At 39.5% G+C, this 72089-nt stretch overlaps 1 protein-coding gene across 1 annotated transcript; it reads left to right on the top strand.

Annotated features, from left to right (window-relative positions):
• The first annotated feature begins 8254 nt into the window (after positions 1-8254).
• Positions 8255-24223, top strand: VGLL1 (vestigial like family member 1). The gene is made up of 6 exons (XM_053662379.1): positions 8255-8456; positions 14484-14906; positions 16736-16807; positions 17992-18093; positions 22159-22292; positions 24165-24223. Exons 1-5 carry the CDS (start codon positions 8255-8257, stop codon positions 22269-22271), a joined length of 912 nt encoding a protein of 303 aa, XP_053518354.1. The 3' UTR covers positions 22272-22292; positions 24165-24223.
• The last annotated feature ends 47866 nt before the right edge of the window (positions 24224-72089 follow it).

Here is a 72089-nt window from a genome sequence, read left to right on the forward strand (position 1 = left end):
CATTTTTTCTCAGTAATGTTTGCTGGCTCATTACTTCTACCTGACCAGTAAATGCTGTGGTTATGCAAGGCTTGGTCTTAGTTCTTCTTTATGTCTCTCTCTCCACTCTCCTTGGGTGAGTATATATCATGACCTCAAATTTACATCTCCAACTCAGACCTCTCTCCCTATTGGAAAATATCATCTCATTGTAGATGGCTGAAAAACTCCTCAAAACCAACATGTTCAAAGAGAAATATTTATTTTCTTTCCTAAAGATGATACTCTTGAAATGTTTCATAGCTTAGTGAAGGGCACACTCATCAATCAACTTATGCAATATCCGAAACTAGGGCTAATCCTTGATACTCTTCATATCATATCAATTCAGTACCAAATCTATCAATTTTACTTTCTAACTATATCTTAAATCACCCCATTTCCTTCTATAATCTCTAGATGCATCCCCCTACTATGCAAATAGCCCTCTAACTGGTCTATTCACATCTACTTGCTCTCTCAATCCTTTGTTTACAGTGAAGTCTGATAGATGTTTTCAAAATGCACATCTGATTATGTCACTTCTCTCACCCTCCCCTTCTCCACATTCATCAACACATATCTTTATAAACCCTTTAAAAGCTTATTATTCTTAGGAAAAAGAAAAATCCTTCATATGGTCTACAAAGTCCTGCTTGCTCTGGCCCCTGCTTACCTTTTCAGCTCATGTTACCCCATGTTTTCTTCTATTACCTCCATTCTAGATGCACATGGCACTCCTTTCTACTGTTGAGCATAATCACCAGGCTCCTCCCACCACAGGGTTTTGCACACGTGGTTTTCTCAGCTGGAAACACTCACATGTCCCTTCTTCGCTTGGTTGACTCCTCTAGGCCTCTCATATCTCAGTTTAAGCATTATTTGCTCAGGGAAGACTTCAGATGAAGCCAGCTTTCCTTAGTAAAGTTCTCCTAGTTCCAGATATTGATTTATTACCATTACAGTTGTACGTTTATTTATGTGAATAGTTCAGTAATTTTTCTCTTTACCATTACTTATTCATTCACTCAACAAATATTACCAAACCCCTTACTATATTGTAAGCATTATTTTATAGAAGAGGTGACAAAGTGTAAAGATAAATAAGCAATATGATGTCAAGAGTTGAAAAGTGCTATAAGAAATAAAAAGTAGGTTAATAAAACAGAAATTGAGAAGCAGCTCCCCAGACATTTAGAGAAGGCTTCTCAGAGGAAGTTACTGAGCAGAGATTTGAATGAAGCTAGAGAGCAAGTCATGAAGATGTCTGAGTGTGCATCTTGGGGAGAAAAATAGAGAGGATAAAGAGTAGAGGGTATTTAACCTGTTTGAGGAGCAGCCAGGAATTCTGTGAGGCTGCAGTGGAGCGAGGAGAGAGTGGTAAGAGATCAAAACAGACAGCAAGGAAGGAGCCAGGTCATGCAGGGATATGTAGCCATGAGACTGGGAGAGATGTCATTGGAAGCTTTTAAACAAGGAATCACTAGAGTCAAATGCTTTACTCTTGAGCTATGGTTAATATTTTTTTTTGGATTTTATTCACTTATCTTTAGAGGGGAAGGGAAGGGGAGAGGGAGAGAAATATCAGTGTATGGTTGCCTCTCATGCATCCCTTGCTGGGAACTGGCCTGCAACCCAGGCATGTGCCCTGACTGGGAATCGAACCGCGATCGTGTGGTTCGCAGGCCCACGCTCAATCCACTGAGCTACATCAGCCAGGGCTATTGTTAATAATTTTGTATTGCATATTTGAAAGTTGCTAAGAGAGTAAATCTTAAAAGTTCTCATCACAAGAAAAAAGTTTGTAACAATGTATGGTGACAGGCATTAACTAGACCTACTTTGGTGATCATTTTGCAGTATATACAAATATCGAATCATTATGCTGTACACTTGAAACTAATACAGAGTTATATGTCAATTATATCTCAATTGAAAAAAGCTAGCACACATGAAAAAAACAAGAAGAGACTGAGTGGGTTCTGTGCATGTTCTAAAATGATTTCTGTGACCGAGTGTGAATGGATTGGACAGGGCTAAGGGTAGAAGTAGAAGAAGTTCCGCTGAGGCTGTGGCAGTGGTCCTGGGGAGAATGATGGGGGCTTGGACTAGGGTAAGCTTGTGAGAAAGGACTAAGGAGATGGTGACAAAGGATTAGAGTGCATTTTGAAGGTAGAGCATTTCGTTGATGTGTTCCTCCCAACCCACTGGGTGGGTTTCCTTCTCACTTAGAGGAAAAGTCAAAAGACTTAGGCTGGTGGATGAGGCCATTTGTGATCTTGTCTGTCTCCTCCTTAGCTCCCTCCTCTCCAGCCACATCGGCCCACTCGCTTTTCTGTGCACAGAATTAAGTTAGCAGGATCCCACCTTTTGTATTTGATGTTCCCTCAGATATCAGGACAGCAGGTATCAACATGTTTTTTTCCACCTCAGGGTTCTGCTCAAATTTCTTCTTATCAGAAAATCCTTTCTTGATCACCCTGTATAAATGATCACTTCATCCTAGCACTCTGTCTGAATTTTCCTGATTAATTTCTCTTTGTAAGTTATTTTCATCATACATATATGTACACACAAACATATAATGTGTCTGTATTTATTCCATGAAGGCAGAGATGTGGTCTGTTTTGTTCACTATATAAAGAACTCCCAGAATATTGCTTGGTACACAGTAGTCATTCAATAAATATTTGTTAAATTAATATTGTTGAAACAGAGAATGAGGGGAGCAAAGAATAGATTCAGAATTTGGGGCCTCAATGATGGTGCTACCTCTTGAAGTAATATTGAAGTTTTTCAGAATGAGGATTGGGAACCCCTGCTCCAAATCTCCAGCTGAAGTCTATTGCAGGTTCAGAGACAACCTGACTTCCTTTGGGGTACCGAAGCTCAGGACAAGTCCAGAATCCTGGGGGTCTGGGCTCCCCTTCTCTTATCATGGGGAAAGAGGAAGAAAATAGTAATGAATCAAATAGACTCTCAATTCCTGAGACTCAAAGTGGCATCAGTTTGATCCAAGCTCCACAACTGATGTTTCAGAGGTTATTGACTCTACGTGTGGTTTCTGGGCAAACAATTGGCCACCTACTTTAAAAGACAATATAGCTAAGTGCTTTTTTAATGCAAAAAGAAAGAAATAAAAAAGAGCTACCTATTTTCCTCATTCCTGCAAGTGCCCAACCCGATTGACTTGTTGGAGTACATTTTCTGCATTCTTAATAGATAGCTAGCAGGAAATGCCTTGTATAGCCCACTAGAGGGGCAGAGAGCAGTGAGTGGAGGGTACAAAATCTCCAGTCCCTGCTCCTGCAAGCTCTCAGCTGCTCTAAAGGGGGCCAGGCAGCTCTGACCATCAAAACACACCTTCACCCAGCCATAGTTTTGCACCTGCATCTTGCTGTCTCCGCTGATGGTTGGAAATTAAGGTAGGACAACCTGGGGACATTTTTTTTTGGTGGCAGAGGGATGGAAATTCAACTGGAAAGGAATCAGGGTGTCTGGAATGGTGAGCATCATATGCTTTGCTCAGCGAGATGCACTCTAGTCCTTTTGGGGCTTTTATTTGAAATGATCCTTGTGATGACTTCTTTGACTCCCCAGCCCAACCCTGGGTGCTGGGAACCATTTTGCAGAAAGGTGGTGTGTCCATGCATGTAGACTGTGGTAGAGTTGAGGCCAAACAGCTGGTATTGTATTTCATGTTATAATATTTGTGCAAAAGATTGGGTAGTATTTTGAGGTATACTTGGAGCTCTTGGTGTCTGTATATTTTGTGCACTGGGGGAATTGTAAACTACTGTGTACTTTAAAATTCTTGCTGTTGTCATTGCACAGCTGGCAAGATTTTGTCTGTAAGAGGCTTTTACTGCAAGCCAGGCACTAGTACAGGAACACCTTCTCCAGAAAGCCCCATCCTTTCTCCTGCTTCATTGATATTTCCTCAGTTTTAGTTTTGCAGCATCTGCTTCTAAGCCAAACCCACCCTGACCAATTCACTTGTAAGTAGAGATCCCTCACAGGAGGTTCATTGGAGGATAAAACTACTCAAGTTTCTCCAGAGGTGTGGTGAGATGTAGATCTGCAAAAGATTAATCCTAATAGCAGTTCTCAGAATTTTAACATCTCTCAAATACAGATCCTGTCCATTGAGGGCCAAGTGCAATGAAGAGAACTGTTCCTGAGCTGGATTGGTACAAGTAGCCCATGGCTTCCCTTTGAATGCATGTCGATGTGTTTGGGAAGTAACACAGGGGCAGAGGTTCTATTTGCAGTTTATTCAGGATCTTCAGTTCTAGGGTTTCAGTCCTCCAAGGTGATGGGGCTAAGATGTTGCCCATGACTTTTTCCATCTATACCCGTTCCTGCCTGTGGCCATGTGGCCTATGTTCTAGTGTCCCAAGGATACTAGGAATGTGCTTCAGGGCTCTGAAATTCCAAGGGTCCAGCCAGCAGTTTCTGTCTGCTTCTGCTGTGGCACCAGGGAGACTTAGTAAGATAAGATGGCAAGCTGTTTCAAGCCTGAGCCTAGAGCAGTGGCCACAGGCAGTTCTGAGAATAGAAACTACAAAGGTACTAAGATGCTCTTGAAGAAAGAGACTTCAAAGAGAAGCCCTGAGGGAATGCACAAATATTCTGTTTGAGTTCTTTAAAGGAAACCAAATCACTCGGTTAGGGTCCTGGCTCGAGGTACTCCAGAAAGTAGAGGCCATTCCCTCACATTTGGTAGATGGGGAGACTTGAGGCCCACAAAAGAAAAGCGATTATTAGTACCCCCAGGTAGACAGTAAGGGGAAAAGGACAGACATAGAAGCCAGAGAGACCTGGGTTCAGAGCTCTGCTACCATGTAGCTGTGTAGCTGGGGCAGTTTATTTCATATTCTCTAAGCCTCAGTTTGCTCATCTCTAAAATGGGGATAATAAGTACTTTGAGGGTTGAAAAGATTGGAGAAAATATATGATATATTTCTGTCACAAAGTAGGTATTCTATAAACTGTAGCTTTAGAAAAAGTACTGCCTCCACATTCATCACTTTATAATTCATAACACCTTTGCTTTATTTTATTTTTGCTATTTTTGAAATATATTTGACATATAACATTGTGTGGCTTTATGGTGTAAAACATGTTAATTTGAAAAATTTATATATTGTTATATGATGGCCATTGCAGCCATAATCAATACCTTTCATGTTATATAATTATCCTTTCTAGCAGTTGAAATAATTAAGTTCTAGTTCACAGTTTTGATGATGATAATACAGCACTGTTGTCTATATTCACTGTATTGTACACTAGATCTCTAGGGCTTATTTACACCTTGTTGCAGGTTTGTACCTTTAAACAACATCTCCCCTGTCCTCTGGTAACCACCATCTTATTTTCTGCTTTTACAAGTTTGTATTTTTAAAATTCCACATTTATGTGATAACATACAGTACTTGTCTTTCTCTGACATATCTCATAATGTGCTCAAGGATAAAACTTTTGCTTTATTTCTATAACTTTGAATATCTGAATATATCATGTACATTTTCATTGAGGAATAATTTACGTACAGCAAAATGCACAAATCTTAAGGGCCCAATTTGATGACTTTTGACAAATGTATACATACAATATAACCTTTACCCTCCTCAAGATGTGGGACATTCCCAACAGCCTCTCCTTCTGCCTCTTCCCAATCTCTACCCCCTAGGCAACCACTTTTCTGACCTCTATCACTAGATATTATTTGTGCCCGTTCTATATAAGTGGAATTTCTTTCTGACTTTTTTCACTCACCATGGTTTTGTGATTATTCCATGCAGTTGTGTGGATTGGTACTTTGTTCCTTTTTATTGTTGAATAACATTTCCTTGTATGAAAATGTCACAGCTAGTTTACTTATTTTCCTACTAATGGATATTTGGTTTTTTTGTTTTTCACTTTGGGGCTATTATAAATAAAGACACTATGAACATTCATGTACAAGTCTTTGTGCGGGTATATGTTTGCGTTTCTCTTGGCCATATGTACCTAGAGGTGGGATTGCTGGGTCATGTGGTATGCCTATGTTTAACTTTATAAGAAAACTGCCAGTTTTTCAAAGTGGTTGTTCACATGTTTTTTGAAATAAGGATACAATGAATTCATTTCTCAGGTAGTGCTCAATCAAAAGCTTCTGTAGAAAATATAGTCCAATTATGACTGGGGCTAGAATGATTCTGAAAGGAAAGCTCTTTAAGTGTCCCTACTGACTGTAGGATTCCTTCCTAAAATCCCCATCATAATCTGTTGACACTTCTAGCAGAGCCATAAAATAATAGGCTGCAGAATTCATATACTCCAGTCTCTTCATCTTACCCAAAAAGAATTTGAAGCCCAGAGAGGTCATGTGGTTTCCCAAAAGTCAACCCCAGATCCTCTGACTTCTGTAATTGACAAGATTCCCTTGCACTGTGCTGTCTGTGCATGAAATGGCATCCAGCCATTCAGCCCTTGTTTACTGAATACCTACCTACATTGTGCTAGGTGCTAGGAATAAAGAAATGAGTAAGAAGTGGACCCATCTTGAAAGATCTCACAGACCGGGCTCTTCAACTCTCCTCATTTTCATTATATTTACAAGAATGAATAGATTCTTCATGTGTCTTTAGCTTGAGCATATAGGTAGCTAAAAGTAAAGAAGCAATAAGATGTGCTACTCTTCCAGTCAAAATAGTCACAGCATATCTTGAGTGCCTGCTGCGTGCACTCAAGACGCTCACAGGTACAATGGAGGCCAGGATTAATGCAATTCAGCAAATGGCTATTGAACATCTATCTATTCTATTGCAGTCCCTGTTCTAGGTCCAGAGGGTATGGTCATGTGTAGAGTTGATGTATCAAGCACTTTTAAAATTTTTATTTACTTATTTATAGAGAGAGGGGAAGGGAGAGAGAAAGACAGGGAGAGAAATATCAATGTGTGGTTGCCTCTTGTGTGTCCCCTACTTGGGATCTGGCCCGAAACCAAGGCATGTGTCTTGAGTAGTAATTGAACCTGTGACCCCTTGGTTCACAGGCCAGCACTCAATCCACTGAGCCACACCAGCCAGGGATTTCAGGCACTTTCGTTTTTTTACCAATGTTGCCACAATATACTAGTGTTAAAAAAGTGTGCGAGTGTGTGTGTGTGTGTGTGTGTGTGTGTGTGTGTGTGTGTGCTGAGATCTGCATTTGGTTCAGAATACAACTCTCTTGAGGCCTCAGACTGGTATGGTTTGTAATTGCTAGTTTCTAAGATGAGGTGGAGGGTAGGTGCAGGCCACCATTATACATAGATTCCATCATCAGGGGAGTGGGAGAAATTGATGTGTTTTATTCTCTTGCATGGAAGTGGAAAAGATGGAAAGCAATGCTTACTTTTACAACTGAAACTGTCAATATCCACTGGATTCCTTAGTCAGCTCTCCAGGGGAGTTCACCCTTTTGTCTAGGGAGATCTACATGTAGTTCTGGGAGGAGGAAAGCACTTCCCCAGAAGGCAAGTTACTTTGTGATTTGGCCTCATTGTTACTTTTTAAAAGATTTTATTTATTTTTAGAGAGAGGGGAAAGGAAGGAGAAAGAGAAGGAGAGAAATATCAATGTGTGGTTGCCTCTCACATGCCCCCTACTGGGGACCTGGCCCACAACCCAGACATGTGCCCTGGCCAGGAATCAAACCAGCAACCCTTTGGTTCGCAGGCTGTGCTCAATCCACTGAGCTACACCAGCCAGGGCTCACTGTCATTTTTTTAAAAGATTTTAATTATTTATTTTTAGAGGGAGGGGAATGGAAGGAGAAAGAGGGAGAGAAACATTAGTGTTGTGCGATAGAAACATCTGATCAGTTGTGTCCTATACACCCCCAACTGAGAACCTGGCTCATTACCCAGGCATGTGCCCTGACCAGGAATTGAACCTGTGACCCTCCACTGAGTCACACTAGTTGGGGTCCTGTTGTTATTTTTTCCTGATTCTCTTCTAGTCATGTTGCCAGAAAATTCTTCTCATTTGTGAGAAAGGGCCCCTTTAGTGCTTCATAGAGCTCTGTCTTGTTTCCTGAACACTGATCAGACCACTCTCCTCAGCTCATTCTCAGATCAGTACAACATGGTTATTGAGCTAACTGCTTGCCCTCAAGTATGGTGTTCATCCAAACTATAGCCAAGCCACTTGGAAAAATAGTGCCAGTAATATTTCACATTTGATCTGCAGCTATCACCTGGGTCACAATGGAAGAAATGAAGAGGAGTGCTGCCCAGATGGAGAGGCCTGTAAAAACTGAGTGGAGTCCCCAGTGTGTCATTTTCACCTATTTTCAAGGGGACATCAGCAGTGTAGTGGATGAACACTTCTCCAGAGCTCTGAGCAGTATCAAGAAACCCCAGGAATTGAGCCCCTTGATCCAGAGTGAAGATGTGGTTCTAAATAATGGTAAGCATATTGGGAGGGTAGGAGGCTGAATTTCCCTATCAAGGCTATCAATGAAAGACAGTTCTCTGATTTTTCTTAATGCACACAAACATATATGTATTTGCTGAAGGTAAGTCACATTGTCTAGATCAGGGGTGTCAAACTCATTTTCACCGGGGGCCACACCAGCCTCGTGGTTGCCTTCAAAGGGCCAAAATAATTTTAGGACTGTATAAATGTAACTACTCCTTAACTGTTAAGGAGTTGAAATTACGTTCAGCCCTTTGAAGGCAACTGCAAGGCTGATGTGGCCCCCTGGTGAAAATGAGTTTGACATCCCTGGTCTAGAGAGAAGCTGCCACCCACTTCTTAGAAGTTTAATGTGAAAATGGACACTGTTCAATCAAATTAGTTTACCCATTTCATTGTTTCCTCAATTGTGTAAAATGCTGGGTTCACTACTCAATCCACAATAAGAGCACCATAACTATCACCATTATCACCACTATCAGTATTATTATTATTATAATTGTGATTACTATTACTACTATTGCTGGCCTCACAGGGGCAGGAACACCAAAGGATTCATTATATAAAAAGCATGACCTATGTCGGTACATCCAGCCTCCTCTCCACTAATAGTGGATAATCTGGTGGTCAGGGATAGGACCAGAGACAGGCAGGTAGAACCTCACCACATCCCTCTTCCCACCCCTAACAGTATCAGGAATGTCTATTGCATTCATTATTTGGTAACTTTTTAAAATATATATTCTTATATCTCAAAACAATTATTTCAAGAGCTATGTCAAAATGTTCTCATTAAAATATCTAGGTTTAGAGAAAGCCACAGAAATTAAGCTGGTCAGGGCTGCTGTATGTCTTTAATGGAGCCTAAACACTTTGCCTTTATAGGCCCATTCCTCATAAAGATATGAAAAAGGACATTTTGTGACTGCATTGGCATAAAAACTAACATAATCCAGGCTGCATTCATCTTATACATTATCATTATTATATTCATTTTCTTTCAATTTTAAAAACAGTTAAAACATTTTCATGGTTTCCTAAGAGTATTTATGGGCCCTAGGCACTGTGCCTGCTGTGCCTAATGGAGAAGTCATCCTGCCAGCTGGACATGAATTGATGAGGATCTTCATAACCTTTTGAAGTGTACAAATAGACCAGGGTCTTATTGATTTTTAAGAGCTCTTTATTGAAGTTGCTGAGCACACATGTTGAATGCCTTGCTCCCATTGGAGGATGTATATGGCTCCAAGTGGAACACTTCATGAAAAGTGGCCAACTATGGCCTCTGCCTGCAGGGAAGGAGCTCACCTCTTTTTCAGATGCCATCACTCTGGCTTTACTCTTTGACTTTGGACAAGAAGTTGGTATATATATCTGACGTACTCACCTTTGCAAAATTTACTTCTCTCCAAGAGATTCCTTTTCCAGTCAGGTGATATAATTTTCTTAGAGAATCTTGTGAGTTAAGTAAACATGTGGGAGAGGGTGTGGTAGTAGCACACACTAAAGGAAATGCTGTAGAAGATCTTGTTGTTAAAATGGCAACATAGAGGTAGGTGGAGAGGTGGGGAGGTGATGTTCAAGAGTGTTCTGAGTACTTCACATCAGGAGAGGGAATGATTGATCTTGAGACATTTGGGGAATTTATGTATGGAAAGTGGGATTCAGAGGATCTAGCTGGCTCTTGAGAAGGGACAAAAACCCCAGGCTCTTTAAGCACAGATAAGTCTGCTAAGTTTGGTTGTTTGGGTAAAAGATTGGCTCAAAAATTATTCATTCATAAAAATTAAAAACTCCTTCTTTTAAAGTAAGGAAACTTAAAGTAAGTAAACTTCCTTACTTTAAAAGAACATTCTAAGCATGAAAATAATGTATTAATTTTTGAAGATTTTAGAAAACATGGGTAAACAATCAGGACACAAAACCACATGGGCTATGCACACATACTAAATTTTACAACATAACATTATTTTGTGCAAAATGGGCTGTAACTTTAAAAAATTTTTTATTTATTTATCTTTAGAAAGGAAGGGAAGGAGAGAAGGAGAGAAATATCAATGTATGGTTGCTTCTGGTGCATCCCCTGCTGGGAACTGGCCTGCAACCCAGGCATGTGCCCTGACAGGGAATCGAACCACGATCTTTTGGTTCGCAGGCCTGTGCTCAATCCACTGATCTACACCAGCCAGGGCCTGGGCTGTAACTTTTTAATAATTGACTATAGTTGTATATATCTCTCCATGCCATTACATATTCTACTACAACATCATTTTAATAGCTCAAGAGTATCTTTCTGTAAGATATACTAAATCTATTAAAATTTTTAGATATTTAGATTATTGCCAATCTTTCACTGTATTATAAATGCCACTTTGAATCTTGTAGCTAAATTTTTACATGCATCATTGATAATATACTTAAAATAAACTCCTATCAGTGCAATGACTGGGTCAAAGTGTATGCACAAATTTTAGAGTTTTGATATGTACTGATAAATTGCTCCCCAGAAATGTTATGCCCACCTGCCACCCCTCCAACCCCAGTAGTGTGGGAAAGTGCACAGCACTCCATACTCTTTGCAGTGTTGGGGAAGCATATGCAGTGAGAACATGAGGTTTGGAATCAGACAGCTTTACCATTGCTAACTCTGTGGCCTTAGGCAAATTACTTTAACTTGTCTGAGTCTGTATTTTCCCCATCTGGGTTGCTGTGAGGATCACATAAGACCATGTATGCAGAGTGTTAATCAAAGAGTCTTCTCCATAGTAAGTGCCCAATAAACAAAAGCTGTTCTAGATTTATAGTTGTTCCTTCCCATCTCTGATGTATTCTTACCTGGAAATGGACACATACTGATCACAGGCTTTTGGAATCTCTCTCTTTTAACAGTTTGCTTCTTTCTTTATTTTCTTAAATATTTCAATTTTTGGTTATATTTTGCTTGCTTGTTTGTTTTGTTGTTTAGGTTCCTGTTAAAGGTGAGATCATATGGTATTTGTCTTTCACTGCCTGGCTTATTTCACTACATAACTAAATACACTGAAACAGAGAATAGGCTGACAGTGACCAGAGAGGAGAGGAGAGAGAATTTCAGGGGAAAAGGGGAAGGATTTACAGGAACAAGTATGAAGGACACATGGACAAAAACTAAGGGGGATGGAAATGGAAGGGAGGTGGGGAGCACTGGGGGGTGGGCTGGGACTGTACTTGAACAACAATTAAATAAATTAAAAAATAAAAATCTCAGTTTTTTTATGTTTTACAATTGTCCCAATTTTCCCCCTTTGACCCCCTCCATTCAGCCTGCATCCCACTTCCACTGTCAATTCCTATACCATTATCCATGTCCATGGTGCCCTCATACCTGTTCCTGGACTAATCCTTTCATGAAATATCTTTTAGAGGAAGTATCTACTTGATCCTCCACATCAGCCCTGAAGTGCTGCTGCTATGGGCTTTTCTGCTCACTTTTCCCCCTCCCTTCTTGGCACTGGGTGGCTGAGGGCAGAGAAGACCCTCCTCATACATTACCATTTTGCCTTTTCCTGGGTTAATTACATGGAGTGTTGCAGACTAGGAAAGAAACCTATGCATGTGAGCTCAAACTGAGTTTATAAACCGAAACAATGATTAATAAAAATAACAACAAAAGCTATTACTTACTGAGTGCCTATTATGTACCAGATACTGTGCCAAGTCTTTTACATAGATTACTTCATTTAATTTCAGAACAGTCCTGTGAGGCTCAGAAGTGGTAGGTGGTGTGTTCAGTGTCATACAGCCAGGAAGAAGCAGAGCTGGGATTAGACTCCCGCCCAGTCCGACATCAAAATCTGTGCTCTTAACCACACTTCACATGCTGCTCTCCTCAGTGTAGATCTAGTGAGGAAGTATGGTGTGTATGCATGTGTTTCAGAGTGGGTACATGTTTGTGTGTACATGTGCATGTGTATGCATAAGCACACACATGCATATGTGAGTACATGCATACATGTGTGCATTCATTATAATAATATTTAGTCAGGGCCTACTATGGGCCAGGCACTGTGCAAGTTCCTGAAGATATGGTGGTGAACACAAGAAAAATGATTTTAATCCTCTCAAAATTTTTTGGCTAGTGAGGAAGGCCAATAATGAATGAATGAGTGAGTGAATGAATAAATGCAGAAATTACAGATTAGGACTATTGCTGTGAAGAAAATAAACAGAGCAAAATCACACATAACAGCAGGATAACAAACTTTAGAATGCCGGTTCAGGGAGATCCTTTCTGAGGAAGTAACATTTAAGTCTGTGTATAGAAACTAGTTTGGAATAGGGGAGCAGGGCTACCATGCAAGAATAGAGACCTCTTGGGTGGAAAAAAGTCTTTAGCACCTAGAGATGCTTCCTAGATTGTTCTGAGGCTCTCAAAAATGTATATGGGCAGGTGTGGGGGGTGTCTCTGGGTTTTCTTAGGATGTAGGGGCATAGCTTGCCAGTTTTACCCTAAAGGGAGAGAGTAGAAAATGGGTGCTAGCACTCTCTGAACAGGATCTAGTCTTAAGACCAGAGACCTCAGGAATTCTACAGGCATAGATGGGACTAAGAGGCAGGGTCTTTGTGTTCAGAGTTGGAGTATATGGAATGGAATCTTGTATTCCTGTTGAAAGAAAAATTCAGCCTACTCCAAGTATCCCAGATCTAAAGTGTTCCTTACCTGTTCTATATTCATTCATGTAGTTTGAGGTTTCAGAAGGCAGCAGAGTCTTTCCTGGGGCTTCCTGTCTCATCTCCAGAGGTAACTAAGAGGGGAGACTTGGATAAGAAAGTGTCACCAGGGCCACTTCTAGTAGCAGCAGCAACCTTGAACCAGTCCAGGCTGTGGTTTAGGATACCTTCATTAGTTTACAGAGTGGATGGGTATGGTTGCTGGAACAGTTGGCCCAAGAATCCTGAGAAAGACTGGCCCACCACAATTCAGGATCTCTACTCCATGGGACACCAGCACTGAAGCCTGGTATGTAAAGATGGCTTTTACCAGGCCACTCAAGGCCCACTTTTGAGTTGCTGTGAACTTGGGAATGGGACAGTGTGTGCCTCCCCTCAGGCTCCCATCCAAACTGCTCTGGTGCACTCAGTGACCAAATGGGACCATGGTCAGTGGCACACCACACACTCTCCTTAACATTTCTGGAAGGGAAGGAGTTCAAAGAAATACTGAAAACACATAGGGACCCTGCATTCAGTGCCTAGGTCATAAGTACAAGATCAGTAAGGCCAGTTCAGATGGAAACTGCCCAGCTGTTGAAGCAACACATTGTTTCTAATTTGTGCTGAGGACATGCAGTACCCTCACTGAATATGAAACACAGACAATGGTTATACTTAGTCAGCTTAATCACCCTATTTGTGCCATACAGTGTCCTGAATTGCTACTGGTCAGCAGATATCAGTTTTCAAAAATAGCATTTATCCCCAGGAACAAATCTTAATATATATTTCCTTGCCCTTGATTTCATTAAAAGAGACCAACCATCACCTGTTGCTCATTGTAAACAATGTGAAATGTTGGGCAGAATGTCTGTGCTACGTAAGTTAGGGCTTTTTATGCTCTCTGGATATTATGATGACTGCATGACATTTAAAAAACCTTTTCTATATTTTTCTTTTTAAAAGATTTTATTAATTTTGCTTTTAGAGAGAGGAGGGGAGGGAGAAAGAGAGGGAGAGAAACATCAATATGCAAGAGATACATCAATTGCTTGCCTCTTCCATGCACCTATCTGGGGACCTGGCCCACAACCCAGGCATGTGCCCTGACTGGGAATCAAACCAGCAACCCATTGGTTCCTTTCAGTTTTCAGGCCAGCACTCAATCCACTGAGCCACACCAGCCAGGGCTACACTTTTGAAATAAAAAAAAATATATAGTATGTATTAACCAGAAAAAATTAAGTTACTTCCATTTGGATAATAATAAACATCTAACACATGTTCTAAATCTTTCCTTCTTAGATGGATATCTCCAAATTGGAGATGATTTGGACACATCTCCAAATGAGTGGTGCTTCTCTTCTGAATGGACAAAGCCACAGCCAGAAGTATCTTTTGCAAATGATGCTGCCAACTGCAGCATGAATGGGTTTCAGCCCATGGCTATGACTCAATACCCTCAGCCCCAGACTGGCAGTCCCTCTGTTGAGCCGGGCCAGCTGTTTCATTTCTCTTCCCCGGCCAGCACCAGCTCCCCAGAGCCTGAATACCCTTGTGTGTTCTCCCCTGGGCACCCAGTTTCACAGGCACAGCCTGATGGGGAATATGAGTCACTCTTAAATTTTCCCCATCAGGAGAGATGTGTAGCCCTTCCTCAGCAATCTTCCATGTGGGAGAATTGCAGCTCTGGCCAGGCAACCAGAAGCACAGGATCTCCCTTCAACCAGCCTTTCAACTCAGCCCACTGTAAGTAAATCCCTCCAGATACTTGGAGGCTTGCCTCTGATTCGTTAGGGTTGAGAGTAAGTTGGCATGAGGTTGGGTATCAAGACTAATTGCTGCCAGTCTGGACATGAGGCTTCTGAGGGACAGAATGTTCTGCTTAAATGTTCTCTATATCTTCACTAGGCTTCACTGACATTGACAGTGTAATGAATCAAGGGTTACATAGAGAGCCAGCCAGATGAACCTGGCTGAGAATATTTACCCAGTCTGTTGATTTGGATTTATCCTAGAAAAATGATGGGCTGCTGCCTAAAATTGTGGGGTTTGCATTCACCTCACTGCAAACCACCAAATAATCCATTTGTAAAACCAAACTATGGAATACCTACAAGCTCAAACTCTTACCTCCAAACAGGTTGACAACTTGTTGTGATGCCAAGCTCCTGGGCAAAAACAAGGGCAATCTATACTAGCCATCTGCTGCACACATTAAAACTCAAAGAAACTGCAGAGGCAGCCCCATTGCTGCCTGGAGACTGTCACAGTGCCTGGCTGTATGTGACTCACGCTTGTACACTGGGCTCCTCTTGCTCAGTTTCTCTTGGGTTCCTGTTCCCTGATCATTACACCTCCCACTGAACTAAAATGCTTCTTCATTTACTCACTCAGCAACTATTTAATTAGTACCTACTACATGCAAAATACCCATAAAAAAAACAGGACTCCCTTCTTTGTAAAAGGATAGGGGAAGATTTGGCCTGAGGTATACTTTCACAAAAACAAACAAACAAACAAACAACCCAACCCCCCCAAAAAAACAAAACAAAACCCCAACACATTCTACTACAAGATTTGCCTTTTACATGAAGTACTGGGAATTATATATATTTTATAGTTTCATCAGGCAAAGTCTGAATCCTTTGCATTCCACACTCTAAGAATTTTCTTTTATACCTCCCTAGTCAATACTTATCTGGGGTTCTAGTGTCCTATTTCTGAGAGAAATTGGTAGAAGCTACCTTTACTCTGATGTATATTGTACACAAAAAGTTTATTCAGCATAGCCTCCATAAGTCAAGCACCGTGTTCTATCCTAATGTTGAAAAAAATTTCCATTAAAATACCAGTCCATCATTTCCATAGTTTGATTAGTAATGTACTTAAAAAGAGTAAATTATTAAAATGTCATGCTTAGCAAACTTATGAAAATTTCTACAATGTACTCTTTGTCAAACATCTGTTCCTACTATATTTAGAGGAAAAATTTGACCAACTGTGTTTTTGTATATGCCTGTGCATATACACAGCAGAGCTCTGTTTGAACAGTTGGTTAGAATGCAGATGGCACAAATTATTGCCTCACAAACATAACTCTATACAGTTTAAATCCAATTCATCAAATACTTAATGTGCATCTACTATATGCAAGGCACATCATGGTAAAACTATAATGCAGGCATTATTCTAGTCCCCTAGCCTCTAGACACATTTTTATTTTTAAGTACATTTTTAAATGTGTATCACTAAAATCTTGACTGTCACAAACTCTTCACTCTTTTCTACTAATGTTGACACTAGTTGAATTATTTAGTGACTGATGGCTCCTGATCTGTTGAAGAAGTTAGCAACCCTGAATCATAAACATTGCCTAGAAGAAAATTAGAACAAGGTCCAGGGGGCCTTAAAAACAGAAAGTTCTGTGTTTTTGCAGCATCTATGAAAAAATATGCTAGGTGCCCCCTAGCATATTTAAACTGAGGGGCAGGTGATTTGGGAGACCTGGAGTAAAACTGGGCACTTTCTATCCCCATCCTAGATATTTCGTTTTCAATCATGTTTTTCTTTTCTAGGTAAGAACTATTTCCCCCCAGCTCATGGACCTGCAAATGTCAGCCTTGCCAGCAACAGCCTTGCACACAAAAGTAAGTATATATTCTGCTTTTGATAGCGTGTCTCTACATCTTGAGAACAAACTGGAGAAGCTTATAACATAAATACCAGGATCTCTAACAACCGAAAAGACCCTCATTTCTATTATTTAGTATTTTCATAGTTTGAATTTGTTTCATCTGAGTCTCAAAGAGCCCATGCACTTGGTAACTTGTAAAATCCTTGAGTGTTTTTTAATTTTGACATAAAATCAACTTCACTGAGTTTTTTAAAAATCCGAGCTGTATTTAACTGAGGTGATTCAGAAAAATGAACAAGTTTCAAACAGGTGAAAAGACTTGCCTTAAGATCACAGCAAGCAGCAGAGGTATAATCTCTCTGTTCTCACAGTATCATAATACCAAAATCATAAATTACAAGAAGCATAAACATAAAAAATAATTCCAACGTAAATCAAGTATACAACAGTGAAAAGTACAACTGGTAAGATTATTTTACTGTGTGTGGGTTCACTGTATATCTGTGGCCAGCATACTATCCTAAAATAGGGAGGGGTGCAGAAGGCTTGGAAAGCATGCAAAGGAGCAATATTACCTTGGGAAAGGGGTAGGGAATGAGCTTTCCATGTGGAGAGTAATTGAGGGGAGGTGGCCATCTTGCCACTGTGGTTCTGGGCAGAGGGGGGCAGCAGAGTGAGGTGACTGGAAAGAAGGTAACTTCTTGGGGCTTTAAATAAAAAGACCAGGAAAACCCAGCAAAGCCCATGCATGCTCTTAAGCCAATCTCCCAGTCTCACTGGAGGGTGAGGACCACAGGTGGAGATTGTGAAATGCACAGACTCCTAGACCTCACTTTCTGTTTTGGTAGATTTGGCAAAGGACTCAGCTGCCTCTGTATGTTTGATTCTTTACATATTTTATATTAACCTAATTTCAAAGTGAACTGGATAAACCTTTTGGTAGAAATTTTGGTAGTTTTGAAAGATTTTCTATGTGAGGTCCCAGGTAAGTATTTGTCAAAAGAAGGAAGGCAGAAGCTCCTCCTATTCTTCCAATATGGCCTAGTCCCCTCATGTGGGCTGTCAGTTACCTATGATATAGTGACCATGTAGAGCAGGAAACCAATCAGCCAGAAGGATAGTTAGAGACACTTTCTTTTTTTTTTTCTTTTCTAAAGAGTTAGAGAAATATCAATGTGTGGTTGCCTCTCCCCACAGGAAACCTGGCCTGCAACCCAGGCATGTGCCCGAACTGGGAACCGAACCGCCGACCCCTTGGTTCACAGCCTGTGCTTAATCCACTGAGCAACACCAGCCAGGGTGAGAGAGATTTTCTTGAGGTGATTCCCAAAAACTTTGGTGCCAAAATTTTTAGTAAATTTGATTTTTTTCATTTGTACAACTAGAAACTGAATGTATATTGCTTCAATGCCTATAAATAATAAGAATATTGGTATTTGCCAGAGTATGTGTATACGTGTGTGTGTATATATATATATATATATATATATATTCGTATATAATATATTTTATTCATAATAACATATATGAATAAAATTGTCCTGGTCCCTCCCTTTATAGAGTTAATAATATAATGGGGGAGGCAAAACCCCCTCTCCCCAAGAAAAAGGGCAAAAGCAAAATTTTTACATGTTATGATTAAGTGCTATGAAGGAAACATACAAGGTGTTGCAATAGGGAAAGATGGGTGCCAACTTTGAATAAGGTGGTCAAAGGAGGCTTCTTGGAGGAAATGACATGTAAGCAGGGGCCCCCCCAAAATGAGGGAGACAGTTTTAGGGAGAGTTAGGGTAGAGCTAGAGGGAGATGAAGAAAGCTTCCCCATGCAAAGGCCCAGAAATGTGTGAGGAATGGGAGGAAGATCACTATGGCCAGAGAGTAGTGCAAAAGGGAAAGTGGCACAGGGCTATGCTGGAGAGGTAGACATGGGTCAGGTGACAGAATCTTTTGGATAATGTTGGGAATTTGAATTTCATATTCTAAGGGACTTGGTGAACCCTTGGAGGCCCTTATTAAGTTCACTGTGGATTTAATAAGGTCACGTAAACTGTGTAAACAGATAGGAGAAAGACAAGAATGAAAACAAAGAGATCAGTTCAGAGGCAAGAAGCATGAAAATATATAGCCTGGACTAGGTAGCATCAGTGGAGAAAGAAGTATATGTATTTGAGATCTATTTGGGAGGTTTAGCTCTTAGGATTTGCCTAACACTCTAGATTGGTTTCAGGTCTTTTACCTCCTTGGCTAGGTTTATTCCTAAGTACTTTATTTTTCTTGTTGCTATACCAAATGGGAATTTTTTCCCCCTGATTTCTGTCCCTGATATTTCATTGTTGGGTTACAAAAATGCCTTTAATTTCTGAATATTGACTTTGTATCCTCCTGTTGTGCCAAATTCATTTATTAGGTTGAACAGTTTTTGGTGGAGTCCATAGGGTTTTCTATGTACACTATCATAGCATCTGCAAACAATGACAGTTTTCCTTCCACCTTTCCAGTTTGAATGCCTTTTATTTCTTTTTTTTTCTGATTGCTGTGGCTAGGACTTCCAATACTATGTTGAATAGAAGTGGTGAAAGCAGACATCCTTGTCTTGTTCCTGATCTTAGTGGGAAAGCTTTTAGTTTTTGCTCATTGAGTATGATGTTGGCTGTAGGTCTCTCATATATGGCCTTTATTATGTTGAGGAATGCTCCCTCTATTCCCACTTTGCTGAGTGTTTGTATTACAAATAGGTGCTGTACCTTATCAAATGCTTTTTTCATATCTATTGATATAATCATGTGATTTTTGTCTTCCATTTGTTTATGTGACGTATTACATCACATTGATTTGTGAATATTGTACCATCCTTGCATCTCTGGGATGAATCCCAGTTGGTCACGGTGTCTGATCCTTTTAATGTATTGAAGAATGCAGTTTGCCAATATTTTGTTGTGTATTGTAGCATCTATGTTCATCTGTGATATTGGCCTGCAGTTTTCTTTTTTTCTTATGTGTTTGTTTGGTTTTGAGATTAGGATGATGCTGGCATCATAACAAGAGTTCAGGAGTCTTCCCTCCTCTTGGATTTTTTGGAGTAGTTTGAGAAGAATAGGAGTTAGCTCTTCCTTAAATGCTTTGTAAAATTCTCCTGTGAAAGTGTCCAGTCCAGGGCTTTTGTGTGTCAAGAGATTTGTTTTTGGATTACTGCTTCGATTTCATCAGCTGTTATCAGTCTGTTCAGGCTTTGTGCTTCTTCTTGATTCAGTTTTGGAAAATTACTTGTTTCTCAAAGTGTGTCCACTTCACCCACATTGTCAAATTTGTTGGCATATAGTTGTTCATAGTAATTTCTTACTATCCTTTGTATTTCTGTGGTATCAGTTATAATTTCTCTCCTTTCATTTCTGATGATATTTATTTGGGTCCTCACCCTTTTTTTTCTTGACGAGTCTGATTAAAGGCTTGTCAATTTTGTTTATGTTTTCAAAGAACCAGCTCCTGGATTATTGATCCTTCGAAATGTTCTTTTTTTTTTAAGGTTTTTCTTTTATTTTTTTAAGATTTTATTTATTTATCTTTAGAGGGGAAGGGAAGGAGAGAGGGAGAGAAACATCAATGTATGGTTGCCTTTTGTGTGTCCCCTGCTGGGAACTGGCCTGCAGGGAACCGGCCTGCAACCCAGGCATGTACCCTGACTGGGAATCGAACCACGATTTTCTGGTTCGCAGGCCAGTGCTCAATCCACTGAGCTACACCAGCCAGGGCTTAGTCTCCATGTCTTTTAATTCTGCTCTGATCTTGATTATTTCCTTCCTTCTACTCACTACAGTTTTTGTTTATTGGTGCTCCTCCAGTTCTTGTAGATGTAGGGTTAGGTTGTTTATTTGAAAATTTTCTATCTTTTCTAAGTAGGCCTGTATCACAGTGAACTTCCCTCTCAGGAATGCTTTTGCTGTGTCCCATAGCTTTTGGGCTGTTGTATGTTCATTTTCATTTGTTTCCAGCAACTTTTTTTTTTTTTTTTATTTTTTTAATAATTTTATTTTATTTTTTTTTAAATATTTTATTATTTATTTATCTTTAGAGGGGAAGGAGGGGAAGGAGAGAGGGAGAGAAACATCAATGTAGGGTTGCCTTTTGTGCGTTCCCTGCTGGGAACTGGCCTGCAGGGAACCGGCCTGCAACCCAGGCATGTGCCCTGACTGGGAATCGAACCGCGATCGTGTGGTTCGCAGGCCCGCGCTCAATCCACTGAGCTACACCAGCCAGGGCCTGTTTCCAGCAACTTTTTGATTTCTTCCTTGATATTATTGTTATTCCATTCATTGTTTAATAATGCATTATTCAAAGTGCATGAATTTGAGTGTTTTTTTCCCCTTGAGGTTCGTTTCTAGTTTCAAACCCTTATAGTCTGAGAAAATGCTTGATATGATTTCAATTTTCTTGAATTTGTCAAGGCTTGTGTTGTGTCCTGTCATATGGTTTATCTTAGAAAATGTTCCATGTACACTTAAAAAAATATGCATTTTTTTCTTTTGTGCGAAAGCCTCTCTCTATATATATCAATTAAGTCCATTTGATCTAGTGCGTCATTCAGTGCCACAACATCCTTGTTGATATTTTGTTTGGAAGATCTGTCCATTTTTGACAGTGGGGTGTTAAAATCCCCAACTATAATTGTGTTGCTGTCAATGCATTTCTTGAAGTCCTCTAAGATTTTCTTTATATATTTGGGTGCTCCTATGTTGGGTGCATATATGTTTACAATGTTTATATCTTCTTGATAGACTCTTCCCTTGAGTGTTATGAAATGTCCTTCTGTGTCTCTTTTTATGGCCTTTGTTTTGAAATCTATTTTGTCTTCTGCAAGTATTACTACCCTGCCTTTTTTTCCTGTCCATTTTCTTGGAACATATTTTTTCCAATCCTTCACTTTGTCTGTATAGATCTTTTTTACTGAGGTGGGTCTCTTGTAGGAAGATTTTTAGCTGCTCTTTTTTTTTAAAAGATCTTATTTATTTATTTTTTAGGCAGAGGAGAAGGGAGGGAGAGAGAGAGGGAGAGAAACATTAGTGTGTTTGCTTCTCATGCCCCTCCTACTGGGGACCTGGCCCACAGCCCAGGCATGTGCCCTAGACTGGGAATCAAACTGGCAAGCCTTTGGTTCATAGGCTGGCACTCAATCCACTAAGCAATACCAGGCAGAGCTTTAGCTGCTCTTTTATTTATTTTTTCCTGCCGGGCATGCTTTTGTTTATTAGTTTAGTTTTACATGGTTTTGTTTGGAAGGAAGGGTTGTTCCCCACCCCCAAACCCCACCCCAAGCCTTTGTCATTTTACTCACCTCTCCCAAACTGGCCCTGTCCATCCCCTCTCTAGAGGGATCCACGTCCGGAGGCTGGAGGCCAAAGGCTGCCCAGGCATGTAGCCACTTCAGAGGTGGAACCGTGCCCTCTAGCCATGGCCCTGACGGCGAAAAATTTACGCTCTGAGACTGCACGATTCCTGAAACGGTAAGGGGCATAATCTGGACTTTGTCCTTTAATATGAGTAGGAAAAGGGTACTTAGGGTTACTATCATCCCTACCTACCCTCTCTTCTTCTCTTCTCCCCACAGCGCCCCTCCTCCGCCCCCATTCCACAGCCTAATTTACTAACAGAGTCGTGTGGAATAGGTGAGGGGGTAAAGCCACTGATTGCAATTACTGTAACCTGCTAACTCAAAAGGGCGTATTTACATGTGATTTGCATGTACTTATGGAAGTACACAATAAGTGCATTCCTTCTCTAACAAGGTACCCATGCCCACCTGCCACACTCTCTGCTGTACTGAAGCCCCCACCACCTTATCTACCGAAATTTACTTCCCTTCCGGCTCCTAAACCTGGCAAATTCGACCTCTTACCTATGCCTCCCAAAGATTCTGCTCTTTTAAAATGCAAATTGGCTAAGCCTTTACATTTTTGCTGAAAGGTACCTATCAATGATGTTAACATAATCCAATTAAATAAATAATTTTGGAGGGAGGGCTTTTTAAAAGGCAAATATTAGAACCAATTTGTATGGTAGTGGGAAAGCTCCAACAAAGATGAAGAGTTTGGCTCTGACTGCTGTGGTTCAGTGGGCTGGGCATCATTCAGCAAAGTGAAAGGTTGTTAGTTCAATTTCTGGCCAGGGCACATGCCTGGGTTTCTGGCCTGGTGCCCTGATGGGGCATGTGTGAGAGGTGGCTGATCAATGTTTCTCTCTCACATCAATGCTTTTCTCCCTCTCTTCCCCTCTCTAAAATAAATAAAATCTTAAAAATGTGAAGGGGGGTGAGGATAACTTCATGGGTGAAGTCATTGAGAACATGGAAGGGACATATGAAAGTGCTGACATTTGCTAGGAAGAGTGGGCATTCTACTGTTGCAAGCATCCAAAAGAAAAACAAGGACACAAGTGAAAATAGATTTGTTTGTGGGGAGTCTACAGAGTACTAATCAAATGATTTCTATTTTCTCAGTGGACTATGGGACAATATCATCAGCTGAGAGGGGGAATGTTTGCTATTGAAGAAGGTGGAAAAGTATGAAAAAGTCCTCTTGAGCCTTGGGAATGCAAGCCTGATCATAGACAAATATGAGCAGGATTTCTTAGTGCTGATCTCAAGTCTTAGATCATGAGTTTCAAGTGGAAAATGTCAGCTGTGTTGTGTGGTTTTCATCAGTGGTGCTAGGTTAGTGTAATACACAGAGAAGGCCAATGGTAAGGCTTAGACAGGATTGATGTTTTGGCAAGTGAGCATGATGAATGAGGAAAAAGGAAAGGAGCTGAGAGTATTTGCAAGTGAGTTATTCTCACAAGGGACCATGGTATCTAAGCTACAACAAGAAAGAAAGAGACAGATGGAGAGTGGTGTCATGGAGGATGATGGAATGAATGGAGGATTAGATTATGTTAAAGTGCAGAAATAAGACTACTTAAGTCAATGACATAGGAGGTGGTGGTTGAACAGTAGATGTTTGACATTGAGATGACAAGAGTGTCACCTGGGTAGGTGATTTCAAAGTCTAGCATGTGACTATGGGAATGTTTGGCTGAGGTAGAGTGAAGTAAAAGGTCATTAGAGATGAGTATAACAAGAATTACAGAAGTGAAGCAAAGTAAGAACCAATACCTACTTACAATGGAGGTACTATTTATATTCTGTTCACAGATGAGAAAATAAGGCAGGTGTCTTTAGTATTCCCATGTAATATATGGAAAAAGTGGGATTCAAATAAGCTAGGTAACTTGCCCAAGGTCACGCAGCTAGGCAATGGTGACGTTAGGTTTCACAGCTGGGCTCCTTGACTCCAAAAGCCAGCTTCTTCTTCATCATGCTTATCTTTTTCTTTCTTCAGAAAGCCAGTCTTCAGAAAGAAGAAAAGACCTGTTCTTTTATTGAACTTCAGTTTGAAGAAGAAAACTTCTACTCATGATTTTCTGCTGTGAATCTAGAGAATCTGAAGACATGACCATCCTTTTTTTTTTTTCACCACTAAAGAGTACCAAGTCTGGAGCAAGTTTCTGTCCTCCCTAACATTGAATACTTCTCTTTGTTGGCATCTATGCCCTCTGGAAGGGGTTTTCAAACTTGTTAAGTGGACCTCTAACATATAAAATCATTAGAAAAGCTGTTCAGGGATGGGGAGCATGGAGGCCCAGCTGCTTGCTCATCCCACCCTGCCCCTACACCCACTGCTCTCCTACTTAGAAATCATAGTCCCCTTACTCTCCACAAACAGGGTCTTTCAAATGAAGAATGACTGTGAGGGATCCTCTGAGGTTGTCCCACTTTTCCAATTGAATAGAGGTACCAGGACCAGCCTGAAGCTTTCCAACCTTAACCAGACTGTGACCAGCTTCACTCCTGCCTTTATCAAAATCAAAATGAAAATGGGGTGGGCAAGATCCATTGAGAATAGTTTGAGGCTGGACATTTTCTGTATCCTCAGAGTCTGAAAGGAAGCTGAAAAGGTCTCAGGCTGGTCCTGATAAATAAAATACTTTTTACTTGGAAAATTTGATTCTTCAATTCTAAAAAAGTGACTTCAACCGGAATTGCTGAGAAATTAAGGGACTAGCTTATTGGAAATTAGTAAGTTAGTTAGTTAGCAAACTGCCTCATTCCAAACTGGGCCTAGAGTAAGTTCTGTATCCAGAGCATTTCTTAGCTGCAGTTCCATGTGTTCCTGTCTGTTCTCATTCTGAGGATGGGGACTCTTACACCCCATTGGTGTTCATATGGATCTTAGGAGCACCTGGCAGCCTTCCACAGGGGCAACCTGTCTTCCATGAACAACATAACCTTTCCTTTAACTCTTTCATTGTTAGCAAAATCTTGGAAAATTAACTTTCTTTTCAGCACAAAACCATCAGGGCCAACCATGTAGATAACCCACTGTATCTTAGATGAACTACAGGTGGCAAAAGGCATGACTTGTCCAAGACATAGCAGCAGAACCTCCCTGCAGATTGTTTCAGATGAAAAGACAAATTTCTCCAAACTCATTCATTTCTCTAATGTAGTAGACAGCCTTGTGAGCTTGGTACTTACCACATGACAACCCTGGAAAGCCCCTGCTGTCAATATTCCCCCATTCAGGATCAAAAAATTGTGGTACATATACACAATGGAATTCTATGCAGCAGAGAGAAAGAAGGAGCTACTACCCTTTGCAACCACATGGATGGAACTGGAAAGCATTATGCTGAGTGAAATAGGCCAGGTGTTGAAAGACAAATACCATATGATCTCACCTTTAACAGGAAGCTAAACAACAAAACAAACAAGCAAACAGAATAAAAACAAAGACACTGAAATAGAGAACAAGGGGACAGTGACCAGAGGGGAGAGGGAAGGGAATTTAAGGGGGAAAAAGGGGAGGGATATGGAGGAACAAATAGGAAGGACACAGGGATGAGAACTAAGGGGGTGGAAATGGGAGGGAGGTGGGGAGCATGGGGTGGGGGGCCTGGGATGGGAGAAATAGACAGAAAACTGTACTTAAAAAATAACTAAATAAAATTATTTAAAAATATATATTCCCTCATTCACACCCTACTTGTTCTTGTGTAACAGCTGACAGAGTGAATAATAAAACTTCAGTTTTGTAGATTATGTTATACTTAATCCTACATTCTTTCACATTCATGAGCTTTTGAAAAGTTTCTAATAACCCTGGGATTGGCGTTATTATCGTCACATAATACATGTGGAGACTGAGACTCAGAGTTGGTAAATAGCCTCCCAAGATCACATAGCCAGGGGCAGTGCCAGTGCTGAAACCATGTCTCTGACCTCAGAGCTCTTTTCTCTACCGTAATACTTATCAACATCAGGGTGACTCTTAGATATTTTTTTCTCCCATCTGCTATACAAATAAAGACCACAGCTCCTGTGTGAGTGAACAGACGACTTTGGTAGTAATGCAGTATTTCTTTGATGTCAAAAACAGTTTTTCCAGTGTGTTATATGTTTCCTAGATTAGTAAAAAAATTTTACCTAGTATATTTTCTCTCAAAGTTATTTACCTTCAAATGTCGTGGTCTATTTGAGAAAATTCAAGGTGGAGGCTGATTCTAGCACTTATGACACATAATTTATACAAGTGTGTGCTTATCTTGAGCTAACATGTACCTTTAGAGTTGAGCTCTTAATATGATACTTAGGGGAAAGAAGTCATTCTGAGAGAGCCAGCATCTTATGTAGAATGGGTAAAATGATAACATATCCCTGAAAATCCCTCAGTTTAGATGTTCTTGAATAAAGCTGGAAGCAGTAATTAATTATTTCCTTTTGATAAGCAGGGAAGAAAGGGCCTCTGGTTTCTGAAAAACCCCACTCTGACACATAGGTAAATTCCTGCCCAGATCAACCCCTACTTAAAATATCAGACTTAGATTTCTGGTTTTCTACATCTATCCTTTCTTCCCTTCCCCACCTTACATCCAACAGGCTAACTTGTAAAACATTTCTTTGACTCACTTTGGCATTTTACTCTTGCATTTAAAAGTGCACACAAGATGTGTGCCACACTTCACACACAAAGGTAGTGTCATTGGCCCCTGTGTGTTTGCTTGACTTCATCTATACACCTAGTAATAATCTTATGAGATTCTAGTTGAAGGGGCATGTGGAATTAGCAGATTGATCAAGGTTTGAAACAGGAAAGTTGCCCAATGAAGCTAGAGACCATAAACCTCATTTACATTTTTCTCCACAGTTTTGAGAAATTGGACAGTGGCTTGATAGACTCTGGCTTACCAGCTGCTGCCCACCCCCAACACCCCGCCTACTACCCCCACCCCTACCAACACATACCCATTCCTGAACTTTACCATATGGGAGAATGAGAATTGCTTTACATGGGCTGTAAACTCACATGAAGAATTCCTGTCCTGAAAAAGCAGAAAAACAAAAAACAAACAAACAAACAAAAAAAGTGACAATTTCCTTTTACTGGTAGCAAAGACTATCTTTTTAGAATTCCAAATAATTGTTTGCACATCCAATTGAGACCTATGTTTATGCATTTCCATTCTAAAAATCAGTATCATGTGTAACACTGAAAATAAAATCACCCCTTCACAAAAAAATGCTAACTAGAATATGAGTTACCTTACTGCCATATAAACAATAGCCTCTGCCCTTTTCATAATTGTTCCCCTGGCTTGACATAATTACTTGAAAATAATCTTGTAAATCATTTGTTTTTTCAAAATGTGAAGTAATAATGCAATGGTCCATTTCAATTCCTTTAATGCATGAGATTTTAAGATAATATGTCGGACTTCCGCCAAGATGGAGGCATAGGTGGATGTGCCGTGCCTTCTCACACAACCAAGATTAGAGAAAACTAAATATTAGCAACAGAAAACACAGCCAGAACACGGAAAATTGAACTTTTCGGAAGTCCGTTAACAACAAATTCTTCAGCCTGACCGGTAAGGGGCGAAACCAGCGGCTGGCGGAGCAGGGTTGCACAGGAGGGCTCTGCCAGACACACCCAGGCCGGCGGAATCCAGGCCCAGGGTCAGACCTAGTGAGCGACCCAGCGAGCAACCAGGCGAGCGACCGCGGGGGAGACAGCCGGGCCGGGGCTGCGTGTTGACTGAGGTCGCGCATTTGTGCGAGGGTGGACAGGCGAGGGAGTGGGCTGTTGGACCAGGCCGGCAGGTCCCCACGGCAAGCGACAGTGGAGGGCGCCGCCATTTCCCTGCTCTGACCCCACCTCCACATACAGCGTCATAACCCAGTGACTCTGAGCTGCCCGGCCCAGGTGAACCACCTAAGGCACTGCTCCTCCGCACCCAGCTGTGAGAAATGGCAGAGGGGGTCGCCATTTCCCTGCTCTGGCCATGCCCCCACATTAGCGTCACAACCCAGCGACCTGGGAATCCAAGGCGCCGCTTCTTAAAGGGCCCGAACAGACCAAGAATGGCGCAGGAGGATCTCAGAGCCCCAGAGCCAATAAATCTAAGCGATGAAGAAATAGCAAAACTCACAGACCCACAGTTTAAAACACTGGTGATCAGGATCCTCAGAGAACCGGTTGATTATACCGACAAATTAGACAAATATATGAAGGCGAAACTAATTGAAATGAATGGAATTGCACAGGACACCAATAGCAATGAAAAGGAAACTGGGACTCAAATCAATGGAGTGGACCAGAAGAAAGCAAATAATGGCCAAACAGAAAAGAGTGAAGAAGCAAGAATTCAAAGAAATGAGGAGAGTCTTAGGAACCTCCAGGACATTTTTAAACGCTCCAACATCCGAATTATAGGGGGTACCAGAAGGGGGAAAGGCACAGCCACCAGTGGAAAACTTATTTGAACAAATAATAAAGGAGAATTTCCCCAATCTGGCAAAGGAAATAGACTTCCAGGAAATCCAGGAAGCTCAGAGAGTCCCAAAGAAGTTGGACCCAAGAAGGAACACACCAAGGCACATCATCATTACATTAGCCAAGATTAAAATGAAGGAGAGAATCCTAGAAGCAGCAAGAGCCAAGGGGACAGTCACCTACAAAGGAGTCCCCATCAGACTGTCAGTGGATTTCTCAAAAGAGACCTTACAGGCAAGAAGGGGCTGGAAAGAGGTATTCCAAGTCATGAAATCTAAAGACCTACAACCAAGATTGCTCTATCCAGCAAAACTTTCATTTAAAATGGAAGGACAGATAAGGTGCTTCTCAGATAAGATCAAATTCAAGGAGTTCATCATCACCAAGCCCTTATTATATGAAATGTTAAAGGGACTTATCTAAGAAAAAGAAGTTAAAGAAACATGAACAGTGAAAGGACAACAAACTCACAGTTATTAACAACCACACCTAAAACGAAAGCAAACTAAAAGGACAGCTAGATCAGGAGTGGAAACATAGAAATGAAGATCTCAAGGAGGGTTAGCAACAGGGGAGTGGGAGGAGGAGAAGGGGGGAGAAGGTACAGAAAGTAAGTAGTATACACAGTAGATAGAAAATAGATGGGGGGGGCAAGAATAGCATGGGAAATATAGAATCTAAAGGACTTGAGACACATGGTCATAAACTAAAGGGGGGGTGATGGAGGGGATGGTGGGTAGGGTGGAGGGGAATAAAGGGGGAATAAAACAACTGTAACAGCATAATCAATAAAAATAAATTAAATAAATAAATAAAAGATAATATGTCACTGAATTTTTATAAATTAGTGATTATTATAGAAATGAACGAGTTATAGCATTTTCATGAAAATTACAATTTTTATCACCATTTCCTTATATATTTAAGACTAAATTAAGCCTCAAAGATCTTCTCAAAGAAAAGTTTGGTTATTTTTTCTTCAGTTTAGTGATTCTGCATGCTTGGAAGCAAGTTGAGTCTATTTGCAGCAGTTACAGCTACTTTTTATTTTTTTAATATTAATAAATTTTATTACAATAATATATCTCAGAAATATTTTATTTTCTTTGTAGATGCTAAAAAGACATTGTCAAAATTCAATAACAATTTTAGATTAAGATACTCAATAAAATAAAACTAGATGGCAATTTGCTATATGGTATACCTTTTTTTTGCATTCAAAAACAACTTTATTTTTTTGTACAGTTATATTAATTTCATTTATTTATTTTTTAATTTTATTTAGTTATTTTTCTTTTTTAAAATTTTATTTAGTTACTTTTCAAGTACATTTTTTTTTCTCTTCCCCCCCCCCCCGCCCGGTCTCCCCCCTCCCTCCCATTCCCCCCCCCCCCAGTCCTCATCTCTGTGTCTTTCATACTTGTTCCTCAAAATCCCTCCCCCTTTTTCCCCTTAAGTTCCCTTCCCTCTCCCCTCTGGTCACTGTCCCCTTGTTCTCTATTTCAGTGTCTTTGTTTTTATTCTGCTTGCTTGTTTGTTTTGTTGTTTAGCTTCCTGTTAAAGGCGAGATCATATGGTATTTGTCTTTCAACACCTGGCCTATTTCACTCAGCATAATGCTTTCCAGTTCCATCCACATTGTTGCAAAGGGTAGTAGCTCCTTCTTTCTCTCTACTGCATAGAATTCCATTGTGGTTAAGATAGGAATTTACAGCTACTTTTTAGGTGAAAACTCTCCCTCCACTAATCTTTCAAAATAAGAAGCATTTTTTTTAATTAAAGAGAGGGAGAGAAACATCAATGTGTGGTTGCCTCTCACTCACTCTCCCCTGGGGACTCAGCCTGCAACCAAGGCATGTGCCCTACCTGGGAATTGAACCAGAGACCCTTTAGTCTGCAGGTTGGCACTCAGTCCACTGAGGCACACCAGCCAGGGCAGAGAGCAATTTTTTAATGCTACTGCAAACCTGAACTGAGAGGACACCTGGGTTACAATCCTGCCTTTGACTAGCTAGCTAGCTGTGTTCTCTTGAATAAGTCTCTCTTTCTCTCAAACACACAAACACACATGCACACATGCATACACACACACTCTGGGTCTCAATTTCTTTATCTCTAATATGAGATGTTCCTAAGGTCATTTCCTGCTCTAATAGCCTGTATTTTGAAACAAATGTAGTAGGTATGATATGACCTCTAGACAGTTGCCATATTGGGGCTCAAAGAAGAGAATAGGGTCTGGACAACTTAAGAACAGAAGAAAGAACCATGATGGCCATGGATTTGCCATTCAACTGCAAAGAGTGTGGTTAGCTGAGTGCCTTCATCTATTAGCAGTAACTTAGAATCTGCTTAGGCTACGATCTTCATGGGGAGCCCCCAGCCAGTGACTAAAGATTTTAAAGTGTACTAGGACCTGGCCATTTCTGCTCAGCATGGTACTCCTCTAATGAACAATATTTGATCTAGATTTCCTGTTGAATCATTTGAGACTGCCAGATCTGCATCATGTACTGAGTTTCTTCCCTGCTCAACTCTGCTTCCTCTTTATTTTATCTTTCATAGGTATTACCTACCAAGACCCCACAAACTTCTCATATCCCTAACTTTTAGTGCCTGCTTCCTGGAAGACCCAGCTAAAAAACATATAGCACTATTTTTAGAGCAGACACAAAGAAATCTCAAGATGTATGGAATAGATGCTAATCAGACTAGACCAGCTGGAGTGGAACATTCAACTTGATAGATAGTTGAAAATCAAATTTCAAAGGTAGATTTGGGGGGTCAGATTAGTGAGTATGATTCACTATCACACAGAGGTAGAGTTAAGGTTGATGCCAGATTGGAGCTCTAGGTCAGGCTCAGGCATATATTTTTATTTACTTTTTATTTATTAATGTGAAACAGAAAGAAACATTGATTTGTTATTCCAGTTATTGATGCTTTCATTGGTTGATTCTTGTATGTGCCCTGACCAAGGATTGAATCCACAACCTTGGCATATTGGGACAATGCTCTAACCAACTGAGCTACCTGGCCAGGGCCCAAGCACATTTTAAATCACTTACCAGGCCAGCACAGAAGATGGTTACTTCTGCAGACCTATGTGGTCTGTGTAAATCAGTGATTCACAAATAGCCCACTGAGTGCATCATTGTCACCTGGGGAGCTTGGTGAAAATGAATACTCCTCAGTTCTGCCCTGGGCTTACTGAATCTGAGTTTCTGAGGATAAAAAACACCACCTCCATCTCCCTCTCCCCCCATATCATGTAGAGATCTGCTGCACAAAAATGTGAATGTGCTCACCATTACTGAACAGTACACTGAAAATGGTTAAGATGATAAATTTCATGCTATGTGCTTTTTACCACATTTAAAATAAATAAAACCAGTCTTAGAAAGTTCTGGGGACTTTAAAGCAATGTCCAAATTTTTTTTTTAAAAAAAGAGAGAGTAGAAGAGAGGTGATGAACATGTTATATTCTCTGTTTTAACAGTGTAAACTTTTTTTGTTTGCCTTTATCCTTGTAGTCAATGCAGATCTAGAATCTTCAGATTGCAGACCTGAATTTATAGTACTCATGACAAAGGAATAAAGGCACAGAACTCATAATAATAGCATGGTGGGGGAGTTTAACATTTCCTTGCACCTATAATCTACATATGGAACAATTCACAATAACATGAGCACTTAAAGTGCCTCTTAAAGAATCATTCATTTAAAAAACATTTATGTTTCAGCTATATTTGGACACACCACTAGATGGTACAAAAACCTAGTTTTTTGGTAATGATTTGCTCATGTTGTGAAGGCAACTACAGAATATTTAATCTGAATGTGTCCTTTTGTAAAGTTGGAAAGTGAAATACATTGAAATAACATCTGGATAAAATAGCATTACATTATCATTTTCTGTTAGTTTGCTTCCAGCTTGCTAATGGCAGAAAAGTTACGTTTGGGAAGACAATTGGAACACATTTTCAAAATTTTCTAACCCTAGGGCTTCGAGTCTCAAAGCCTAATTGCAAGAGTGGTATGTCTACTCTAACTAGCTTAACCTCAATAGCTAGTAGAATTATTGTAAGTATGATAGAAGCATTTCCAGTTCTAGGTCAGAAAAGCTTGGTACCTTGGGAGTATATTGTTTTTTTCCCTGAAAACAGAAATGCTTTGGAGTTCCAAATAGGGAAATATCAGGATTCTATTTATTTAAAGTTTTAAAAAAATAAGCAGAACAAATTTATGGTGTAAAATATGTAGGTTCTAAATGGAATAAATCTAGAATTTAAAAATGAAACCAAATAAAAACAAAACAAAAAGACCTTCCATCTGGAAATTAAAAAACAAACAAACCTCTATTAAAAAAAAACTTAGTTAATAGGTGGAAGAATTAGAAATTATACATTTTTGAAGAATAGTTGTAATTAAAACACTACATACCAGAATGTATGGAATACATTTAAAACAATGGCCAGAGGAAAATTAATAGCTTCCAAAACCTACATCAATAAAAATTAAATAATTATTTTTTCAACTAAAACATCATCAAAATCTAAAGGGAATCAAAATAAATAAATAAGTAAATAAATAAGTAAATAAATAAATGGAATCAATTGTATAGGAAAGTATATTTGCCAATGATATCTCAGACAAAAGCTTGATCTCCAAAATATATAAAGAACTCACACAGCTCTACTCCAGAAAGACAAACAGTCCAATTTAAAAATGGGCAAAGGACCTAAACAGACACTTCTGCAAGGAGAATATACAGAGGGCCCAGAGACTTATGAAATAAATAAACTAGCTATCAGAGAGATGCAAATTAAAACCACAATGAGATACCACTTCACAACTGGTCAGAATGGCCATCATAAAGCAATAAACAAGTGTTGGGGAAGATGTAGAGAAAAGGGAACCCTAGTGCACTCTTGGTGGGAATACAGACTGGTGCAGCCACTATAGAAAACAGCATGAAATTTCCTCAGAAAAGTAAAAATGGAACTGCCTTTTGATCTGGCAATTCCACTGCTGGGATTATATCCTAAGAACTGTGAAACACTAATTCAAAAGAATTCATGCACCCCAATGTTTGTAGCAGCACAATTCACAACAGACCACTGCTAGAAGCAACCTAAATCCCCATCAGTAAATGAATGGATCAAAAAACTATGGTAGGACTTACACCAAGATAGAGGTGTAGGTGGAAGCATTGCACCTTCTCACACAATCAAGTTTAAAAACAACAAACTATTAGCAACAAAAATGCAGCCAAACCACAGAAAATCAAACTACATGGAAGTCTGACAACAACGAACCCTTCAGCCAAAACAGTAAGGGGGGCAGAGCCAGCAGTAGACCCAGTCGGGCAGGAAAGATCCACCAGACCGACCTGGGCATGTGACCCAGGCTCACGACCCAGGCACACTGGCACTCATAGGTGGATCCCAGGTGTGGAGTAGTGGGTGGACCTACTGAGGGCCCAAGGCGGTGGACTCACTGAGGGCTGACCACAGTCACACATTCACATGCAGATAAACTGTGAAGGAGCGAGCAGTGAGACAGACTGAGCAGGCCCCAGTGGCGGGAAGTGGCAGAGGGGACCCCTATTGTCCCTCTCTGACCTCGCCCCCACATACAGCATCACAAACCAGCGACCTGGGTGGCCCCGCCCTGGATGAACAATTAAGGCTCCGCTCCTCATACGTAAGAGGCACAAACAGATAAAAACATGGCTCAAGAACAACTCAGAGCCCCAGAGCCAATAAATCTAAGTGATGAAGAAATAGCCAAACTTTCAGGTGCACAGTTCAAAACACTGGTGATCGGGATGCTCACAGAACTGGTTGATTTTAGTCACAAATTAGAGGAACATATGAAGGCTAAACTAATTGAAGTGAATGGAAAAGCACAGGAAACCAATAGTGATGGAAAGGAAACTTGGACTCAAATCAAAGGAGTGGACCAGAAAGAGGAAAAAAAAGACCAAACAGAAAAGGATGAAGAAACAAGAATTCGAAAAAATGAGGAGAGGCTTAGGAACCTTCAGGACATCTTTAAACGTTCCAACATCCGAATTATCGGGGTACCAGAAGGGGAAGAGGAACAGCCACCAGTGGAAAACTTATTTGAACAAATAATAAAGGAGAATTTCCCCAATCTGGCAAAGGAAATAGACTTCCAGGAAATCCAGGAAGCTCAGAGAGTCCCAAAGAAGTTGGACCCAAGCAGGAACACACCAAGGCACATCATAATTACATTAGCCAAGATTAAAATGAAGGAGAGAATTCTAGAAGCAGCAAGAGATAAGGAGACAGTCATCTACAAAGGAGTTCCTATCAGACTGCCAGCTGATTTCTGAAAAGAGACCTTACAGGCAAGAAGGGGCTGGAAAGAAGTATTCCAAGTCATGCAATCCAAAGACCTACATCCAAGATTGATCTATCCAGAAAAGCTTTCATTTAGAATGGAAGGGCAGATAAAGTACTTCTCAGATAAGATCAAGTTCAAGGAGTTCATCATCACCAAGCCCTTATTATATGCAATGATAAAGGGACTTATTTAAGAAAAAGAAGATAAAAAAGATGAACAGTGAAAGGACAGCAAACTCACAGTTATTAACAACCACACCTAAAAGAAAAGCAAACTAAAAGGATAGCTAGATCAGGAGCAGAAACATAGAAATGAAGATCTCAAGGAGGGTTAGCAACAGGAGAGTGGGAGAAGGAGAAGGGGGGAGAAGGTACAGAAAATAAGTAGCATAGATGCTAGGTAGAAAATAGATAGGCGGGAGGGAAAGAATAGTATGGGAAATATAGAATCTAAAGAACTTGAGACATGTGGTCATAAACTAAAGGGGGGAATGGTGGGGGAGGGGCGTGCAGGGTGGACGGGAATAGGACAAATGTAATGGCATAATCAATAAAATATATTTAAATAAAGACAAGAGATAACAAGTGTGGGGGACTATTTGGAGACAAGGGGGCACTTGTGTACTGTTGGTGGGAATGTAAATTGGTACAGTCACTAAGAAAAACACTATGGAAGTTCCTTTAAAAATTAAAAATAGAATTACCAATATGATCCAGAAATACCACCTCTGGATTTATGTCCAAAGGAAATGAAGTCATTATCTGAAAGAGGTATTTATCGACAGCCCCATGTTCACTACAGCATTATTCACAATATTCAAGATATGGAAATAACCAAAGCATCCACTGGTATTGGTAGACAAATGGATAAAGAAGACGTGATACACACACACAGAATGAAATGTTATTCAGTCATAAAAAGAAGAAAATCCTGCCATTTGTGACAGTGTGTATGAAGTTGGTGGACATTATGCTAAAGGAAATAAGCCAGACACAGTAAGATAGATATTGTATGATCTCACTTATATGTGGAACCTAAAAAAGCTGAAGTCAAAAAATCAGAGAGTATAATAGTGGTTACCAAGGGTTGAGGAGTTGGGGAAATGGGGAAGCGTTGGTCAGTTATAAGATGAATAAGTCCTGAAGTTATAACATACAGTTTGTTGGCTATAGTTAATACCACAGTATTATATACTTGAAATTGATGAGTAGATATTAAGTGCCCTTGCCACACACACACACACACACACACACACACACACACACACAAAAGTGGTGATGGATGTATTAATTAACTTGATTGTGGTAATCATTTAGTAATGTATACATATGTCAAATCATCGTGTTGTATATTCTAAATGGATTTTAATGCATCAATTATACTTCAATAAAGCTGAAAAAATTAAAAAATGTCAGACTCATTTTAAAAGTTTTTCAGAAAAGAGAAGTTATAATTGTATTATTCAGTTTTCCCCAGTATATTATTCTGACTCTAATGCTTAGCATAGTATTGTTCAGAAAATAGGCATTCAATAAATATTGAATCTTTTTTATTGGCTTTGTATATCCCATTATTGAACCTACAATTATTAGAACATCACTATATATATATATATATATATATATATATATATGTATATATATATACACACACACACACACACACTACAAGTAATAGTAATAATTTAAACATTTACAGCACTTTACAGTTTGAGGGTCTTAATCTCTGACTTTCATGTACTTGGAGCAGATTGCCTAGATCAGACAGTGGATGTAGATGAGATATTTGTGGGGAGACAGAATCTCCTGACCTGGAAATTGTGGATATTTAGTGATAACAACAAAGAAAGGAAACATCTTACTCATACTCATCTGGGGTGACTATCCAGGTTTGCCTGAGACTGCCCTGGTTTTAGCACTGAAAAGTCCAGTGTCCCAAGAAACCCTTCATTCCCAGGCAAACCAGGACAGTTGGTTACCCTAAATTGCTGTACATGCATTATCTCATTAATTTTCACAGTATCCCTGTCAGGAAGGTACTATTATTATCTTCATTTTACTGATGATAAAATGAAGGTTCAGAGAGGTACAGTCATTTGTCTTGGGGCACACAGCTGGGAAGTCTTGACTCTAGTCCTGGTTGGATTGACTCCAAACTCAACATTCTTTCCAACCCACTGTAGCTGCAGACAGCTGAAAGAGATAGGTGACTTCAGTTGATGGGGACCTAATTATTGAAGTCCTCCTGTTAGAAGCAATGTTCTTCAACTTTCCCAGAGCACAACAGAGGGAATTCAAGACAATTGGGAGAAGTACAAGTTAAGATAACTTTCTTGGCTCACAGCCAAAAACTGTGGTTCCATCAGTCATTCTGGGCAAAGGTGCCCATTAAAGCCTTCCAAAGGAGATAAATTTTGCAGAGTTCTCCTAGGGCAAAGAGCTAATCCCTAGGAATTATTAAATTCATTAGCAAAGGACAAAATTCTCAGAAGGCTGAAAGAATTTTCTCTGACAACAGTTTTTAGATAACCTGCCAAGCAGGATGGCCAAACTCTACCGAGGGTGGAAATTCAGAATCATAGTCACAGTTTGAACTAATTATTATTATTTTTCTCAAATAACATGGAAAGACCTTGCAGGGACCACTGCTGTATTTCATTGGAAAATCAGAATCATGACTGTTTTCTGATCTTTAAAGTTCATAAGGCCAAGATCCTATTATAGACTCTAAGTATCAGGAGGAAATGCAAGGTTGGAAGCTCCAGGGTGGAACTTTTAGAAGCCATCTGGGCATAAATAGCAAAAGAATTACATGAAAACAAGTAAAGAGAGGACATATCAGAAACAAGTAGCAATGACTTTTAAACCACTGTAAGAATGTGGAAAATTGTATTCTTTAAAATTTTTAAACATTTTATTTATTTTTATAGACAGAGGGGAAGGGAGGGAGAAAGAAAGGGAGAGAAACATCAATGTGCGGTTGCCTCCCAAATACCCCCTTACTGGGGACCTGGCCTGCAACCCAGGCATGTGCCCTGACTAGGAATTGAACTGGTGACCCTTTGGTTTGCAGGCCCACACTCAATCCACTGAGCTATACCAGCCAGGGCAGGAAACTATATTCTTAAGAGGTACCATGGAGGGACATTCTGGAATTAATAATAAGCACACTATTTGAACATTTCCCAGAAGCACATGTAGGATTTTGTTTCAACTGTCCATCAAAGCAAGGTAATACATCCTCTGCACCATGGTAGGTGAAACCTCACTGTTGTTGACATGTCTGCTCATATCACTGCCATTGAATTTAAATTCTTCCTCATAATTCTGAAGGTCTGTCTTCAAGACTCTATTAACTAATACCATAATACATAACCATGCTGTAAGGTTCCAGAAATTCAGGTACACTTTCATGTTCATGAACCAAAACATTTTGTGACACAAAAAGAACAATCAATGGATTTTTTAACTAAGCAAAAACCCAATGAATGTGTTCTTCAGACTTATGTAGTTATTGTTACTTGTTACCTGAAGTTGATGAACTTGATAATTCTAAATAAACTAAAAAGCATCATTGCCACTCACTTACTAAAGGAAAGAGTGAAATTTTAGAAGGGCAATACCCATGTCTTAGTCATCTCTGCCTACCACAGTGCCTGGCACAGGGACCTCACTCAATAAATTTTTGTTCAATAAGTAAATGAATGAATATGATCTTGTGCCATTGACCAATTAATATTACTCTTGGTTAACAAATAGAACAAATAAACTTTACAGATCCTTCCTCAAGCTTCACCCAAGGCCAGATTAGCTGCCTTCCTTTGAGCTTCCATGGCTCCCTGGGCTTCTCTATTATAGTACTAACCACGTGTGTTGATCCCATTGACTATTTCCTTGCCTGTCTTACCCACTACACTGTGAGCTACATCTTCCCTAACCATCACTGCATCCCAGTGCCATGTTTGTGAATGACTGAATGTATGGAATATTAATTATACTCTATTTTCAAGAAGTACAATGCTGTGGAATAATAGATTTACCACTCTTCTTCAATATTCCTTGTTCAGCTAAATCTGCAAGCTTAGACAAATAACTTGGCTTCCTGGGAGCCAGTCTCAGTTAGACCAGTGGGCTAATTGACAGACCTTAAAGGGGGCACAGGGCATTGCGTTATACCAGGACTGTGAGAGATCTAAGACTGGAGGGAAGAGTAGATTGCCCTTCTAGAACAAAGTTGACCAAGAAGGCTTAGTGCAATCAGGAGTATGGCATTTGTCTTCAGATAGGGCATAAGGTTCATCTCTAGTATTTCCTAACTAACTTTGGACAATTATGCCATCCATTAAGCCTCATTTCTTGAACAGGGCTTATTTTGAGCATCTTATCATTACCACTGACTATCCTCAAGGTGAATTCATAATTTCTTGTATGTTTAAAATTCTTAAAATATTTGAGTTACAGAGCTATGATTTACTGAGCTCTTATCGTTTAGCAGGCTCTGGGCTAAGTGCTTTAGATGCATCATCTCATTGAATCTACACAATAACCCTTCAAAGCAAGAATTAGTGTTGCTATTTTACAGATAAGGAAATTAAAGCTTGGAGTGGTGAAGTAAGTGGCCCAGCCCCTGCAGCTGGTATGTTGTAGAACTGAGAGTCAAGCCTGGTTTTCTTTGGCTCCAAAGCCCATACTCTGAAGCCCTATGCTCAACTGCTATAGAGTAATTAGTAGATATTAAAATGGAATCTTGTGTAAACCATATAAATAAATAGAAAGCTTTTGCCTTCACTTGAAAGACTATTAGTTTCAGCAGTTTTTGGTGTCAAATGGAAAAAATAATGTTGGCCCATTAGTCCAAGAAGACAGGCTACTCTACCAATATGCTGGGTCCTTCTTCCCACTGCTAGCTAAAATAATTACTATCCATTTAGTCACTTAATGATGCTCAGCCTGGACTTATGGGACCTTAATTTGGTTCTCTACTTAACTGTTGAAGATCAAAATAATATGTATATAGGCAGTTCTCTCTAAAGGACCTTTGAAAACACTAGTTTAAAAAAACCCAGAAGTCTTCATTTCTTAATCTTCTAAAACCAGGATTTTTTTTCCAAATTCTATAGGAGATTTTGTTAAATGCATTGAGCTCTGTATGACGGAAGTGGTAAGTGCTGTCCTTTCCTGGGGTTTCAGACCTCATGGACGCTGCAGCTTAGTTAACATTGGAAATAGCCTTGGTGACTAAAACTGCTCCTGTTGCCCTAGTTTCAGGCTGAAATTTGCAAACTGCTTAGGTTTGGGGAAACATTTTAGTCAAACTGAGTGTGATTTCCACCCCTTTGGAGACAGGCCAAATGCTGTGCAAGGTTAGAGATGAAAGGAGACCTGGCCCAGATACAGAGGCCTGCATGGAGACAGGGCTATTCTTGGCCAGGGCAGGGAAGGAGGGGATCTCTCTGCTGTTCTCTGATGACCACAGACTGGTGCTATAGTAGCCGAAAAAGTGACTCATTGAAAGTGCTGCTGCTGGAGATTCTCCTTGTATTGCTACTACCATTATTACTACCACAAACTAGTACCATGTATCAAGTGACCTTTCAGTGCCAGGTACTGAACTAGGTGATGTGGAGACAGAGGCAAAAAATTCTGTTCCTTGTTCTTGACAAAGTCAGTGTAATGGGGAAGCCAATTTCCCAAACAGAGAATTACAGTAAGGTGCATTTAGTGTCACACAAATAAGCATCAAGCAGGATATGTATGTTCCTTCAATTGGCAGTACTGAGCTCCTTCTGTGTCAACTTCCTAGTGAGGTTCTGGGAAGACAATAATGATAACTATTTTCATTTGCAGAGAGCTTGATCATTTTAAGCATTCACTTACTATACATCTCATTTGATTATAACAACAAACCTGTGAGATATGCAGAGCAAATGTTAATACCCTCATTATATATATTAGGAAACCAAAGCTCATATAGGTTGCATGAATTACTGTATGTAACACAGCTAGCTATTAGGTTACAGAGCTTTGCCTTGACTATCTGACTTCAAATTCATTTCCATAACTGTTGCACCACACTGCTTTGTACTGCTTACTGAGAGGTAACTAGAGTAGTGGTTGAGGCCAAGTGCTCCTAGAGTCCAGCTACTCTCTAACTGTATATAATGCCAAGCAAATTACTTCAGTTCTCTTTGCCTTGTGTTTCCTATCTTTTAAATAGGAAGAATAATAGTACTTAACTTATAAGGTTGTTCTGAGGACTAAATCAGTAAATGCTTATGCCAGTCATATAGTAAACACTCAATAAACATTAGCTTTTAATATCTCTGTCAACATGTGAGGCAGACAACTTTCTGACAGCTCATTTTTCTGTATTCCAGGTACAACACCACTTCCTCTTGTCTCCAAGAGTACCTGCAGAAATAATGGGGCAACAGAGAATGGAGGAACAAAATCTGCCTCAGAGAGGTGACCTCTGCTTTTCTAGGTACAGGGGTAAGGGGTAAACTTTCATAAGAACAAAGACTTGTAAAATAGAATTTTTAAATGTTCTTATTAAACAAAACATCATTGAGGTTGATTATGTCAATATTGCTCTGGACTCATCAGTGTGGAATCACACACCACTCATGTCAATGACCAGAGACTTATGGCTTATACATTAACAGTTTAACTACATTTTATTTTAAGAGACAAAGGTGTTTAGTATATATTTTAATAATTAGAAATGGGTGTTGTTAATGGGACATTTATCAAAGAAGGACCTTATAAAATGTACCCATTTTTGCAGTTGCAGAATTTTATCTGGCTGGAAATAAGTGAATTTTGTAGCAAAAGGGAAACAAAATAATTTAAAATGATTCTATTGAACAAATTACCTTGTTAAAGAAAATTTTTTAATAATAGAAAATATATCTTTGGACAAAATTCATCATATCCACATCTGCCAAATGGTCAGTATGGGCTGGCACTAAGAATGTGGACAAAGAATTACTTCATAGTATTTGAACTGGATATTCTCTCTATCTCAGTCCTCCAGAATCACATGAAAATTTCTCTTCCCACTCTGCTGTACCTCCTCAAATATCCCCAAGTCTCCTCTTTTGGTTCCTTCATGAGCTCTTCTTTCTCCATCATCCTCTAAATGTTTGTGTTCCCCAGGGTTCTTCCTTTGGCTTACAGCCCTCATGCTACACTCCCTTCCTAAGTGATTAATTACATCCTTTCCCACAACATCAGTTACCATTGATGGCCAAATTGATTGCTCCAAAATCCCTCTCTACCACCAAGACCTCTCCCAGAAGCTTGAGACTCACTTCCCACTTGTCTTTTGGACATTGGTACCTAGATATGCCACAGGCACTAGTCCCTCTTAAATGTGTTCTGCCACCTATTTTCTCTGCATTGTTTAATTGACACCATCATTTACTCAGCTAGCTGAAGTAAAAACTTGGGAGTCATTCTTTTTTTATTGAGATATAATTCATATATTCACCATTTTAAAGTGTACAATTCACTGCTGTTTAGTAAATTCAGAGTTATGCACCCAGCCCCACAATCTAGTTTTAGAACATTTTATTATCCTCCAAAAGATCGCTCATATCCATTAGCAGTCACTCCTCACACCCTTAGATATAACCAATATAATTTCTCTCTCTGTGGATTTTGCCTATTCTGGACATTTCATATAAATGGGATCATATCTGTGACTGACTCTTTTCACTTAGCATAATGTTTGTAAGGCATGTTTATATTGTAGCATAAATAGGAACTTCATTTATTTTATGTCTGAATAATTTTCTATGGTATAAATGTATCACATTTCATTTATCCATTTATCGGTTGAGGGATATTTGGGTTGTTTCTAATTTTGGCTTTTATAAATTATGCTGCCATAAACATTCACATATATTTTTGTGCAGATATATGTTTTCAGTTCTCTAAAAGTAGAATTTCTGGGTCATATGGTAATCTATGCTTAAGCTTTTGAGGACCCACCAAACTATTTTCCATAATGAATATGCTATTTTACAATCCTACCAACAATGTATGAGTCTCAAAGTTTTGGGGTAGTCATTCTTGATTCCTCCCTTTTCCTTAGTTCACACAGCTAATCAATCATCCATGCCTTGCCAATTTACATCCTAAGCATCTCTCAAAAGTGTTCTTCGCCCCTAGTCCTACTAGTACTGTGTGCCATCTTAACAATCAGACCCAGAAAGCAACTGGGCCAGAGTAAGTAAGGACTTCAAACATGGAGAAATGGTCTGATATACCTGACACCACCAAGCCAGCAAACAGCTTCCCTACCCAGAAGAATCTTAGACACCTCAGAACTTTGTCCTCAACCAGATAGGTAGCTCTTGACTAGAACATGCTGAACATAAAACAAAATAGAACCTAGTATGAAGATACCTTAGCAGATCCTTCTCCTAAAACTCAAAAAAAAAAAAACCCACAAAAGAGAAGGGTGACCACTACCTGCACCTGAATAAAAGACTACAGTGTGGTAAAAACTGAAGCACCTTCTTGCCCTGAGCATGTTCCAGTGGTCTATCCTATACTCTGGGGCTTCTATGTTTTATGCCTCTCCACGTTATCTCAAACTTCACTCCCAAATACACCCTGCCTACTCTGGCTAGATTCTATGTACCTGGCTGGCTTTCATACTTTGGCTGCACCTCAATTACTTGATAGCAAATGATTGGTTGACTATACCAAGTGCCAAGCCTACAAACCATCAGGAGCCCTTTTTTCTGAGAAGGAAATCCTTGCCAGCTTACTAGCTGCTCAGTATCAGGCTCCAGACTTGACCCCTGATCAGGTATTCACTTTAAATATATTTCAATGCTAAAATGAAATGTCATATGTAAAATGAATACTACTCAGGCATGAAAAAAGAATAAATCTTGCCGTTTGTAACAACATGGATAGACTGTGAGGATATAATGCTAACTGAAAAGACTCAGAGAAAGAAGAATACCATATGATCTCACTTACATGTGAGATCTAATGAACAAAATAAACTAACGAGCAAAATAAAAACAAACCCATAGATACAGAAAACAGATTGGTGGTTACCAGTGGGGAAGGAAGGGAGGTGGGCAAAAGGAGTGAAAAGGGTAAATTGTATGGTTATGGATAGTAACTAGACTTTGAAAGTGATAATTTTGTAGTGTATAAGGTGTCAAATTATAATGTACACCTGAAATTTATATCATAACAAATAAATTAAATTAAATAAGATACCAACACTAATTGCCCATATTGCATGTCAGCTCTAAGAGAAAGCACCATTTGAAGAAACACAAGACTATATAAGCATTAGAATACTTTATTATTTTAGAAATGCTTTATTACTGTTTGACTCATGATTCTCACCCAACCTTGGCGGTATATTGAAATCACCTAGGGAGTTTAAAAAATACTGATACCTATAAGTAAGTAAATCAATCAATTTAAAAAGTTACTTAATTTATTAAATGAATACATTTAAAAAACCTGATTCCTTCCCTGGCTGGTGCAGCTCAGTGGATTGAGCACAGGCCTGTGAACCAAAAGGTTGCCAGTTTGATTCTCAGTCAGGGCACATGCCTGGGTTGCAGGCCAGGTCCCCAGTAGGGGGGCATGTGAAAGGCAACCACATATTGATGTTTCTCTTCCTCTCTTTCTCCTTCTCTTCCCCTCTCTCTAAAAATAAATTTTAAAAATCTTTTAAAACATACTGATTCCTGATGCTCATTCTCAGAGATTCTGATTTCATGCATTTGGAGTGCAGTCTGGACATTAAGAATTTAAAAAGTTCTTTAGGTAATCTAACATGCAGGCAAAATTGAGACCACTTGCTTTAGGTTTACTTCCTGAACACCAAATACACTTCCCCTGACTTGGTTCTGGGCAGTTCACAATAGCGATGTTATGACTTGGTCATAGAATGGCTTTAGTCCCTTCAAACAGGATTTCCATTTATGCCCAGGATCTTAGAAGTTACGAAGGAGCCTGAAACCCACTCTTTCTTGCAGCTTGGCCTTTTAAAGATCATCTCTTCTGGCTTTAATGTTTGGCTTGCTCTTCCTGTGTCCAAACTGAAAACCCAAAGTGAGAGAAACACACACTGTAAAGTCAGTTGCTGGGGTTTGGTGCCAAATCCTAAACACCCACTTTCCAATCAAGGGTGACTAAATTATGAAGTAGCACCACCCCACCCCCTTCTTTGTAGTTCCACACAGTGCCATTTATCACCAATTTTATAATTAGTACTTGATTAGCATGAAAAAGATCTTCCTTCCTGAATGAGGCCTCACAATTGTGTTTTTCAACTTCTGACCCAAATTGCAAAACAATTTAGGGTTTTGGTTTGTTTGCTTGCTTGCTTTTTGTTTTTACTCACAAAATTCTTGAAACTCATTTTGAACAAAGTAGCTTGAAAGCCGTGTTAGGCTATTTATGTACACAATAGATAGAAAACACCTATCTAAGCTTGTGTTTTCAACAGTGGTAGAAAAAAATCCTTTTTCCTTTTATAGGGAAAGATAAAGATAAACAGCCATAGTGGACCAAGGCTCAAGTTTCACTCAAAGGAAACTGGATCCAATTTTCCATGTAATACTGAGTTTTTATTCCAAGGTAAGAAGGACTTACCAACCCGGGCTCTCTTGTTTTAAAGAACAGTATGGTTTCTACATATTGAGTTTTAAGGGTTCATTTCCCCACTAGTGTATTACTGGCCAACAAAGAGGTACAACTTCTCTCTTTGACAAGGTTCCTCCCTCAAAGCATCCAACTTCCTTTTCAAAATTTATTTATTTCACTTATCAGCAAGAAAGTGAAAATGTCCTTCAATTCTCTATTATCATCTTCCCAACTCAGGAACTTCATACACCTCTGTCACTTTGATTTATTCAAATGATGTGAAATGTCAACCTATTGAAGATCTGTAGGGGACTGTGGGTAGTGTCACCCACTGCCCTGAAAACCAATGAATTTCAAGTCACTGAACGGATGTCAGAGAGGCATAAAGCTGAGCCTCTGGGATCTCTTCCTGCCAAGCTTCTTAATGGAGTGATTCAAGGCGATTTGAGCATAGTTACTGAGGAAGCCACATCTCCTGCCAGTTTGAATGCACTGTCTTAGCAAAAAAGAAAATAGTCTCTGAGAGAATTTTTCCCTACCTCTGATTTCTTAGAAAGCCACAGCAGTATTCTTTTTAAGGTTTGTATTTTTCAAATACAATTTACATTCAATATAATTCTGTACTAGTTTAAGATATACAGCAAAGTGGTTAGAAAATCATGTACTTTATAGGGTGGCTCCCTCCATCCCACTGCTTCAATTCCTCACCTGACCTATACGTATTTATTGTGATATTATTGACTATATTCCTTGTTCTATAATTTTATAACTACCAGTTTGCAGAACCTTTTCATCCCAACCACTCAGTCTGATGTTACCAGATTGGCAACAGCCCCAATATACTGAAAATTTAAATGAGAGTAGCATGAGTTAAAGACTTTTATGTGAGACCTCATTAACTAGGCCACTAGAATGGCCTCACATGATGCTTAGCACAGAGGTAGGAAGCACTCATTGCATGTTAGCTATTTCTATGATTATAAAAAGTCCATTTCCAATGCCTGAAAGATAGGCTTCTATGGTGAGGATTTGGCCTCAAACACATTGTGACTATTGCTATGGTTCTGCCCTGCTGGTGGCCAACCTGGTGCTCTGGGGCACCCAAATCCATTACAAGAAACCTTAGGAAAATGTCTAACTTCCTCTGTTGGGTTGAAATTCATGGAACCCTAATGGATACTGAAATAATTAAATCAGTGTCTGAAGCTTGGAAAGGCAAAATTTCTCTTTTGCTGATTGAGATTTGGTGTGAATTTGGCTTTTAGAGCAGACCTGTACTATCCTTGTTTGCTTCCTTAGTAAGAAAGCTGGAGCTAACCCCTCAAGGAGAGGATAAAACACTTGCAGAACTATGTTCAGTTTCTCAACAGGGAGTGGCACATTAGCTCAGTGTGTAGGAAGTTGGTCATGAGGTGCTATATATATAACAGAGATCTGACCTTGTTCTTAGCTGAGGTTGGTTGGCTTCCTCTAGAGCATTTGCCAAGCGGCCTTTGTGGTTAAACAGAACACTGAGCTCTCTCTTAAATTTTTTTCTTATATGGAGGACAAAAGGATGAATTTGCCAGGCTGCCACCAGTGAATGTTAGTTAATGTTTCCTCAGTGCTAGGTGCTGGAAGTGGAATGAGGAACAAGACAGTCCCAGTCTCAGTCAGAGAAACAGCTTATAGTCTAGTCAGAGAGATAGTGATGTGCTGGAGCCAGCTCCTACTGGCTCATGAGTTGTTAAGTATTCAGAAAATTTGCAAACTAACTTTTAAACACACTGTTATTAAAAGGTAAGTTATATGAACTTACAATTCAATAAAAATATAGTTGAAACAAAGGTAATACCAACTCAAAGCTTATCACTTCCTAATCATTGTTCTACCTTTTATTACTATGTATGCTTTTCTGGTTATCTACATTTACTATATCTGTATAGTTGAAATATTATATAATGCTGTGTTGCTAGGCATTTCTTCCCAACTCGATGCTGAGTGACCTCACATTAGTAGCATTGTACTCCTACATTGGCCACTGTAGGAGTACTTATACCATGGAAAACAGCAATCACTGTAAACTAGGAATTTTTTCAGAAAACCAGTTATCAAACATTAACCAGCACATCACTGGACACAGACTAGCAAATAGATGATTACAGCAAATTCAGTTGGATCACAAGCTATAAGATTTCAGTCTAGGATGAAGGAATGCAGTAAAGCATTGAGGAAAGCTTCATATAATAGGCAATGCTTAAGCAAAGCCACAAAGTATGATCAGGAGTGAAGGCACAGAAGCAAGATAGGGCAGAATTGAATGAATGAAATGATGTGTTCCTTGCTTTCAGGGGCTCTCAGTCTACTGGAAGATACGATTATGAAACAAGCCAATGGAGGCTCAGGGCCAAGTGCTCTGATGGGCCTGCTGGGGCTGCTTTGGAAGCACAGAGGAGGTTATTCTGTTAGCGCGGATACAAGGAAGCTTCCTGGAGGAGGCAATGTGGCATCCTAAGATGAGCTCAAAAGATAATGAGGAGTGGCCATCTCTTTTGGAAGCTGAAGTAGAAAAGTAATGTCTTCTTGTATATTAAAATATGTTACCGGATAGATCAATCTTGGATGTAGGTCTTTGGATTTCAAATGAAGATCACATGGAGGGTTAGCAACAGGGGAGTGGGAGAAGGAGAAGGGGGGAGAAGGTACAGAAAATAAGTAGCATAGATGGTAGGTAGAAAATAGATAGGGGGGAGGGCAAGAATAGTAGGGGAAATATAGAATCTAAAGAACTTGAGACACGTAGTCATAAACTAAAGGGGGGAATGGTGGGGGAGGGGTGTGCAGGGTGGAGGGGAATGAAGGGGGAAAATAGAACAACTGTAATGGCATAATTAATAAAATATATTTAAAATAAAATATGTTACCAACATTTTGCATAAGAGAAAAATATTAGTAATTATTTTAAAAGAAATTCTTAAGAAGTGCCACACTTTTTTTTTAGTTTATATTATGCTTAATATGTTGCTTTGTAGGTGGGGAAGTTTATGTTCCAGGACAGGCTCCCAATGGGTAAATGCTTTTAAATTCTGCATAAATACTATAGGAATGGTGAGTGGTAGGAAATTTGGTACATTTGTTAAATTCTGAACTAAATGGGAAGAGTAATTACTACATCTTATATTCAAAAGGCTAGTGTTTGATAAGCCCTTGGGTTTTATGCACAAAACATAAACCACACCATTCTCTTCTCAATAATATACATTCCTATAAATAACACAGCTTAAATTTTCAAGAGAAATTGTCCCTGGGATAAGGATGGATTACATTCTGGCATATGTGTGAGGAACTGTGACTGGCTCCCCAACTACAAAGAATCTAAGAAATGATGTCTCACTTTGGTAATAACACCTGGGGAAAATACCTACTCTCTCTTTGCATTTGATGCCTTAAAAAAAAGAAAATTAAAGGTCAAGTTAGCAACCTAAAAATGAAACTAGAATGGAGGTGAGGAAAAGAGTAGTGTAACATTTTACTACCCTGCTGAAAAGAGGAAGCAGATCTAGCTATCCAAGCACTGGGGTATGAAATACAGGCCTTTCCTGTTACAAACAATCTCATTGCAAAATAAACTATTAGAAAGAACCCTGAGCTAAGTTTTTTCAGAGACTTTACTGTTTCGATTAATTCCTTTGCATTCTACTCAAGTTTCTTGTTTGCAAGAAAAAAACCCATGTACAGCTAGTTCAGATAAATGATGGGTGAAGAAACATAATTAATTCAGAAATACAGTATTTACTGAGTATCCACTATGTGCCAAGTTCTGAGGTAGAAGTTTCTGATAAGCAGTGACTAAAATGGACACAGTCCCTTTACTCAGAAAGTATACCATCTAGCAGAAAAAAATAAGCTCTGAACTCACAATTATACAATTTGTTATCTAATTATAAGTGTGATGTGTACTCTAACTGAAAGGAATGAGAGATTGTGGAATCTCATAAGGCCCTAACCTAGTGGGACTGGGGAAAATGTCAGAGAAACCTTCCCTAAAGAAATGATAATTGAAAACTTTCAGGTGTTTGTCTTTAGCTGGGATGAGAGAGGCCTATATGGTTTTTCTTCCTTATTCCCTTACCGAGCAATGAATTACAAATATGCCTGAATATTGAAAAAATAGTACTCAAAAAATATAGAAAATTAAATTCATCAAATCTGTTTTCTAGTTGCAGGATCCCTCAATCACAATGCTCAGTCATGTTCCCACATCTCCCATTCACCCAGGGGTTTATTTTGTGGCTACTACTGACAAAATACTGTTTAGTACCAGGTCTGTCCAGAAGATATCCAGCCATATACTATGAACAACAGAGACATTTATTGAACATATAAGATACAAAAAGCATTGTACACTTGCTTCCAAAGCATTGGAAAGTGATGCCTCAGCCCCCTTCAAAGTAGGCACCTTGGGACCTCACAGAGTTCTCCCAATTGCCATCAGCTGCCCCATCATATTTTCCTGAATCTCATTTTTGGTCTGAAATCTCTTCCCTTTCAAAGGTGATTTAAGTTTTGGGAAAAGTCAGAAGTTGCAGGATGCCAAATCTGGGCTGTAGGGGGACTGACTGAGCCATCTGGATGATCTGAGATTTTGCCAAAAAGCTCCGCACAAAATGTGATGCATGGAGGGCATGCTGTTGTGATACAGCTGCAAATCACCAGTCGCCCACCAGAAGTCCAATGATTTGAATAGATTCATCCGAATAGATTCTGGGGAGGAATGTTCAAGCTTAATGAAAAATTTTATGTAGATTTGTTGCTCTGTTTATTCAGTCATTTTTAATGCGATGGCCACACAGTACACATTCTCCTTCAATGGCATCTACCACCCCCACTGACTAGTACAGTGAAATTGTCATTGTTCATGCATGCACATTCCAGTCCACCCTCCTTGGCTGCTGGGTTACATCGATGTCTCACAAACCATTCTCATTATATTAACAATGGCTGGACCTTTTTCAGACAGATCTCATGTATCATTTAAAATGTGCACATCTGTAGCACTATACCCAAAAGGCACCCCAGAAAGGAATTTTCATTGACAATATATGGCCTTGGTTATGGGAATGATATGTCTGAAAGGTTGTGGGAGTGCTGATTATTTAAACATGACATATTTTTATTTTTTTAAAGATTTTATTTATTTATCTTCAGAGGGGAAGGGAAGGAGAGAGGGAGAGAAACATCAATGTATGGTTTCCCTTCATGCATCCCCTGCTGGGAACTGGCCTGCAGGGAACCGGCCTGCAACCCCAGTATGTGCCCTGACTGGGAATCGAACCACGACTGTCTGGTTTGCAGGCCCGTGTTCAATCCACTGAGCTACACCAGCCAGGGCAAAACATGACATATTTTTAAATTTTTATTTTTTTCACTTAAAGTTTATATTCAATATTATTTTTATTAGCTTCAAGAATATAGTATGGTGGTTAGACATTTGTATAACTTATAAAGTGATCCCCCTGATATTTCCAGTAACTACCTGACATCATACATAGTTACTGAAATATTTACTATATTTACTATATTGCCTATACTATAATTTTCATCCCTGTGACTATGCTGTAACTACTGATCTTAATCTCGTCACCTTTTTTACCAAGTGCCTCAACCCCTACCCCTCTGACAGCCATCAGTTTCTTCTCTGTATGAGGGTGTTTCTATTTTGTTTGGTAGTTTATTTTGAACTTTATTTTTTTAATTTAATTTAATTTAATTTTTAATAATTTTATTTAGTTATTTTTCAAGTACAGTTTTTTGTCTCTTTCTCCCATCCCCGCCCCCCCCACCCTGTGCTCCCATCTCCCTCCCATTTCCACCCCCCTTAGTTCTCGTCCCTGTGTCCTTCCTATTTATTCCTCCAAGTCCCTCCCATTTTTTCCCCTTAAATTCCCTTCCCTCTTCCCTCTGGTCACTGTCCCCTTGTCCTCTATTTCAGTGTCTTCGTTTTTATTCTGCTTGCTTGTTTGTTTTGTTGTTTAGCTTCCTGTTAAAGGTGAGATCATATGGTATTTGTCTTTCAACACCTGGCCTATTTCACTCAGCATAATGTGGCATTAAACAACACCCTAGAGGAAATGGACTTAACTGATACATATAGAGCCCTTCATCCCAAAGAAGCTAAATACACATTCTTTCCAAATGCACATGGAACATTTTAAAAAATAGACCACATGATAGGACACAAAATGAGCCTCAACAAATTCAAGAAAATTGAAATATATTTTGAACTTTAGATTCTGCATATAAATCACTGTATATGGTATTTGTCTTTGTAAACCCGACAGTTTGGATTTTAAATTTTTAATTCTCTATCTTCATAAACAACTGTCTTAGTCTATTTGGACAGCTACAATGGAATAACATATACTGGGGTGGCTTATAAACCATAGACATTTATTTCTCACAGTTTTGGAGGCTAGAAGTCTACGATGGGGTGCCAGCCTGGTTGGGTTCTGATGAGGGCCTTCTTTGAGGTTACAGATTTCTTGATGTGTCTTTACATGGCAGAAGTGGAGTGGAATCTCTCTGGAGCCTCTTTTAGAAGGGCACTAATCCCATCAATGAGGCCTCCATCCTTAGGACCTATTCACCTCTCAAATGATTATCTCCAAATACCATCACATTGGGGATTAGGTTTCAACAGATGAATTGGGAGGGTGCACAAATGTGCACTCTACTGCAGCAACTATTTTGTTATAGTGCCGTAGAACTAATAACACTATTGACTTGTGTTTTGTACTTTACATAGCAGATATCATGTGCTTTTGACAGTTTTATCATGTGTCCACAATTACTTCCCATCTAAAATGTTGGAGAGGAGGCATTTGTGCTGACCCTATGCCCACTACAGCCTTATCAAACATGCCTCTGACTGAAAACAACTGCCTAAAGGTTACTTCATACATCCAGCAGAGACTGAGCCACTGGACAAGATCCCATATTTACCTTTCTCCCAACCATTTCTCCATCACACCCAGAATAATTATTGTGTAGAGAAAGAGGCCTTGTCTCTTCCCATAGCCATTTCTCTCTTCTAGGTATATAGGTCCACCCGTGTAGCAGAGTTGTCTGGCCTAAGAAAGAAAACTGACCTAAGATTTGTGCAAAACTCAGCACTTTCCATTTTGCAGAATTTTCTCAGTTACAGTTGCATAAAAGTGACTTTAAATTTCACTTTGAACTCTACCTTTGACTTAACCCAAATGTCAGAGTGAAGTTCAATGAAAAGCAGAGTGTAGACCCCAAAGAAGTAAAGGCTTACTTGAAACCTGAAGATTTTCTCAAGATTTTTTTGGAGGGTACAGATAGAAAGGACCAGCCTCACTTAGATTTACAAGGAGTGAAATCTAAAACCATGTGTTCTAGACATTTGATACCACTATAGGTGGGTGGTAAACTAATAATAATGACAATGATAATGATAATAATAAACTACTAGTAGTACTATTGTGTATTAAGCTTTTATTATATACCAGAAGATACCGTGCTAAGCATTTTTAAATATCTCATTGGCTCACACCAGCAAAAATCTAAGATAGTTGTAACTATGACCTCACTTTATAGATGAAGAAATGAGGCTTATAGAAGTCAATACAAATGGCCTGCATTCTCACACTCCTTGTGTCAGAGCTGAATTTGAACGCACATTTACCTTATTCCAATGCTCTTGTTCTTAACCCAGGCTAGGGAGAGTGGGAAATACTTAAACTAATAATAAGCTAATTTCTGAAGCAAAAGATCAGGGTGTTCTTATCATGTCTAGATTCTGGTAAGTTAATGACAAATGTCACACTCATTATATATAAAATTATATATATATAGTCTGTAAATTTCAGGGTGTTGGTGCTCTTGTTAACTTGTATTGTGACTAGATGTATAAGTGAGGCCCTTGTATAAGTGCCTCTTACCATGTTAATAAAAATGTTTTAGTACCTTATAGGAAATGTTGCTTTCTTGAAGCAAGGGAAAAGGACTTGGAGGAGGTGGCCTGATAGAGGACTATAAGCTTTAGCAAGGTTTAAGAAAGGGTTTTGGCTTTGCTTGAAGTGACCACAATGGACAAAGATACTTATTTTGGCAATGCTGTTTTTGGCTGTTATACATGTGGAAAGTTTGATCAACAGGGTAGGAGAGAAATAATAGCACTAATAATTGGGCACGTATACAGCCCTTTTCAGTTGGCAAGTGACTTCATATATGGAGTCTCTTACTTGGTCTCCAGATGTTTTTTGTAATGTTTTATGTTGAAATAATGATAAATTCACAGGCAGTTGCAAAGAAATACACAGGGAAGTTTTAAGCAGCCTTTTTATAGCTTTCCTCTGATGTTGACATTTTATACAACTATAGTATAATATCAAAGTTAAGAATTTGATATTGGTAAAATCCACAGACTTTATTCAAATTTTACTGTTATAGGTACTTGTGTGTGTGTCTATGCAATTTTATTACATTTGAATATTTGTATAATCACCACCACCACAATTACAACACTAAAAACCATTAAATTATATACTTAAAATGGAAGAAATTTATGATATGTGAATTATATATTCAATAAATCTATTTTTAAAGAGTCAATGAGAAATGAAATGGAGCCAGTATAGTAAAATTTTTTGCAAAAATAATTTGGCAAAACTTTTATTTGGGAAGGAAATAGCCACACATGTATACAGGATCAAAAGAGAATTTATTTTAAGATAGGAATTACTAGACTGTGTTTGATTACTGATGGCCTTGATGCAATAAGAAAGGAGAGATTTGTGGTGCAGGTAAGAGAGGGGATCCTCATGGATATTTCCAACTACCTTCGGGATATCTCTACCTAGAGGTCCTATTGGTACTAATTCAAAATATATTCTGGATCTATCTAGTTCTCTCCACCTTTGTTACTACCACCTTGTTCCAACCCATCATTATCTCTCACTGGATTATTGTAATAGCCTCTATAGCTGCCACTCTTGGTGCTCTTAAATCCATTCTTTTTTTTAGGTTTTATTTATTTTTCAGGGAGAGGGGAAGGGAGGGAAAAAGAGACAGAGAAACATCAATGTGTGAGAGAAACATCAATTGGCTGCCTCTCACACACCCCCTACTCACACCCCCTACTGGGGACCTGGCCTGAAACCCAGGTATGTGCCCTGACTGGGAATTGAACCAATAACCCTTTAGCTCACAGGCCAGCACTCAATCCATTGAGCCACATTGGCCAGCGCAAATGCACTCTTTTAAAAAAAAATATTGTTACTCTATGACAGCTGTCCCCATTTTCCCCCTTTGCTCTCCTCCACCCAGTCCACCTCCCAGCCCCACTCCTGCAATCAGTCAATGCACCATCATCCATCTCCATTGGTCATTCACACATGTTCCTTTACTACTTACTCCCTTCCTCTTCTTCCCACCCATATCCCCCTCCCCATTCCCCTTTGGTCACTTTCAGTCTTCTTTACCCTGCAGGTAGAGTGACCTTTGTAAAATATTAATCTGATCTTGTTTCCCCTGATTAAAGCCCTCAGTTGCTCTCACAATATATTCTGAGCTCCTTAAGTTGTCCTACAAGACTCTAAGATCTGATTCCCAGTGTACATCCACATCTCTGTGTTCTTTCCCCTTTACATATTAGGCTCCAGTCATAGTGACCTTCTTTCTGATCCTGGAATTCATCATCATGCTTTTTCTCACACTCTTATCATGTTCATCTGAGAGATTCTTACTCATCTTTTCAAAAATCAGGTATGGGGTTATCCCTTCCGGGAAAACTTCCTTGACTTCTCTGGAGAAGGTTAAGAATTTACACTGCTGTGCTCCCATGTTTACACCTTCACTAAAGCACCTCCCATAGACAGATATATCTGTTTTCTCCACCGGACACTAAGATTCTGGAAAACAGATAGTAGTTCTTGGTCTAAATATCAATACTAGATGGGTGTCATTCACAGAACAAGCTCTTGAGAGTGAATAAAAAAAATTGAGGATGACTGCCCTAGAGAAGATGGAGTACAACACAAAGAATAAATCAAGAAAGTTTATACACAGGTGGGAAGTTGGGCTGTAACTGATGCCCAAGTCCTCCTCCATATCTGAGAGTCTCTGATTCCATGAAAGCATGACTTTCATTTTTTTTGACTTCTGACTGGAATGGGGCTTCTGGACTGGAGATCATGTAACTTTTGAACTGGCTGATGAGGCCAGGGTTAGAAAAGGTACTTTCCAGAAGTTTATCATCCCAGGCAGACTCATCATGCCTGGCTTTGCCTTCTCAGCACCTCTGACTTCCCATTTGAAAACTGACTAATACTTGCTAATTGTGTGCTCTGATATACTTTGATGAAAATGCCATAGTATGTAAATACCAAGTATTGTTATGAATAATAAAAAATGGATGAAGTTCCTGTTGCTTACTCCCTGAGTGAAATGATAGAAAGTGGATGTCTCTTGCAAAATCATAGGTTATATATTCATCACAGAAAAGAGGTTTGTAAAACATATTCAACCACTCAGTCCTTTGGACTCAACATAGCAATTTATTTGCTTTTCAAGACTCTGCTGTCCATTTGGGCTGCAATCTATGGGTTACCACAGACTGGGTGACTTACAAACAACAGACATTTATTTCTCACAGATCTGGATGCTGGAAGTCCTAGATCAAAGCACCTGCAAATTTGGTGTCTGGTGAGAGCATGCTCCCAGGTTCATGGGCAGCATCTATTATTTATGTTCTCACATGGCTCAAGGGGAAAAGAGACCTCTCATAAGGGCACTAATGCCATTTATGAGGGCTCCACCCTCTTGACCAAATCACCTCCTAAAGGTCCCACCTCCTAATGCCATCACATTGAGGATTAGTAGTTCAACATAAGGATTTTGAGGGGGACACAAACATTCAGTCTATAGCATCTCTTGATTACAAAAATGCAATAGGATCTTTTGGCATTATTACTGATTGTGCTCAGCAGTCTTCCATCAAAGACAGTGAGGCCTCACTACAGTGGCTATCTAGTGTTTTATTTACCCAGAGCAGCACTCACCTTCTGGGAAATGCTCCTTTATCTACTCCAACAATGAATTTGGCTGATTGCTATGTTCTTACAAAACTCTGTTGCCTGGACACAGTGATTGGTATAGACATATGCACCTAATCCAAGAAAGGCCAATCAAAATCCCTCTTGGGACTTTCAGTACTTGACATTAGAAAGAGTAAGGACTTCATCAAAATAAAAAGCTTCTGCATGAATAAAGAAAACATCAGCAAAATAAAAAGGGAACCAACCATATGGGAGCACATATTTACCAATGATATCTCAGACAAGGGTTTGATCTCCAAAATATATAAATAAATCACATGACTCCACTTCAGGAAGAAATAAATTCAATTAAAAAATAGGCAAAGGACCTGAAAAGACACTTCTCCCAGAAGGACATACAAAGGGCCCAAAGACAATTGAAAGGATGCTCAATATCACTAGCCATCAGAGAGATGCAAATTAAAACCACAATGAGATACCACTTCACAGCAGTCAGAATGTCCATCATAAACAAATCAACAAACATCAAGTGCTGGAGAGATTGTGGAGAAAAGGGAACCCTAGTGAACTGTTGGTAGGAATACAGACTGGTGCACCCACTGTGGAAAACAGTATGGAATTTCCTCAAAAAACTAAAAATGGAACTGCCTTTTGACCCACCAACCCCACTGCTGGGATTACATCCTAAGAATTCTGAAACACTAATTCAAATGAACCTATACACCTCAATGTTCATAGCGGCACATTTCACAATGGCCAAGCTCTGGAAGCAACCTAAGTGCCCATCAGCAAATGAGTGGATCAAAAAACTGTGGTACAGAGATTTCTAGCCAAGATTGAGGCATAGGTAGATACATTACACCTCCTAGCAAAATCAAAAGAAGGTAAAAAACAAATATAAAAAAAACAACCAGAACTGCCAAAAAATTGAACTGTATGGAAGTCTGACAACCAAGGAGTTAAAGAAGAAACATTCATGCAGACCTGTGGGAGGGGCAGAGATGGGCCACTGGAAAACAAAAGACTCACAGCAAGGCAGCAAGATGGTGGCTAGTGACTGGGGCAGGCAGTGACTGGTGGAGCTGGTGGTCTCATATTTGCATACAGATAAACAAGGAGGAACAACTGGACAGCCAGACAGACCAAGCAACCCAGGGTTCCAGTGTGGGTAAATAAAGCCTCAAAACCTCTGACTGAAAAAACATGTGGACAGTGCAGCAGTGGGAGAAACTCCCAGCCTCACAGGAGAGTTTGTTGGAGAAACCCACAGGGTCCTGGAACATACACAGCCCACTCACCCAGGAATCAGCACCAGAATGGCCCAATTTATTGTGGATAGCATGGGGAAGTGGGAAGTGACTGAAAGCTGGCCAAGAGCTGAGCAAGCAGCAGTGTTCTCTATTAGACCCCTCCCCCACGTACAGCATCACAATGAAGCAAAGGGAGTTGCCCCACCCTGGCAAATACCTAAGGCTCCACCCCTTGCTACATAACAGGTGCACTGAGACAAAAAAAAATGGCCTAAATGAAAGAAGCTCCAGAAAGCTCCAGATCAAAGCTCCAGAAAAATATAACTGCAATGAAGAGATAGCCAATCTATCAGATGCAGAGTTCAAAACACTGGTAATCAGGATGCTCACAGAATTGGTTGAGTATAGTTGAACAACAGAGGAAAAAGTGAAGGTTAGCAAAAGTGAAATAAAGGAAAATGCATAGGAAATCAACAGTGAGGGGAAGGAAACTGAGACACAAATCAACAGGTTGGAGCAGAAGGAAGAAATACACATTTAACCAGAATAGAATGAAGAAAGTAGAATTTGAAAAAATGAGGAGAGGCTTAAGAACCTCTGGGACAACTTTAAACATTCAAATATCTGAATATAGGGGTGCCTGAAGAGAGGAGGAATAGCAAGAAATCGAAAACTTATGTGAAAACATAATGAAGGAGAACTTCTCCAATCTGGCAAAGGAGATAAACTTCCAGGAAACCAGGAATTTCAGAGAGTCCCAAAGAAGTTGGAGCCAAGGAAGTACACACCAAGGCACATCCAAGTTACATTACACAAAATTAAAGATAAGGAAAGCCTTGGCTGGTGTGGTTCAGCAGATTGATCATTGGACTTTAAAGCAAAGGGTCATTGGTTTGATCCCAGTCAGGGCACATGCCTGGGTTGTGGGCCTGGCCCCAGTAGGGGGTGCATGAGAGGCAAACACACATTGATATTTCTCCCTCTCTGTCTCCCTCCCTTCCCTCTCTCTAAAAATATATAAATGAAATCTTTAAAAAAAGAGAAGAAAAGAACCTTAAAAGCAGTAAGAGAAAAGGAGACAGTTACCTACGAAGGAGTTCTCATAAGACTATCAACTGATTTCTCAAAAGAAACCTTACAGGTAACAAGGGGCTGGAAAGAAGTATTCCAAGTCATGAAAGACAAGGACCTGCATCAAAAATACTCTATCCAGCAAAGCTTTAATTTAGAATGGAAGAGTAGATAAAATGCTGCCCAGATAAGGTAAAGTTATAGGAGTTCATCATCACCAAGCCCTTATTATATGAAATGTTCAAGGGACTTATCTAGGAAATAGAAGAAGATAAAAAACTATGAAAAGTGAAATGACAACAAACTTACAACTATGAACAACTGAACCTAAAAAAAAAACAACCAAGCAAACAAGTAGAGCATGAAAAGAATCACAGAAATGGAGAACACATGGAGGGTTATCATCATGGATGGGGAGGGGGGGAATAGGGGAAAAGGTACAGGGAATAAGAAGCATAAATGGTAAGTACAAAATAGACAGGGGCAGGTTAAGAATTGTATAAGAAATGTAGAAGCCAAAGAACTTATATATGCAACCCATAGACACAAAGTAAGGAAGGATAATGTGGGTCGGGGGTGCCGGGTGAGGGGAATAAAGGGGGGAAAAGGGACAACTGTAATAGCATAATCAATAAAGTATATTTAAAAGAAAAAAGAGTGGTGCATTTATACAATAGATTACAATGCAGCAAAAGAAGGAACTCCAACCTTTCACGACAGCATGGATGGAACTGAAGAGCATTATGTTAAGTAAAATAAGCCAGGTGGTGAAAGACAAATACCATATGATCTCACCTATAAGTGGAACCTAGTCAGCAAAACAAAAAGCAAGCAAGCAGAGACATTGAAATAAAGAATAAACTGACAGTAACCAGTGGGGAGGGAAGGGGAATAATGGGGAAAAAAGGGAAAGGGTCCCCAAGGAACATATATAAAGGACCCACAAACAAAGCCAAAGGGGGGAAGGATTGAGGGTGGGAGTGGGAGCGGTGTGAAAATGGAGACAATTGTACTTGAACAACAATATAATAATAATAATAATAATAATAATAAATGAAAGATTAAGTATAAATTCCTCTCTGGCATCAGCTCAGGGAGTTATGAGTATAGGACTGCCAGCTGCCATGATCTAGCTGTGTGAAAGAAATTAGTCTGAGAGAATGAATCTGACACTCAAGAGAAGCAAAGATGGAAGTCTGAAGAAGGAAGAACAGGGGAAGGAAGAGAAAGAATCTTGTCAGTTAATCAAGTTCTTTGTTTCAGTTGTCCCTGTTCTGATGACTTGGTTACATGAACCACTAAGTGTCCCATTTTTGCGTAAGCAAAATTCCACCTGGGTTTAAGCCACTGGCAACCACAAGAATCTTAACTAATACACACATGGAATATGTTATTAGCTCCAAAATTGCATGAAAAGCCTCATAGTCTCCAAGTACCTTTAGCTCAAGACAGGGTATTTTCCTTTTTTAACAAACCACTTTATTGAGACATGATTGACATACAAAAAGCTGAACATTATATACCAACATATTTAACTTGATGAATTTGAAAATAAGTATACACCTGTGAAACTACTATCACAATCTTTTCCATAAGCACATTTATCATATCCAAAACTTCATTTCACCCCCATTATTTTTATTCTTATGAATTATTATTATTATTTTGTGATAAGAACACAAATGTAAGATCTACTCTGTTAGCAGATTCAATTTTTTTAATTATAGTTTACACTTAATATTATTCTGTATTTGTTTCATATGTATGGCAATGTTTTTAAAAAATCATGTACTTCACAGAGTGATCCCCTTTGATGCTTCAAATACCCACCCGACCACTTACACAGTTATCATAATATTATTGACTATGTTCTTTATGCTGTAATTGACATATCTGTGACTATTCTGTAACTACCAATTCATACTGCTTAAACCCTTCACTGTTCCCACCCAGGCCCCCTACCTCTGTCTCCTCTGACAGCTGTCTGTTTTGTTTATCTATGAGTCTGTTTCTATTTTGTTTATATATTTTGTTCTTTAGATTCCACACATAAGTGAAATAATATGGTATTTGTCTTCTTTTGTATGAATTATTTTTTTAGCATGATACCCTCGAGGTGCATCCATGTTGTAAAAAGTAAGATTTAATTCTTTTTGATGGCTGAGTAGTGTTCCATTGTGTATATGTACAATAGCTTGTTTTTGAAAATTTTTACGCAAGTCTATTTGAACCCTGGCTGGTGTGGCTCACTGGATGGGGCACCAGCCTGTGAACTGGAAGGTCTATGATTTAATTCCCTTCAGGGTGCATACCTTGGTTGCAGGCCAGTTCCCTGGTTGGGAGTGTGCAAGAGGCAAACAATTGATCCTTTCTTTTACATATTGATGTTTCTCTCCCTCTTTTTCTCCCTCCTTCCCTTCTCTCTAAAAATAAATACATACATAAATAAATAAAAAAATTTTTAAAAAGTTTATTTGAAACATGAATAGAGGACTCATGACCATTAACAATGAAGTGGGGAATGACTGTGGAGTGGGGCCATGAGGGAAGGGAGAGCAACAGGGATAAAGGTGGGACAACTGTAACTGAAAAACAATAATAAAAAACAAAAATAAAAGTCATGGGAATGTCTTCTATTTTTATTTTTTAGAGGGGAAGGGAGAGAAAAAGAGAGGGAGAGAAACATCCATGTGTGGTTGTCTCTCATGCAACCTATTGGGGAACCTAGCCTACAACCCAGGCATGTACCCTGAGGGAATTGAACCAGAGACCCCTTGCTTCCCAGGCTGGCACTCAATCCACTGAGCCACACCAGCCAGGGTGGCATGTGTTCTCTAAGAGTTGTAAAACCAACTCTTCTTTTTGTTCTTGGCATGTAGTAAAAGAAAATGTCAATGAGGATGTAATATGATTAAAAGGACCAACCCGAAATGTAAAATAAATGATCACAAGTGCAAAGCTGATGGAAGAGAAAGAAGTCATTATCAGCTTTTTGCAATGAAAATGTATAAATAATAAAATTAGAAAGTACAAAAAACAAATAAACTGCGAGCAGGTGTCAAAATGCCTGAATAACTAACTAACTAACTAACTAACTAACTAACTAAATAAATAAATAAATAAATAAATAAATAAAAAGTTCATTTGAGCCAAATAGAGGATGCATCTGGAAGCAAGATCTCAACAGAGATAAATGCTTCTACCACATCTATTGTTTTAAAAAAAGATTTTATGTATTTATTTTTAGACAGAGGGGAAGAGTGGGAGAAAGAGAGGGAGAGAAACATCAATGTGTGGTTGCTTCTCAACCTCTCCCAACCTGGGACCTGGCCCTCATCCCAGGCATGAGCCCCAACTGGGAAGTGAACGAGTGAACCCCGGTTCAAAGGCCAGTGCTCAATCCACTAAGCCACACCAGCCAGGGCCCACATGTTTTTTTTTTTTAATCCATTCATGTACTGATGGACACTTGGGTTGTGGAATTCCATATCTTGGCAATTGTAAAAAAATGCTTCACTGAAAATAGGGTGCATATATTCTTTTGAATTAGTGTTTCTGATTTCTTTGGATATAGTCCCAGAAGTGGAAATGCTAGGTCATAAGGCAATTTTATTTTTAATTTTTTGAGTGAACTCCACACTGTTTTCCACAGTGGTTGCAGCAGTGTGCATTTTCATCAGCAGTGCACTAGGGTTCTCTTTTCTCCACATTCTCTCTGGCACTTTTTATTTATTGATTTATTGATGACAGCCATTCTTATTTATTTATTTAAAATATATATTTTGTTGTTCAAGTAAAGTTGTCTCCATTTCCCCCCAACCACTCCCTACTGCTCCACCACCCCCACCTCCCACCCTCAATCCTACCCTTATTGGCTTTGTCCATGTGTCCTTTATACTCGTTCCTTGATGACCCTACCCCCTTTTCCTTCCATTATCCCCTCCGACCTCCCCTCTGGTTACAGTCTGTTTGTTCTTAATTTCAATGTCTCTGGTTATATTTTGCTTGCTTGTTTGTTTTGTTGATTAGGTTTCACTTATAGGTGAGACCATATGACATTTATTTATATGTTATAGGTGAATCATATGATGATAGTCATTCTTAGCAGATTTTTAATTGTACAATTCAATTCTATTAACTATAGGCACAATGTGTACAGCAGATCTATAGAACTTATTAATCTTGCATAATTGAAACTTGAAGCCCATTGAGTAGGAACTCTCCATCCCCCCACCGTAATAACTATGATTCTAGTCTCTGCTTCTATGAGTTTGACTATTTTATATTGCTCATATAAGTGGTATGTAGCATTTGTTTTTCTATGTCTAGCTTATTTCACTTAGCATAATGTCCTCTAGGTTCATGAGACAGGGTATTTTCCACTGAAGGGTTTTTCTCAAGAACATCCACTCTTCCTCTTGTAGCAATGACTATGAATTAAAAAGAGAAAGAATGAGCTGACTTTACAGATCACATGGTCAAACCTTCATTGTACAGATGACAAAATGGAGCTCCAGAGAGGTGAAGAAAGTGATACAAGCAACATTGCCATGACACAATTCCAGTTTTCTTGATTTCTTTTAACTCACTAGTTTTTCACTGGCCCTCAATTTGAAATTATATAAGTGAAATTGCAATGCACTGTAAAAAAAACACCAAACTTTATTTTCTTAATGAAATACACATAACTCCCTATCCTCATTATTTCTATCCCTTCAAGTTCATGAATATGTTAAATGTCAAGAATGTTTTGAATCAGTCCTGACCAGTGGCTCAGTTGATTGGGCATTGTTCCATAAAGTTAAAGGTCATTGGTTTGATTCCCAGTCAGGGCACATTCCTACGTTGTGAGTTCAGTCCCCAGTTAAAATGCATACAAGAGGCAACTCATCGATGTTTCTCTCTCACATCAGTGTTTCTTTCCCTCTTTCTCCCTCTCTTCCCACTCTTTAAAAATAAATAAATAAAGTCTTAATTTTTTTCAAATTATACTCTTATATTTGCTGGAATGTTATGGCTATGACACTTAAATTTTTAGTTCTATGAAGTATTTAGGTTCATATCTAATTCTCAACCTTGATATGAAGGTCTACTGAAGAACCAGGTTTCTAGTCTTTTTGTTTTTCCCTTGTGCGATACTGCTATATTTGGATTTTAATAAATGATGTGACCAGTTTTCATATTGACAATTGTATACTAAATGCTTTCACAAACTGATGAGATTGTTATTGCCATAACATTACCCTATAGCTACTGTAAAAATATAACATGTATTTTGTGTTTCTTAAATTTAAAAAAAATATTAAATTTATTGGGGTGATACTGGTTAATGAAATTATATATATTTCAAGTGTACAATTCTGTAAAACATCATCTGTAGAGTGTATTGTATGTTCACCATCCAAAGTCATGTATCCTTCTGTGACTATTTATTTCCCCTTTACCCTCTTCTACCTCTCCCCACCCCACTGGTAATTACCATACTGTTGTCTGTGTCTATGAGGTTTTTTATTAATCACTTGAACTTTTTCACTCAGCCACCCAACCCCTCAACACCCTTCCCCTCTGACAGCTGTCAGTCTGTTCTCTGTATCTATGAGTCTGTTTCTATTTTGTTAGTTTATTTTGTTCATTAGATTCCACATAAAAGTGAAATCATATGTTTGTCTTCCTCTGACTGGTTTATTTCACTTAACATAGTACTCTCCAGGTCCATCCATGTAGTCATGAAACTTAAGATTTTCTTCTTTTTGTCCTGGCTGGTGTGGCTCAGTGGATTGAGCACAGGCCTGTGAACCAAAGGGTTGCCTGTTTGATTCCCAGTCAGGGCACATGCCTGGGTTGAAGGCCTGGTCTCCAGTTGGGGGCATGTGAGAGGCAATCATACATAGATGTTTCTCTCCCTCTCTTTCTCCCTTCCTTTCCCTTTCTCTAAAAACAAATAAATAGAATCTTATAAAAGATTTTCTTCTTTTTTATTGCCAAGTAGTATTCTATTGTGTAAATGCACCACAACTTTTTAAATCTTATCTGAGAAGCACTTTATCTGTCCTTCCATTCTAAATGGAAGCTTTGCTGCATAGAGCAATCTTGGATGTAGGTCTTTGGATTTCATGACTTGGAATACTTCTTTCCAGCCCCTTCTTGCCTGGAAGGTCTCTTTTGAGAAATCAGCTGACAGTCTGATGGGAACTCCTTTGTAGGTGACTGTCCCCTTAGCTCTTGCTGCTTCTAGGATTCTCTTCTTTATTTTAATCTTGGCTAATGTAATTATGATGTGCCTTGGTGTGTTCCTTCTTGGGTCCAACTTCTTTGGGGCTCTCTGAGCTTCCTGGATTTCCTGGAAGTCTATTTCCTTTGCCAGATTGGGGAAATTCTCCTTTATTATTTGTTCAAATAAGTTTTCCACTCATGGCTGTTCCTCTTCCCCTTCTGATACCCCTATAATTCACATGTTGGAGCATTTTAAAGATGTCCTGGAGGTTCCTAATCCTCTCCTCATTTTTTTGAATTCTTATTTCTTCATCCTTTTGTGTTTGGCCATTATTTGCTTTCTTCTGGTCCACTCCCTTGATTTGAGTCCCAGTTTCCTTTCCATCACTATTACTTTCCTGTGCATTTCCCTTCATTGCAATTAGTTTAGCCTTTGTATGTTCCTCTAATTTGTGACTAAAAGCATCCAGTTCTGTGAGCATCCTGATCACCAGTGTTTTGAACTGTGCATCTGAAAGTTTGGCTATTTCTTGGTCACTTAGAGTTATGGGCTCTGGGCCTTTGAGTTCTTCTTGAGCCATAATGTTTTGGTCTGTTTGTGCTGGTTACGTTTGAGGAGCAGAGCCATAGGTATGCACCAGGGTGGGGCTGCCCGGGTTGCTGGGTTGTGATGCTGTATGTGAGGGCGGGGTCAGAGAGGGACAATGGCGGTCCCTGTGCTGCTTCCCGCCACTGGGGCCTGCGTGGTCTGTCTCAGCAGTCTGTCTCACTGCTTGTCCCTTTGCCTGGTTTATCTGTGTGCAAATGTGTGACCACGGTCAGCCAGCCACTTTGCGTCCTCACTGGGTCTGCCCATCGCAACCCCACTCCAGGGATCTGCCAACCACCACCTGTGTGCCTGGGTGGGTCAGCAGAGTTTTCCTGCATGACCCCTCTCTGCCAGTCGCTGGCTCCGCCCCTCTTACCGGTCTGGCTGAAGGGTTCATTGTTGTCTGATTTTTGTATAGTTCAATTTTCTGTGTTTTGGCTGCGTTTTTTGTTACTAAAATTTTGTTGTCTTTAAACTTGGTTGTGCAAGAGGCGCAGTGTTTCCACCTATGCCTCCATCGTGGTGGAAGTCCTCACAACTTTTTTAATGCATTCTTCTACTGATGGGCTACTTCCAAATCTTGGCTATTGTAAATAGCTCTGCAATGAACAAAGGGCTGCATATATCTTTCCAAATTAGTGTTCTGGGTTTCTTCAGATATAGTCCCAGAAGTGGAATCACTGGGTCATAAGGCAGTTTCATTTTAACTTTTCTGAGAAAACTCCATCCTTATTTGTCTCTTATTATAGCTTTTTAAACTCTATTTTAGATGATATAAGTATTGTTACCCCACTTTCTCTTTTATTTCTATTTGCATTAAATATCTTTTTTCATTCTTTTACTTTTAGTCTGTGTAGGTCTTTTATTCTGAGGTGAGTCTCTTGTAGGCAGCATATATATGGGTCTTGTTTTCTTATCCATTCAGCTACCCTATGTCTTTTTGTTGGAACATTAGAGCCATTTACATTTAAGGTAATTATTGATAAGTACATATTTATTTGCATTTTATTCTTTGTAACTATGGTCCCCTTTCTTCTTCTTCTTCTTCTTCTTCTTCTTCTTCTTCTTCTTCTTCTTCTTCTTCTTCTTCTTCTTCTTCTTCTTCTTCTTCTTCTTCTTCTTCTTCTTCTTCTTCTTCTTCTCCTTCTCCTTCTCCTTCTCCTTCTCCTTCTCCTTCTCCTCCTTCTCCTTCTTCCTCTTCCTCTTCCTCTTCTTCTTCTTCTTCTTCTTCTTCTTCTTCTTCTTCTTCTTCTTCTTCTTCTTCTTCTTCTTCTTCTTCTTCTTCTTCTTCTTCTTCTTCTTCTTCTAGAAGACCTTTTAATACCTTTTGTAATACTGGTTTGATAGTAGTAAACTCTTTTAGTTTTTTCTTTTCTGAAAAGCTCTTTATTTCTTCTTCAGTTTTAAATGATATCTTCACCGGGTAAAGTAGCCTTGATTGTAAGTTTCTGCTTTTCATCACTTTTAATATTTCACACAAATCCCTTCTGACCTGAAATATTTCTGCTGAGAAATCAGCTGACAGTCTTATGGGAGCTCTCTTGTAGTAACTAACTGTCTTACTCTAGCTGCTTTAAGAGTCATTCTTGGCCTTTAATCTTTGCCTTTTTAATGATGATATGTCTTGGTGAAGGCCTCTTTGGGTTCATCTTGTTTGGGACTCTCAGTGCTTCCTAGGTTTGTGTGTCTTTGTCCTTTACCAGGTTAAGAAAGTTTTTGTAATTACTTCTTCAAACATGTTCTCAATCCCTTTCTATCTCTCTTCTCCTTCTGGTGCCCCAATGATGTGGGTGTTGTTATGCTTTGTGTTGTTCCAAAGATTCCTTAAACTACCCTCAATTTTTTAAATTCTTTTTTCTTTTTTTTTTTTTTTTTGCTTCTCTGTTTGAGTGTTTTCTGCTGCCTAGTATTTCAAATGGCTGATTTGACCCTCTGCTTTGTCCAACCTTCTGTTTATTTTTACTTCTCATATATTCTTCATTTCAGATGTTGTATTCTTCATTTCTGACTAGTTCTTTTTCATGGTTTCTATGTCCTTTTCAATGCTGTTGAAGTTCTCACTAAGTTCTGTGAGCATCCCTATAACTATTTTTTTTTAACTCTGTGTCTGGTAAATTGCCTGCCTCCATTTCATTTAGCTCTTTTTCTGGTGATTTCCTGTTATTTCATTTAGGGCATGTTTCTTTATCTTTTGGTTTAGGCTGCTTCTTTCTGATTTTTTTCTATGTGCAAGGTAGATCTGCTCTGTCTCCCAGTCTTCATAGAGTGGCCATATGTAGCAGGTATCCTGTGGGATCCAGTGGTACAGTCTCCTTGATCTGTGTGGTCCAGGAATGTTCCTTGTGTGGATTATGTGAACCATCTTATTATAATTGAGTCCTGATTGCTATTGGCTTGTTCATGCATGGGGTTGACCCTCAGGTTGGCTGACTATGAGGATTGACCGCAACCACAGGGTACAAGCTGCTGTGCAGATGCTGACAATATAAAGTGGAATTTGCCTCAGCAGGTTCTGGTGTCTGCTGAGATCTCCCTTTGGATATGACACTTGTGAAGCTAATTGGATCCTGCTCTGATGTTGTCTAAAGATGGGCAATGGGTATGTTTGTTCTGTGGACCACTTGGGAGGCACTCTGGTGCAGGTCAATGTCAGACATTGCCTTTGATTGGCCTTAGGAATCATGTTTGTAACTACAGAGTGATCCACAGTTTCTGGCTGCCTCTGCCGGGACTTATTATGCATGGGAAGGAAGGCCAGCCTCCAACAGCACTGAGCCTGGGGGTAAGTCAGCCAAAGGCCCATGGAACCTATGAGTGCAAGCTGCCTGTTAGGTTTAGTCACACAAAGAGGCTCTGTCAGTACTAGAATTGCATGAAGTAAATTCTAAATGAATTACCATGTATGGGCAAGTGATGTTCATAAGACTGATACAGGTTCAAATTCAGAACCAGTGCTGGGTCTGAGATAACTCAGCAAAAGTCCCAGGGTACACTAAGGTCAGCTGCTCCCCACTGGGTGCCTTCAGCTCTTTATGGTGGGCCGGGATCACAGGGAACCATCAGGGTGAGGCCATCAGAGTTTATCAGGCCCAAGCAGACCAAAATTTGCTTGTGTGAAGGGAAGCATCTACACTGGTCATGCATGCCAGGGAAAAATGGCACCTATCCTAGAGCTATACAACTCAGTCTGTTCTAGATTCTGCTGGAAGCCCAAGCTCAGCAGGGTAGGATTGCCAGTAGTCAGGAAGGTGGAGCTAATGGATGTTCCATGAAGGGGAGGTGCCATTCAGGCTTGGGGAAGGTAGGGATAGTGGCTTCTATCCCAGAGCCACACAACTCACTCTGTCTTGGATTCTGCTCAGAATTCCTGGGAAGCCCAGGTTTAGCAGGGTGGAGCCACCAAGGACTAGGAGGATGGGGCCCCTGGGAGCCTGGAAGTTGGAGCTAGTGGATCTCCTGTGAAGGGGAGAAGCTGGTCAGATTCACAGGAAAGTGGGGGAAATGGCTCCCACCCCAAAGCCACACAAGTCAGTCACTGACACCCCCTGAGTCTGCCTGGACCTCTACATCTTGACCCAGGCAGCTGACTCCTCAGCAGGATGTGAGCTCTGCAATATTTAAAAATATTTAAATATTTTAAATATTTAATATTTAAAATATTAAATATTTTAATATTTAATATTAAATATTTAAAAATCTGAAATATTTAAAAATCACTTAGAAAATTCCAGTCAGAATAGTGAATGGTGGAGTTAAGCAGAAGCTCTACTCACTCCATACCAAGACCACATCTGGATAACCATCTAAAGATAAGAACCGAACAGAAATTTCAACACCAGTGTCCCATTTTGAGACTGGTAGGAGGGGTGGATACTAGGAGCTGGCTTTGTACCCACATGTGATGGTTAAGAATCCAGAGGCATAGCTCAGTTACAGAGGTCCCCATGGTGGGCTCCCCAGACCAGAACCCCTCTCACTGGGTGGGGTGAGAGGAGTCCAGAGGGTAGAACTATTGCCTTTCACCATGCTGATGTTGTAAGAAAGGATTGCTCGACTTAAGAAAGATGGTGTCTGCAGTGTAGAAGAGGATTTTAGCACAGGGATCCTGGTGGTTCTCCCTTTATATCTCTCCCCAGGGTCACAAACTCCAGTCTCTCCTCACATGAGTCCAGCCCACTCTGTTCTCCCTCCACTGGAGCCCAAGGTGAGTGGCTGTGAATTAGATTTTTGTGAGTTGGCCCTTTAAGAGTGTGCCTGTGTCTCTAGAAGACTCTTGTCTCACCCTGGTAGTCAGAATCCCTGCTGATTTTCACAGCCACATGTTATGTGGGAGACTCTTCCCCAGCTCTGGTGCTGTGGGCTGGGGAGTTCAGCATGGGACTGAGACCCCTCACTCCTCAGGGGGAATGATTGCAGCTGAGATATCCCTCCAGAATCTCAGTCGCCACCCATGGGAGCTGGGCCAGCCCTTTTTGTGTATCCCTCCCTTCTTACCAGTCTCAATGTGGCTTCTCCTGAAAAGCCTTCTGCTCAACTAGTTTTCAGTTGGTTATTCAGATTGCTTTTTCTATAATTTAGTTGTAATTTCAGTTTGGTACTGGGAGATTACTGTACCTCCCACCTACTCTGCCACCATCTTGGACCATATAACATGTATTTTGGAAATCATTATGAGATTCGTGCCATTTTCAGGTTCATAAATATTTCTTCAGAAGAAAATGTGTATAAAATATTATTGCGTATTACCAATCAGTCAATCAACCAATCAATCATTGAGTGCATGGTAGGTATCCAGCACTCTTCTAGTTGTTTAAGGAACAAAAGAAATATAAGGCCCCTGAGACACTGAAAAGAAATTACTGTAGATATACAAGTATTTTCCATTTTAAACCTGCAGCTTCTCTATGGAATTTTACACATATTAGAATAGGAAGCTTCATGTACAGTGGAAAAAGCACAAGATTTGGAATCAGGCTGTGGAGGCATTGAATGTTCATTACTAATTGCGTGATCCTGGAGAAGTTACAGCCCACCACTGGCCCTCACTTTCCTGATCTATAAAATTATTAGATAAAAAGTACTTATTAATAACGCTATTAAAAACTAAGATAGGGCCCTGGCTGGCATAGCTCAGTGGATTGAGCGCGGGCCTGCAAACCAGAGTATCGTGGTTCGATTCCCAGTCAGGGCACATGCCTGGGTTGCAGGCCAGTTTCCAGCAGGGGATGCATTAGAGGCAACCATACATTGATATTTCTCTCCCACTCTTTCTCCTTCCCTTCCCCTCTCTTGAAAAATAAATAAATAAAATATTTTTTAAAAAGTAATATAGGTATTGTTAATTCATAATTTAGTAAGTAATGTTAATATTATAATGTTGCTAATAATTAATAGTAATAATATTAACATTAATACTTGAAAGAAAGTGTGGTAACTTGAAAAGTTTAGAAGGCATTTTAGTCAGCAAAACAGTGTAGGAATTAAGAACATGGTTTGCTGAGTCTGACAGTCACAGCTGTACCACTTTAACTAGTTATGTGACCTTGAACAGGTCACTGAAATTCTCAGGTCTCAAGGTTTTTTTTTTTTTTTTTTCTCAAATGGAGGTAATAGAATGAACCATGTAGGGTTATTGGTAAAATGTAGTGACATAATCACTGGAAAGAATTTAGCATAGTGAATTCACTCATGTTTGATGATGTAAGCATCTGTATTATAGAAATACTATGGCCACTTTATAAAGTACTATTTTTTAGAAACCATTTTTTCCCAATATTCATAGATAAGAATAACTCAGTCACTTCATTGTTATCTGATTTTGTCATGGGTGTCTGAAAATAGCATCAAAAACAAAGATTTAAGGATTTCTTTGAAAAACTACTTAGGGCCCTGGCTGGCATGGCTAGGTGGATTGAGCACCAGACTGTGAAGCAAAGGGTTACTGGTTTGATTCCCAGTCAGGGCACATGCCTGGGTTGTGGGCCGGGTCCCCAGTAGAGGGTGCATGAGAGGCAACCACACATTGATATTTCTCTCCCTCTCTTTCTCCTTCCCTTCTCCTTTCTCTAAAAAATAAACGAATATTATAAAACTCAAACATATTATTATATGAAAAAATTAATGAAATATTTAAAAATCACTTAGAAAATTCCAGTCAGAATAGTGAATGGTGGAGTTAAGCGGAAGCTCTACTCACTCCATACCAAGACCACATCTGGATAACCATCTAAAGATAAGAACCGAACAGAAAT

Source organism: Artibeus jamaicensis, unplaced genomic scaffold, assembly GCF_021234435.1.
Source record: "Artibeus jamaicensis isolate MK-2021 breed Jamaican fruit bat unplaced genomic scaffold, CSHL_Jam_final contig_240, whole genome shotgun sequence".
NCBI lineage: Eukaryota > Metazoa > Chordata > Mammalia > Chiroptera > Phyllostomidae > Artibeus > Artibeus jamaicensis.

Coding starts and splice junctions, on each gene's coding strand:
- VGLL1 (XM_053662379.1), top strand. CDS start 8,255: ATGGAAGAAATGAAGAGGAGTGCTGCCCAGATGGAGAGGCCTGTAAAA. Junction 16,808..17,991: donor CAACAGCCTTGCACACAAAA/GTAAGTATATAT, acceptor CTCTCCCCACAG/GAAACCTGGCCTGCAACCCA. Junction 18,094..22,158: donor ACTGAGCAACACCAGCCAGG/GTGAGAGAGATT, acceptor TCCCCTCTCTAG/AGGGATCCACGTCCGGAGGC.